This window comes from Suricata suricatta, chromosome 3 (assembly GCF_006229205.1).
Source record: "Suricata suricatta isolate VVHF042 chromosome 3, meerkat_22Aug2017_6uvM2_HiC, whole genome shotgun sequence".
Lineage (NCBI taxonomy): Eukaryota > Metazoa > Chordata > Mammalia > Carnivora > Herpestidae > Suricata > Suricata suricatta.
The window spans coordinates 158,835,520-158,902,149 of NC_043702.1; the positions used below are offsets into that span (position 1 = coordinate 158,835,520).

Consider the following 66,630-nt stretch of genomic DNA (forward strand, 5'->3'; position numbering starts at 1 on the left):
ATTGGGGTACATGTGCTCCTATGCATCAGCACTTCTTTATCCCTTGTGTAAATCCCTAGCAGTGCTATTGCTGGGTCATAAGGGAGTTCTAATGATAGTTTTTTGAGGAACCTCCACACTGTTTTCCAGAGCGGCTGCACCGGTTTATATTGCCACCAACAGTGTAGGAAGGTGCCTGTCTCTCCACACCCTTGCCAGCATCTATAGTCTTTTGATTTATTCATTTTAGCCACTCTGACCGGTGTGAGGTGGTATCTCAGTGTGGTTTTCATTTGAATTTCCCTGATGATGAGTGACGCTGAGCATCGTTTCATGTGCCTGTTGGCCATCTGGATGTCCTCTTTGGAGAAGTGTGCATACTTTTAAAATGAATACTGATAGCTTTAATCACATGATTTGCTCACATTTATTAATGCAAGTAAAATCTGCAAAAATTGTCATTTAGGATTAAAAACAAAAGTGATGCTTAACTTAATAAATAATTATTAATTGAGAATAACTCAATCTTTTTACAATCCCATTTACAAATTTATATTAAAGTTATGCATGTTAATTACAAAGAAAATCAAACGCTAAAATATATTTCTGAAATAGTATGATGCATATGCATTATAAGTATTACTACTATAGTGAGTTATGACAAAGTAAAAGATAATTAATTCTTCAGTAATGTTATAAAAAACTTAACAATGTAATGTGACAGTTTAAAATATACTAACATGTTTTTAGAATTTATGAAACATGTCAAGAACCAAATAAAAGGATGGGTGAGTCATCTTAAACACTTAAACAAAACAAAATTATCTTGAGAAAATCAAACTCATTTACAAAAACAATAAAATAAAACTTAAGTACAAGTACTACTGATATTAGAGATATGTTTTTACACTAGGACCTTTTTTACTTCAAGAAGCAGTGAAAAAAATCTTTAAAATATGCACTTTAGTTCCAGGCTCAATGACAATCAAATAGTTTATCTTTGAATTTCTAGCATTTCTCCATAATTAGACATTAAATGTTCCTCTAATTTTCAACTATTCAAGGATGGAAATCCTGACCCTAAAAATAAATAAATAAGATAGATATTTAGAGAGCTGACAGGAAAAGCTTTTATGAGGTTTTTTTTTTTTTTTATGCGTGTCAAATGGTATCAACGCAGGCAGCATAGTGTGGAGTGTGGGGTTAGGGCCTGGGTTCATGTGTTCCCACAGTTAGGAAACTAGAGCAGAGCTGGCTACCAGGGCTTTGATGAAGAGCCAGCACTTTCTCTCTCACTCTCTCTCCTCTTCTTTCTCTGCATTGCCTTATTTTCAAACAGTCACTCAACATGCCAGCCTACATTTGTCACACTGTGACCCCCTGAAATACTTCAGTAGGCATTTTGTCAATTCTCATACTTTTTCCAATCCATGTGTGGTTAGTAGTCGAAGCTTAAGTTTTGTTATCTTTAAACAAGATCTGTCTTTAGGATTTTTGTCCTTAAATAATTTTGGCCATTCTATTAAAAAAATAGGATAGTTTTCCTCCTCTTCTAAACCACATACTAATGGTTTACTCGTTTTTTCCAGTTTCATTATTATTTTTAAGTGTATAGCATGATGTTTTGACATATGTATATACTGTGAAATGATTGCCACAATAAGTTTAGTTAACATCCATAACTTCACATAGTTATATATATTTTTCTTATGAACAGAGCTGTTAAGACCTACTAACAACTTTGAAAAACACAGTACAGCATTGTTTACCGCAGTCACCATGCTGCACATACACCCCAAAACTTGTTTATCTTATAACTGGAAGTTTGTTCCTTCTGACCCCCTTCATGCATTTCATCAGATAGAAACAAATACTATATGATCTCACTTACAGGTAAAATCTAAAAAAAGCAAACTCATAGACCCAGAAAACACACTGGTGGCTTACTCTTTATAATGGAATTTTGCAGTAGCTGAGGAAATGCCCAAAATCCTATAGTCCCATTGCCTATTATTTCTAGCCCCCTTTCCTCTCCTTTATCAACTTGAATTTTAGAAAAATAATTCCACTTTTCAAGTCCTACAAGGTACATGAATCTCTCTCAAACATCTTGGTTCATGAATTTCAAGCATATTGTCTTTTCTAGAAGGGCAGAATCTGTTTCTTATTTCAAATATGCAAGGGCAATCATTTGTCGCTTTTGTACAGGTTCTTGCTGAACCCCCTGATATTTTATCTGATATCATTACAGCCTTTAGCGTTAATGATTAATCATCTAAGCAACAAGAAAGAACAAAATTTTCAATAGCCTCATATTGGCTATTGTTGGATTAGGATTTCTGACTTTCTAACTAGGAAAACAAAATCTCCTGCCCTCCTACCCCCAACACAATGTACTTCAGAAAATCTCATGAACCTAAGACCAATACTAATTTATTTATTTCATTAAATAATCTATTTCATGTGACATAAAATATAACAAAAATTGGCTTTAAAAATAAGCAAACACATAGAGTCACTCATAAAATTGGGAAGTAGAGTACTTTATAATCTTCAAGTAGAGCTGAATATAAAAGCACCAACCAAATCACCAGGACCTCATCTCTCTAGTTGTGCCCTTAGGTCTTTTTCCTTCTGTGTTATGTTTGTTCTCAAGTGATACTTTATATGTGGTGTCAAACTAGGTTCTAGTAACTCTATCCCTACAAATTATAACCCTAAGGAAAAACAACAAAAACACTTCCTTTCTGGTAATTGCATAAAAAAGACTGAGGTATTGCTGCAACTGACTCAGCCCATAATGGGCTTATCTATGAAAGAAAAAAAATATCTATGAAAGACTATATCCAGGATGAGCAACTAAAAACTCCTATAGTACTGTAATAGTTAGAAACTTGCTGGAAAATAGTATCACATTTTCCAAGTGTTAGTAACTATAAAAACTGCATACAGTGGAGAGTAGCAGATGGTGAAAAATCTATAACACCAAAGCATGTAAAGAAAGGTAAAAATGGATCTTATGTGAGATGTAAAACTTGCCTCTATGTGTCTATGTAATTATTATTAGCAATACGTGGAAGACTTTGTGTTGTATTTCTCTAGTTTACAGTACTTGCACAATATGTAGATGCTCAATAAAGTCCTTATAAATGAATGAAAGTGGTTCACATGCTCTCACAAAAAAAATACATAAAGAATTATTCTGAAGAGATTTTAAAACATCTTAAAATTTACTGGACATATGACATTTAATTTTTCATAAATGGAGTATATTATCTATACTTTTCTTTAGATTGGTAGAACACTTCAAAATTGGAGAGACGAACATATATGTGATTGTTAGTGTAGTCCATTTCAAAGTTCAATGACAAAAGTGAATTCTACATTTTATGATATTCTGTTGATTTAGTGTACTGTAGAAGTCTCCACCATCCATTACACTTTATTTGCTAACTGTTTTAATATAGCAATTAGAAGTCGATTAGAAATGTCCAGGAACAATACTACTTAAAGATCAATTAGGAACCCATGCTGCTAGGAAGATTAAATATTTACTAAAATAACTACAGCCTTGAAACTAATGGTTCAAACTTCATTACTTGAATACATTTTTTGAACTGTTATTTTCTGCCTCACTTCACTGTAATTGCAAAATGCAATAGTAGCAGCAAACGTTTCAGGCTAAAGTACATAAAAGGCACAAAGCTTTTAGGTCATAATGATACTTTACATATTGTACACAGAATCACAACCACTTTTTGGTACAAGTTTATAGAAGTCTGATTGAAAAGAAGGCTTGGTAATTATATTATTTAAGGCTAATTATATTTAATGCAATTGATGGAAAATAAAGCTACTAGGTTTATTTGTAATGTGAAAAAACAAAATCGAAATGTGTTGAACTACACATAATGTCTTAGTAATTTAAATGGTAACAATAAAGTCACAGTTATGTGAAAATTAAGTCACAAGATTCCAAGGAAGTCATTTCCAATCTTTCACCACTGGAAATGCTGCTGCTATAAAAAGTTTTACCTATAAAGTTTGTGCATTTATTGTACAGAATATAAAAAGGCATTGGGTAGGGTTTTTTTTATAAAATTTTTAATGTGTATTTATTTTTGAGAGACAGAGCATGAGCAGGGGAAGGGCAGAGAGAGAGGGAGACACAGAACGTGAAGCAGGCTCCAGGCTCTGATATGTCAGCACAAAGCCCTATGAGGGGCTCAAACTCATGAACTGCAAGATCATGAACTTAGTTAGCCAAAGCCAGCCGTTTAATTGACTGAGCCACCCAGGCACCCAATTGGAAAGTTTGTAATAGTGACTTATAGACATTTCATATTTAAACCTCGGGGAGGGGGGGAGTTTTCTCCACATATAGCAAACTATGCCATCAATATGCTCTGAATAAGGGAGCCAAAGATCACCTTGTGTATAGTTACACTGGAGAACTATTTCAGTGAAATGACATCAGGAATACTGAGATAGACTCATAGATAAATACACAAACACATAAGTAAATAAAGGGAACATATGGAGAGATGCTACTCTTAGTAGATCATTAGGTAGGACCAGATCTTTGAAAGAGAATGTAGGCCTATTTGCAATAGTGATGCCTACTGGAAATACTTAGAAGGAATCCAAATACATTGGACACCAAGATGGTTTCCTGGCTGCCTTTTTTCAGAGAGGAGAAAAGAATAAAGGTTATTTGAAATTGTCCAACAGAAACCATACATTTGAATACATTATATTAATACATATATTAATAATATAACAGGATGATATATAAAATGAAATGTTACACAGATTGTAGGATATATTTATCCCACATGTTTAGTTGGAATGCTCTAGAATTTACATATATATGAATATATATATGTGGTTATATATTTGCTATATGAATATATATATGTGCTTATATATTTCTCAATTTAAAAGTATGTTTTAAATATAACACTTTTTTAGCAAAATTGATCAAAAGCAATATTCATTCAGAAAATGGCATGTGGTTAGGAATTATATGTAGAATGTTAAGAAAATAACATTTTAGGACATTTTTTTTCTATTAACCAAACAATAAACAAAAAGAGAAATAAGGTATGTATCACTAATTCATTTTCCAAATTTTCCCAAAAGTTATGAACATACAAATAATATAGATACCTATGAAATATGTACATTTCTATTAGCAAAAGTCACTTAAAGAAATAAATGAAAATAAGAAGAAATAATCTATGAAAAGTATTTTTAAAGCCAACCAAGATTCAAGATATTTTTTGTTTTCTTTTCAAATGACCTTTCACTGTGTCCTTTGAAATGTGAAATGCCAAATGCGTGATAAATTCCATTTTATAAAGATTCTCTAAATTTAATGTGTCTATAAAGTTTTTTCCCATCTATCCAGTTTTTCAAGGTCAAAAATCTAGTGTCATCCTTTACTCTTTCCTGTCTTTACCACCCACAGCCAAATGATCATTAACTGTACTGAAATTCTCTACCTCTTCAGTGTCAACATTGAATTAGACTATTTTCTGTTATTTACCTCTCGACCACTCCAACAACCTCGAATGTGAGTCTATGCATTCGCTCTTGGAACTCCAATGTAATTCTCCAGTAGCAACTGCCAGAATGATCTTGTTAAAATGTAAATTAGAGACAGAGTGGAATTAAATGTGGGCAGAAAATATAGAACTATGCTAAATACAGTACAGCAAAAGTTTTAACTGAAAAGATATCTATGTTTAAACTGTGAATGAAACTTCATAAAAGAAATAGTTGGAAATGCAAAGATGAAAATGTGTTGCTGCATCTTCACGTCTCAGATACACTGGAGGATTTTTTTTTAATGTTTCTTTTTTCTCTTTGCAAGCATCTGGATATTAAACCACTCTTGGCAAGAGATGTGAAGAAGTAGACAAGGAAACAGCTTGAAATTCCTTGGTCCCTCTGTTTTCTTCCAAGCAGTTAAATAATTTGAATTTCTACGGAAAAACTGTGTTCTACTCTTGTTACTCTAGTAGGTGTTAGACTGAATGAGGAAAATGAGAAATAATGATTAAATTTATGAGACTTCCTGTGACTTTATACTAATTTTTTAGTCTTTACAAAGCCTTAACATACTGCCAATCTTCCTCCTCCTCCTCCTCCTCCCCATCATCTTGCTTTCAGCTTTCCCAGCTCAGCAAACAGCAACACCACATATCCATTTGCTCAGACCAAAACCCTTGGATTAGTTTCTGATTTATCCCTTTCTCATACCACATACTAAGCCAACCTTTCAAATTATAAACATTATTTAGCATCTGCAGCTAACACCCTAGCCCATACCACTATCATGTGCCCTTTCTTTTGACCTACTGAGACTCACCCAGAGGCTTATTTGTATTTTTACCTTATCCCAGAATCATTTTCCTTATAGAATTTATCATTATTTAGGTTATATCATATGTGATAAAGTCTTAAATACTATGCTATATTAGGATATATAACAACACCTTATACTAGTAATTTACCTGTTTCTTACTACTCCTGTCCCAACCAAAATTGGCAGTGACATTCCAGTGATGTTCTATATCACTAAATTATAGAATAGTGCATGCACTAAAATAATCTTTTAAAAATATAACAAATAATGTTATTGGATTATTGTATGTTAAAACAACAATAAGAGACCATACTACAACTGTTAGAATGGCTAATTTAAAGCCCTAACAAGTCAGTGTTAATGGTGTGAAGCAGCAGGAACTCTCATTCACATCCAGTAGGGATGACAATTTGGCTGTTTCTTACAAAACTAAATATGTTCTTTTTTTTTTTAATGTCTTCATTTTGGGAGACAAAGAGCGGGTTGGGGAGGGGCAGAGAGAGAGGGAGGCACAGAATCAGAAGCAAGCTCCAGGCTCTGAGCTGTTAGCACAGCTCAACCCACCCATGGACTGTGAGATCATGACCTGAGCCAAAGTCCGATACTTAACCGGCTGAGCCACCCAGGCACCCCAAAACTAAGTACATTCTTGCCAGATGATCAAGCAATTGTGCTCCTTAGCATTTACTCAAAGGAGCTGAAAACTTATGTCCACACCAAACCCTGCACATGGATGTTTAGAGGAGCTTTACTCAAAACTGCCCAAACTGAAAAGCAATCCTAAGCCCTTCACTAGGTGAACAGATAAACTGTGGTACGTCTCTAAACAATGGGGTACTCACTAATAAAAAAACAAATGAGTGATTAATCTATGAAAAGATGCAGGAAACTTAATTGTATATTGCTAAATGAAAGCAGCCAATTGGATAAGACTCACATTATATGATTCTAACTCTATATTCTGGAATAGGCAAAATTATAAAAACAGTAATAAGATCACCAGTTGTGGGACCAGAAAAGGGACAGATAAAAGAAAAAAAAGGAGGGGAATGAATAAATGGAGCAAAAGATTTTTTTAGGACAGTGAAACTATTATGTATGATATTGAAATATTGGATACATGCTATTATATATTTGTCAAAACCCTTAGAACCTACAACAAAAACAGTGTACCCTGTTGTAACCTATAGACTTGGTTTAAAATAATGTCAATATTGGTTTATCAACTGTAATAAGTATATAACACTAATGCAAAAGACCATTAGTAGGGGAAACTATGTGTGGGGGGGAGGGGTACATTAGAACTTTGTACTTACCAATCAATTTTTCTTTAAAACTGAAAATCATCTAAGAAAGAAAGTCTTAGGTTAAAAACTTAAACTTCATTAAGGAAAGACAAAATAATATGAAGAACATATTAATTAAAGACCCACAACCACAATGAAAAAATCACCACTAAAAAAGAGAATATTAAACGAGCATTTCACTATTTGAGGTAAAAAGTAAAACTTAAAAAATGACATTATTAAAAATGTTTTGTTGCTCATGTCACAATTCATGTTTCTTCATAATCAAAATATAGTAATTCTACATGAGTCATTTCATATTTATAGTCTGAACCTATATCCATGAGTATTAGTACTATGAATAATGCTAAGTGGAATTTACAATCAACTACACATAACATAAAAAGGGGAAGAAACTAATTGAAGAGATAAAATTTATTCTGTTTACTCAAAAATCTGAGTTCATCTGTGAAATCAGTAAAATTAATTCTATTTTCAAAATGTATGTAATTTTATTTTATAAAATACTTTGGCATGGATATCAGAAGGTGTTTTTGTATAAACTAATTATTAATGCCATGATTGATTTAAATGTTGAGAACCAAGACTATATATTTATATCTATCATCTAGATCCATGTAACTATGTCTATATCTATACCCACATCTATAGCATCATCTAAACATCAGGACATGATACTATTTGTTCAAGACCCACTTAAAGGTATCTTATTTCAAAGCAAATTCTACATTCACAAAAATGACCCACAAAGCCCTGTATAACCCCTACCCACTTAGGGCTTGTTTTGTTTTTTCATGCCTTCCCCTCCAGGCACTAATGCCTCTTATCAGTGTTTGAAGGCATCAATAAGACTTCAGTCACAGGGTCTCTGAACTTGTTACTTCTTCCTAGAATGTACTTCCCCAGATAATCTGATAACATTGTTTCACTTCTTCAAATTTACCAAGGCCTTTTCAGACTACCATTTTCACCCAGACCACTACAATCGTCTTGAGCAATTCCTATCCCAAAGGTCTTTATTGACCACTCCACATAAAATGCCAACTTCTTAGGCCACACTCTTTTCCCATTATTTTCCTTTATTTCTGCTCATCACTTATACAGTTAAGTCACTTAACTGAATGTAAAAATGAAAATCCCAAATATTAGTTTCTATAAATGTCTATATTTCCCACAAGAATATTAAGTTCCACAAAGGGCAGAGATGTGCTGATTTTAATTCACTGATAACACTTTATCTCTCATTATCTCTTCACACACACACACACACACACACACAGGTATGCACAACAGACATGTATGTGTTACAATATTGCTATAAATTCAAAAAATTATATAATGTTATGCAATAAATTCAATTTAAGAGGTTTTTGTAAATCTATATGAATAATATATTATCAGAATTGTCTCACATTATATAGTCATCTTTGCCTTAGAGGTTGTACTGTATACATCATATATAATGATTGAAAAGTAATCAATGTATTAACTGATATTATATTGTGATGAAATAAAAATGGTTGATGAGAGATAAAGAAATTATGTTTAAATTATGTTCTTGACTTTACTGAATATATAGCAAATTATTTTAGCTTTCTGATTCTCAGATTCTTATTTAAAGTTAACTATATAAAATGGGGTTATGCTTAAATTAGACAATATTTATTGCTTAGTCTACAAGTATAGAATACATATTAGCTGTTATCATTGGGATAAATATCATCATATCATTATTAGTTATTTAGATATTATATAATTTTACCTCTATGAATAACATTACAATATCATTCTCATATGTACATTTGGACATTTAAATTATGCCTTTGAAATGTATTTTAAGAAATACAACTAGAGTATCAGTATAGTTGAAGACTTGTTTGTTTGACAGACAGAGAGCACACGGGGGAGGAGCAGAGGAAGAGGGAGAGAATCTTATGGAGGCTCCGCCCCCAGCACAAGCCCAATGCAGGGCTCAGTCTCACAACTGTGACATCGTGTCCTGAGCAGAAATAAAGAGTTGGAAGCTTAACTGATTAAGCCACCTGGGCACCTCTGAAGACTTTTGAAAAATATTAACAATTATCCAAAGAACATCTAACAATTTAGAAATAGGATAATGTAAAGGTAGCCATATCTTCACACTATTATTTGTTATAATTTTAAATATTTATATAATAAATATGTCAATTTGAAATTTTAATTTTCAGGTAATTCATCTCTGTAACTTTTATCTGATTTCTCTCTGGGTATATTCTTTTCTTTTTTTCTTTTAAAAAAATTTTAATGTTTATTATTTATTTTTGAGACAGAGAAAGACAGAGCACTAGCAGGGGAGGGGCAGAGAGAGAGGGAGACACAGAATTCAAAGCAGGTCCAGGCTCTGAGCTGTCAGCACAGAGCCCGATGCGGGGCTCAACTCACCAACCCTGAGATCATGAGCTGAGCCAAAGTCAGTCAACTGACTGAGCCATCCAAGCACTCCAGTATATTCTTTCCTAAGTTTAATATAAACCTCATATAGTTATCCCAACTGTTCAACGTGGTTAGTAAGATTCTACATTATATATTAATGACATTAACACATTGTTCTGTTCATTATTTTATAAATGCTGATTGAAAGTTTACTGTATATTATTTAATTTTGCTTATGATGTTTTGTGGAAAGTAGACTAGAGACTTTTTATCAAACTTCTTTATTATGATATGCTCAGAGTTTATAGAGCATGGAAATAATCTAGATCTGGGAACCAGTATTGATTCTTGCCCATAAAATGTTTTACTTACTTTTTTTGGACAAAAGTATTGATCCTCTTTAAGCTCTCACAATGATTCTCCAACTATTTCTTAAAGCAATAGTAGTAATTAATATTATTCCAAAGAAATGAGTTTTAGTTTAAATGATTAATCTATAAAAAGCCTAAGTTTAAAAAAAGCCTGTATTAGATTATAATGCTGTGTGGAACTATAGTTTATCTGAACTGACTTTACTTTGAACAGTATTCAATTCTCTGTCTCTACATTTATACATGTTAAACATCAATACATCTATAAGATGTATTACTTTATGTAGCTAATATAGATATCATTAATATGTATATTATATAATGCATAAGGTGACTACAGGTATGTCATGATGCTATATATTATATATTTATTATATACCTATACATATATCTACTAGATATTATTATAATATAATGTATAATATGAATATAAATATGTATGTCATATTATACATAAGAAGAGACTGTATAAATCACTGAACCATATTGATGCTATAAAAATACAATATTAGATATTTTCAATAAAGTATATAACTGAATAAAAATGTAATTATCTAATAAATTCAGTTCACATGAATCAGATCTGAATATTCTGATGTGGCTTTACATTAAATATTTGAATTCTTAGTATCTGTGAAACTGAATATTCATATATCCCCAGATGATTTTCCAGGTTGAGAATTATTTTAAATCAAAGCTTATGTACGTGTGCTTTAAAGGTCAGTTAACCCAACATAAGCTTTTGTTTGATTTTACGTGAAGTTTTTTCATTCATATCAGAGTATGGTAGAATATCTCAAAACCCTCAGGGCAAGCTATTGGATTATTCACAAACTCATATTTGTGATAGAATATGATTTTGACATAGAAGCACAGACTTAAATTAAGTTGTCTACTAAGTAAAAGAAGTGTTTATTTGTGTGAGTCTATTTACAAGCTAATTTACATGTGTTTTGACTGAGGTATTTCTTGATTGTATGAATTATTCTATATTGTCCTCATGATTTTTATTCAGTGTTAGAGCTGTCTTCTGTTGTAAAACGCGTTATTATATTTTATGGACTTAATTAGCCATTTAGAGTTGGTAAGAGTTTGAAAAGCTTGTAAGAATGGAAAGTTACTCAATACGATTTCCATCCTAGTGGAAAATATTACAGAGAATGATAATATGTAGTCAGTTCTTGGTGACTGTAGATCAATAAATTTTAGAGCAAATGAAAATGAAGAGAATGATGATATTTGCCTAAGGCATTACAATATTAGTCCTGTTAATATAGTCATTCTAAGTTAAAGAGGAGAACCTAATATTCTATAATTTATAGATAAATCTATGTTTCTAAAGTTAAACTTATAGTAGACCAACAGGAAGTTGATATAGGAAAATAAAATTGGTATTTTTGTGACATTAAATAAAATATCTCATTTTAAATATGTATTTAAGTATTAAGCTTTCAAGGGCACAAGGTCTGAAAGTTTTTCCCAGCCAACAGTTCTCTCCTCACTCCACCTCCATGCCAAAGAGATTCCGAAGTATTCTTAATATAGTAATATATTTTCCAATGTCAGAGATAAAAGACAACTAACAGTAAAGTCATAATAAAAATAATGACATGAAAATAAGTAATAGTTATTAGCATTTTTAATTTTTTGTTATTTGTCAGTGTAAGGAATTGTACATGAATTATCTAATTTAATTCTCACAACAGCCTTATGACATTTTTTGATAAGCTATTTAATATATCAGAAAACTTAAATAGCTTGGAAAACTTAAGCAGCTTACCACAAGTAACATTTTTAATATAGTGTATGAGTGACTTGGATTTAAACACAGTTTAGGAAGGTTGGAAATGTTGAGTCATATGTTTGAGAGAAATAGGTGATGAACAATGGTCCACTGCCTGGCCACCTCCTGTTTTTCTAAAGTTTTATGGGCTTAAAAATTGGTGTAAAGGGGGCACCTGGGTGGCTCAGTCGTGTGAGCATCTGACTTTAGCTCAGGTCATGATCTCACAGTCTGTGGGTTTGAACCCTGCATTGGGCTCTGTGCTGAAGGTTCAGAGCTTGGAGTCTGCTTCAGATTCTGTGTCTTTCTCTCTCTTCCTGCTACTCTCCAACTCATGCTCTGTCCCTATCTCTTAAAAATAAATAAACATTATAAAAATCTAAAAAAAAATGGTGTAAAGGAAACTTCATTCTCACAGAGGGGCCATAGGATGGGGAGTTGACTGAACAGAATATACAACCAGCTGTGTGGTGAACACGCAGCGCCGAAGATTCCTCCTCTGGCTACGTTCCCTCTTAGAGACGCTTGTCACTGGGCCATGCCAGGGGCTGCCGGTGCTCTGGGTTTCCAACCTCCTACTTCGCCTGACCTCAGAAGAGGAAATATCCCAATCCCTGGGGCTGCCCTTGCCTCGGCCTTGTCTGTCCTGGTCCTTTTGTCAATGTTACACAGTTTTCAGCCCCCCATTCTCTCTTTCGGTAGTGGTCTGGGGTGTAAACGATAAATTTTAACTGTCTCTTGGTGAAAAGGATTTTTTAATAAACACTTTTTTACCTCCTTAAAAAGAAAGAATTAAAAAAAAAACCTAAAAAACTAAACTCAACCAGACATTCAACTGAGTTTCCCAGACATTCAACTGAGTTTCCCAAAAGGGCTTCATTAGCAGTAGCACTCCCCTGACCTAGAATCAGTCGGGTCTCTATAATGTCTCACTCACTAAACTTAAATATAAGCCTCAAGGGGATCAAATAAGATTCAACACTCTTTAATGAAAGATAATAAAACTTTAACCTTCAAGAGCAATTCTATGTACAATGACAAACTTAAAATGTTTATATATATATATATATATATATGACATACATATATATGACATAGGGAGACACATATATATAGTGTGTGTATATATATTTGTATGTGTGTGTGCATGTGTGTGTGTGTGTGTATATATGACATAGGAAGTAGCTTAATTATGTGACCCATCAGCAGGAAAATAATAGTCAATAGAAATAGATCGAGATATGACATGGATTTTAGCACTGGCAGATGCAAACTTTAAAAGCATTATTACAAATAAGCTCAAAGATGTAATGTAAAAGTTAGGGGTAGCAAATTATGGCCCACACAAACTTGCCACTTAGTTTTACAAATAAAGTTGCAAGAGATTAACAGTTAAACTTCATTAGTTATATATTATTTAGTGATGCAACTGTCAACAGCAGAGCTGAATAGTTGTGATGTAGACTGTACAGCTGCAAGCATAAAGTACTTAGTTTTAGGATCTTTAACAAAATGTTATTTGGCTCTTGGAGAAAAGATTAATACAGTGAGTGAAAAGAAAAGAAAGAAAATTTCAGTGTAGAAATAAACACAAGGGAATGAAAAGCATAAGAAGTAGCAAATATGCTGTAAATGTAAATTGTTTTTCTCATTTTTGAATTTCTTAAAAATATAGTTGATTGGTTAAATAAAAATAGTATATTTATTCTCTGAAGTATGTTTTCCCATTATAAAGTTGGCCAAATTAAACTCTTTTAGAAATAGACTCCTTTTTTCTTTGGATATATATCTATTATTCCCCATTGGGGATTTATTTAACTTCTACATACAGAATAGTGAGGCATTAACTAATACCTCATTGTGTATTTGCCACAGAAACAACCCATTATGGGATGAATAACATATTAGGAAGTAAAATAAAGGTCAACAGTAGTAAAGATAACAGCCTAGGATTCATTAAAATATATTCTCGTAGGACTTTTATTTGTAAAAATGGCAAAAAGCTCATGGAATTCTTTTTATTTATTTATTTATTTATTTATTTATTTATTTATTTAGAGAGATGGAGAGAAAGTGAGAGAGAGAGAGAGAGAGAGAGAGCGAGAGCGAGCACGTGCCCAAGTTGGGGAGGGGCAGAGAGAGAGGGAGAGAGCAAATCCCTGAGCAGGCTCCACAACATCAACACAGAGCCTGAAAGTGGAGTTTGAACCCACAAACCATGAGATAATGACCTGTACTGAAACTGAGAGTCAAAAGTTCAACCAACTGACCCACCCAGGTGCCCCACTCATGGAATTCTATAGTAAAGCAAGAATGCCTATGTGAAGCCTTATAAAAAGACCCTAAAGAATATTTTTAAAAATATAATTAAAAAAATTAATAGCAAAAAAAGGCAGTAATAAAAACTGAAAAAAAATAGGGCCAATATAAAAGAAAAAAATATAAAAGACTTAAAACTATTCATATTTGGGGGAGTTTTTTTTTAGTCGCTTAAGTGGGGCATTTTCTATGTGTATCTTGCATAATATGCGACTTGGTTTTTACACCCATTTTGGAAGTTTCTTCATCAATATCTCTGCAATGACTGATTCTTTCTTTTGTAGCTCTTCTCTTGAGCAACAGTTTTTACATTTTTGTTAGTCTTTTCACTTTGTTCTATATACCTCATATAATACCTTCTGTATTTTTATACCATTGCCTCTCTATTACTCAGTCTGAGTATTTCTAAATGTATTTTTCAGTCCATTAACTCTTGATCTATCATACTCATAATTTATTTGATTTTTTAAAAATTCCTATTTGCTTCATTTTTATAATGTCTGAAAATATTTTCCTTGTTCTTCTTTCCTTAGATTTATTTATCATAGTTACTTTGAAGTGCATGTTTGTAAATCCCTTTAAGAAAATACCTGGTCACTTTTTATTTTCCTTTTTAAAAAAAGTTCTGTGTTCTTCTAGATTTTCTTTTACACTGAACTATAGACAGACGCATATATGACATCTTTGTTGTCATCTTCTCAGAGAATATTTACGTTTCCTTGGGGCAGGCAGCTATTCTCTGCTCAGAAGCGATCCCCACTTTTCCCAGATGAAGATTATGCTGATGTGAAATCAGGCTTTAGTCTTTTGTGACTGAGTAATCTATTTATGCTTCACCTTTCATTCCAACGTGGACCTTTCAGATTTCAATCAAGAGCTTGGGAAATTTACAAAGTCTTCATTTTAAGTGTGCTCTCAAACTCCTACGAGACTGCAAAATCTTCGCTCAACTCCACAGCCTATAGTAACAGGTTTCCCTTTTGGAATCAGCAGTATTTGCAAAAGAAAAAGTGGCCCCAAACACACATATCATCATTCTGTACTTTCCTCCAATCTAAGATCACAGCTCCCCAAATTTTCACTGTCTTTCTAGCTTCCTATTGCCTTCATACACAAGATTTTCATACTTTTCAGTATTTTTAAGAAGAAAAGTTGATCATAACTTCAGTTGATTTTTAGAATGACCTTCTCTTTCATTTTGCCTTCTTAGCTTGTTGATGTTTCTCAATGACCAGAGGGGATTAGTTTTCATATACTGTGATTTTTTATTTTTAAACTGTTAAGCTTTACTTTAAAAAGAAAAAAAAAATAGGTTGTCAGAGCTAAAGGGCAGAATAGGTATTCGGAGTGTATTTACAAAGGTTCTAATAGATTGGAATACCTAATAATGCAAATATACATTCAAAAACTATAATATAATAAAAAGAATAAACTAAAATTAAAGGACACTTTCTCTAGAATTTGAAAGAAAAATCATGAAAAAATCAATAATTTTAACATTAGCATTCATTCAATAGGAAGTGATTCATAACTAATTCATTTCACCATCTCATCTATATTTCACTGATATGAACAAATAGAAATGTATGGTTTGTAATAAATAAGTTATGGATATGCTTTATGTTTAATAGATGTAACCTTGATTTAATACAGTTTCTCAGAGATCCAATAATGCTGACTTATATGATTTATAACTTTTTTCTAACATTTTGTGTTCAAAAGGTAATTCTAATAACTCTCAAATGAGTTTTTCTCAATATAACCTAGAGACTACTCATTTATTATTAAATTTTGTGAAATTTCTTCATCAGGGTACTTGATACAGATTGTTTTCAGATAGAACATATTCTTCATTACTCCCTTCAGAGCAAAACATCTCTTTCTTACCTATATTTCTGTCCAAATACCTAAATAAAGAAAGTAATACCCATTTAAAAACAATAACAGAATGGTAGGAACTTCCTGTACAATAAAACCACAAGAGTAGATTTTTAAGTACATAGTTTCTTATTGTCCTATTAAAATTTTTCTAGTAAATAAAGAATGAAGAGAGCAGGAGAGAGGAGCAAATGCAGAATAAGAGAGCAAAAAAAAAAAAAAAAAAAAAAAACCCAAGAAAAGTAAAAGCAAATATTCTGATGAAAAAGTGAAGATTTAAAAATTGGTTTAAAGAGCTGGTTCAAAATTTGTTGATCTAAGTTGATTAAAGGTTACATGTCAACTTGGTTATGTTTTTAAATGCTACCTTTTGTGTTTTTTATTTTTATATGTAATTATTTATTTTTGTTCAAAATTTTTAAGTGAGCTTGAACTCCAATGTGGGGGTTAAAGGTCACAACCCTGAGATCAAGAGTCTCATGCTCTACTGACTAAGCCAGCCAGGCACACTTACTCTGTTTTCTTTAAAGAAAATAAAAGTACCATAGGTGTATGCTTTGGCATCCTGGTGGGGAGAAGGAAGTACTGATGTTTTGTGTTGCTTTTAGGTGAACTGATGGGATGAATGCATGATAGAATACTATCTCAGTCCATGTGGACTGTTATAACAAAAATATCACACACTGGGTGACTTAAATGACAAACATTAATATCTTAAAATTCTGAAAGCTATAAGTCAAAATCAAGTTGCAGACAGATTCATATCTGTGAAGGGTCTGCTTTCTGGTTCATAAGGACCTTCTTCTCTTGATGTTTTCACATGGCAGAAGGTACAAGGGAGTTCTCTGGGGTCTTTTATAATAGCACTAATTGCATTTATGAGGACTCTGCCCTCATGATCTGATCACCTCCCAAGGACACTATCTCCAAATATCGTCACACTGGGGATTAGGTTTCAACATATAAATTTTGGGGGGCTACAGTGTCTATAATTCTGCCCTGGCTCCCTTGTCACATGCAAAATAAATTCATTCCATCTCAATAGCCCTAAAAGTCTTTCCTTGTTCCAGTATCAACTCAAAGTTGAAGTATAAAATTTTATCAAAATCAGATGCAGGTAAGACTGTGTGTATAATTCATCCTGAGGCAAACTGCTAACCAGATGTGAAGCTAAATACATTACATGCTTTCAAAATACAATATTGGGACATACATAAAATAAAGATTTCCATTCCAAGAGGGAGGAAAAAAAAAGAAGAAACAGGTAATAGGTTCTATGTTAAGTCTCAAACCTAAAGCTGAAAAATAACAATAAACCTTAAAACTTAAGGATGATCCCCTTTGGTTTACTGATCTGTCTTCACAGCCTCCTGGGATGGCAGTGTCACTCCCCAGGCTCCTGGGGACAGCCCTATAGTGGCTCTCAGTCTGGGTCCACCACTCTGACTCCTAGCTCCATCTTTTGAAATCCAGGTAAAGGCAGACATGCCTTCTTGGGCTTTTACACACTGCTTGCTAGTGAGGATTGAGGCTGGAGGAAGGTACCAAATTTGCTTCCTGTGCACTCCTGAGAGAGGGCCATCATTGCACTAGGGCCTACCAAACTATGCCTCGGACAGCAAAGGAGCCTAATGCCAGAGTGTGAAGAGAGCCTACAATGTGAGGCGGCACCTGATCTGCCACTGTGTAAACAGTGGGTTTAAAGGCACAGGTCCTCCTTTGAAACCACACTTCCTCCCAGGTCCTTGCATTCTGGGTCTGGGATTGGTACAACAGATCAGATGATCTCTGAATTGCCTTTGGAGTCGTCCTTCCATGGTCTTGAACAATAGCTCCTGGCTTCTGGTGTGATGGCTGACCCACACAAATCTTCTTCTAAGATAGCCGATTGGCCACACCCTTAGTGTTCTCATATTTTGCAATCTGGATAGGCTGAGGATTTTCCAAAGTTTTAAGTTCTTAACAATTCCATCTTTAAGTCATTTCTCCCTTCACATATAAGCAGTCAGAAGGAGACAAGCCAACCTTTGACATTTTCCTTAAAAATAGCTTCAAATAAGTATCCACCTCATTACTCACATGTTTTAACAGGAAAGTCAAGTTCAGATGTACAACTAAGAAATCTTTTCTATATATAACAAAATCACATTTAAATTATAAATGATGTCCACTAAATATTATTACTCTAAAATTCACACAAATTAAAATTTGTATGGCAGAAAGTGCTTTCTGAATCATGTTCACATTCCTAAGATAAACAATGAAGTGTAGCCAACAAAATTCTAATAAGCATACGTGCAAAGATTTGCATGCAAACTTTTATGAGTAAGATATAAAAAATGATTAGTTTCGATAGTTTTATGTAACGTTTATATACATTTTAAAACACATACAACTGAAAACATCTCTATATAAAAACCACAATAAAGTTGAATGAAATACTAAATAATAGTCTTACAAACTGATCTATCCAGAGAATAACAACTGAAATATGGTTGTATCTAGAAAATGCAGTTATCTTGATCAATCATTTTGTTTTAATTGAAAATATATCTCTCAGCATATGTTTTGGAATTTCTGAGCCCCTGACTTTCAAAGCATAACCAAGTATTATCCACTTTGGCCAGACTTTGTCTCAAGGTATACAACTTCTTAAAAACTGCATAAGGTCCACTATTGCCAACAAACGAAAACCCATCATAAACCTGATGTAAAAACTGGTTCACTTAAAAAGAGGGTGTCGATGTCCCCATCTCCCCATCTGTTAATACACATCTACATTAACTCTCCAGTTAAATGAGCCACTCCTTGAAAGTAATCAACAGGAGTGATTTTTAGTTTCCAAGTTCCAAACTGCTTATCCTGTGCATTAGAGGAGGGATTCTTATTTTCTTTTCCATATTCTTCTTTTGTAAATATCATTTATTTAATTTCATCCGTACTGATAAGTGATCACCTTCTGATGAGGTGTTTAAAAGAGATAACATCCACACGTTCCTTCAGTCCTGTAGTAACGGCTCTTTGGAGTTGATGCATGTCCTCTCCTGAGAGCTCCTGAGTTCCTTGCACTGCCTTTTGTCTAATACTATCCAACTTAATTTCCGAGTCAGTCAACATCTCTTCCATATCAGGAACACTTGTAATCCTGTGGAGAGGAAAAACTGTCCTTTTACTTTTAACAGTTATACCTTCATGAAGTTTCACAAGTCTCTCCTATTTGTCATGTTTTGCACCAAGCTCCTCCTGAAATGATTGGAAGGGCAATATAACAGGTGCAGATGAATTAACATCCTTCCCTTTCCTTCTCTGGTTATGTGAAGAACGGTCATGCTTGCCGGTCGTAACCCCATAGCTGGGGTCGCTCGTCCCCTGCGATCGGCGGTACCTGTTTCGTCCGCCCCTACCGGCAGGGCTGAGAATGGTCGCGGGTCCTTCTCCTGAGGGAGGGAGAGAAAAAGGGGGCAGGAGAGGGAGACGCAAAGAGTAAAGACAGAACTCACAGTTCTCCGATCAGGCGAAAGAGCGCGTTTATTCAAAGAACTGTTCTTTATATAGTCTTCGGGGGAAGACAAGGCAAGCTGACCTAGGCAGGCTACAGAGTCGAATGCATATCAAAGAAGCGCCCCATCTTGGGGAATGGAGAACTAACACTGAATATGGTTTTGATCTTTTGTGTGCCTTGGCCACTCACGTCTAGCGCAGCAAGACAGTCGCCAAAAGTTATTTTGACCAGGAAATGGCAATCTCCAGCCTCCAGATGCAAATCTTGTTTACTGGCTCACTCAATGGAGTGATAATCCTTGCCTGAGGCAGACAGAAAACTTGGCGGCCCTGACACTTGCCCTTCCTGAACCTCCTGATCCTTCTTTGCTGCTCACGTTGGCATGGTCTACAGTGACCTGAGCGGAGACTGAGGGCCTTGGAGCCAGTGGAGTATGTAGGTGCTGGCTGGAGAGACTGCCGAGTAGTCCTCTGCAGCCAGTCAAAGTCCAACACGGTTTATTAATTTAATGGTGTAAATAATAAACACACACACATACTTGGCATAACTCCTAATGATACACTGTATTCTTTTTTTCTTAATGTTTATTTATTTTGGAGAGAGAGAGAGACAGAGTGCAAGTGGGGGAGGGGCAGAAAGAGAGGGAGACACAGAATCTGAAGCAGGCTCCAGGCTCTGAGCTGTCAGAGCCCAATACAGGGCTTGAACTTACGAGCCATGAGATCATGACCTGAGCTGAAGTCAGACGCTTAACCTACGGAGCCACCCAGGTGCCCCATTATACTGTATTCTTATGATAAATTTTGAAAACCAATAGTATTAACTTTAGGAACTGTGGTAAATCTTGGTGTTTGGTTTTATGTTTAAAGGCTAAAGGCTCTTGGTATTTGGTTTTATGTTTATTTGCTTAGGACTCATGTTGTGTTTAATATCTGCTCTAGCTGCATATGTCAGAAACTAAAATTCCTTCTGCAGCTCTTGCCTCCTCTGTTGTCTTGGATTTTCCTTGAAACTCCTTTTTGAATAGGGTCTGAGTCTTACAATTCTTTTCAGCCTCAATTCCCAGGTAGCATATATAAGTCCGTTGATGTGGCAGTTAAGATGTGGGGCAAGAGAAATATTCTCTAGTGGTAAAATCAAGTTAGGTCATTTTCTGATAAGGCTATGCCCCTGAGCTGTGATTTTTACAAGTGCTACTCAGCCTTTTTCTTTTTCTTTTTCTTTCTCTCTTTCTTTTTTTTTTTTTCCTCCACCTTAGCTAAGACAGAAAGGGTGGGGGCCCGGATGGCTGGGGATGGATATTTCCCTTCCTTCACACTGGTAAAATATTTCCATTATGGGCATGCCTTTATTAAATGAAAAATTATCTGAACATATTCCAAAATGATACTTTTCCCTTATCCCTGTTGTGGGGTGAGGGGGGTGGATTTTTCTCAGACTTTCCCAGTGAGAACCTGATAAGGCTCCTGGAGCGAAAACTACAAAAGTGCAGGAGATCCTTAGGGCTGATTTCCCTGAAGTTTTTATATGTCAAGCTAGTCAACACTAGTGTCTAGCAATTATTCAACTGTTCTTTATTACTACCAGTGCTTACTCTAGTGGCTGTTTCTGCTTCTGATAAATTATAAGCTTTGCATCTGATGCCTTTCTTTCCAATTTCTCAGGGCAATGGTTTGCCCTGTGGCCTTAATTATCTGATTTATCTGAGAGAGTTGTTAATGTTTGTTTTTTCAGCTTTTTTCTTATTCTGAGAATGGGAGTGACTACTTCCAAATCCTACATTTGGACTGAAAACTGGAAGTCTAATATTAATTGTATGGTCAATGAACTGTTAGTGGAAGTGATATGGGTTACTTTTGGGCTGATGGTTTATTTATGTGTTTATTTTTTATTTACTTTTTTTTTGAGAAAGAGAGAGCAGGAGCACAGGAGAGGGGTGGAGGGAAAGAAAGACAGAGAATTTCTTTCTAACAAAATTTTTTAATGTTTTATTTTTGAGAACAGAGCATGAATTGGGTAGGGTCAGACAGAGAGAAAGACACAGAATCTGAAGCAGGCTCCAGGCTCTGAGCTGTCAGCACAGAGCCCAATGTGGGGCTCAAACTCATGAGCCACGAGATCATGCCCTGAGCCAAAGTCTAATGCTTAACCAAGTGAGCCACGCAGGACCTCCTAGAGAAAGAATCTTAAGCATGGAGTCTGAGACAGGCTTGATCCCACAACTGTGAGTTCATGACCTGAGCAGAAATCAAGAGCCAGACAATCAACCATCTGAGACACCCAGGTGTCCCTGGGCTGATGTCTTAAGAGTCAGTGTAAAATTTGCGAGCTTTAAATATAATCTCACTCACATTTATATTATAATTATTGCCAGAAAAATTAAATAATTTAAATCTGAAATTAAATAAAGCAAGATAACTTATCCAAAAATGTTTATTAAAATTTTCCTGCAGATTTTATTCCAAAACAAACTTACATGAGGGCATTTTATTTAGACTTTTGAAATAGGAAAAATGCTAAAAATCACTGTGTTAATTTTATTTATATTGAAAAGGAAGTGCAATAACAATCAAACAATGCTTTGATAACATTTTGAGGTAGTTATAAAATGTATCAAACATTTTCTGATATAAATTTGAACTTTGGGGGAAAATAAACTTTTTAAAGAAAAATACATCATATTAAGTAAAAAGTATTATAAACTTTCTAGATACTGAAAATGTATGATACATGATATGATATGATACATGATATACCATATGTGACAATATGGTACTGGGGCACCTGTGTGGCTCAACAGCATGTGTCTGACTCTTGATTATGGCTCAAGTCATGATCCCAGGGTTGTGGGATTGAGCCCCGCAAGGAGCTGTGTGCTGATCATGAAACCTGCCTGAGATTCTCTTTCTCTCTCCTTTGCTCTTTTCCCCCACTAACTCACTCTCTCTTGTTCTCTCTCTAAAATTAAAAATAAAAAAAAAAAAAGGGACAGTCTGGTACTGGCACTGTTCTAGTGATATAGGTTCACTAGAACAGGACAGAAAGCCCAGAAATGAACCCACAATTATATGGTTAATTAGAGTTTGACAAAGCAGTATGGACTATTGCAAGGAAAAAAGTTTCTTCAACAAATGATGTTGGGAAAACTGGACAGCAACCTACTAAAGCATGAAACTGAGCCATTTTTTTACACCAAACACAAAAATAAATTCAATATGTATTAAGACCTAAATTTTAGAACTGAAACCATAAAAAAATCCTAGAGGAGAATACAGGCAATAACCTCTTTGACACAGGCCATACCAACTTCTTACTCGACACATCTCCTGAGGCAAGGGAAACAAAAGTACAAATAAACTCTTGGGGCTTTATAAAAATAAAAACTTTCTGCCCAGTGAAGAAAATAATCCACAAACCTAAAATTGCAACCTACAGAATGGGAGAAGACATTTGCAGTTGACATATCAGATAAAGGGTTCATATCCAAAATACATAAATAACATATCCAACTCAATACCCAAAAAACAAATAATCCAATGGGAGAATTGGCAGAAGACTAGGTATTTTTCCATAGAAGACAACAGATGGGTAAGAGACGCATGTAAAGATACTCACGATCACTCATCATCAGGGAAATACAAATCAAAACTACAGTAAGACATCACCTCACACCCGTCGGAATGGCTAAAATCAACAAAACTAGAAATAACAGGCATTGGCAAGGATGTAGAGAAAGGGGAACACTCTTGCACTATTTGGAATTCAAACTGGCACAGCCACTCTGGAAAACAGTATGGAGATTCATCAAAAAGTTAAATAGAACTACCCTATGAACCAGAAATTGCACCACTAAATATTTACCCAAAGGATACAAAAATAGTAATTCAAAGGGATACATACAACCCAATGTTTATAGCAGCATTACCTACAATAGCCAAATGATAGAAAGAGTCCAAATGTCCACTGGATAATGATTGTAAAAGAAGTAGTTTATTTTAACAGACATAAAATAGAATGAAATCTTGCCATTTGCAAAGACATGGTTGGATCTAGAGAGTATTATGAAAAGCAAAATAAATCAATCATAGAGACACAAATAACATATGATCTCACTCATATGTGGAATTTAAGAAACAACACAAAAGAACGAAGAGGGGGGGAAGGAGATGGGGTGGGGGCCAAATCAAGAAACAGAATCTTAATTATAGAGAAAAACTGATGGTTACCAGAGGGGAGGTGGGGGGTGGGTGGGCTGAACAGATGACGGGGATTTAAGGAGGATACTTGCCGGGCTGAGAAGCTGGTGTTGTATGAAAGTATTAATTGCTATATCACACACCTGAGATGAATGTTACACTGCATGTCAACTACCTGGAATTTAATTAAAAACTCAAAAATTAATTAATTAATTAATTAAAAAGCAGTCTGACATCTATCTTTATAGTAAATATGTTATAAACATAAAGCTTTTGAAGATACTTATAAAGTACATATTACCATTTTTAAAATTGTTGTTTTAAACCCTGACTCCGCTTCCTGATTACTTCTACAAATTCTGATAGTCTAAAGTGAGCATCTTGTACAATCACCAACCCCATTACATTATCTCACAGGAACTTATGTATATGTATACAGTGATACACTCCCAAGAGCAAATGTATTACCTGTACTGTTTATTACACATCTAGAAAAAAGTGTCATCTGAGTCAGAACTTTCTATTTAGCATTTTTTAGTAGACAATGAGATTTAAAAAATATAATAAAAATGGTACTGAGAATCAAGATTAGTCTCTGTGGAATCCTTTTGCTTAACATCTAGCTGTGTTCATTTGGCCCAAGCGATTTTCTAGTTAGTCCTGTTTTCTCTATGAAATAGCAATTATACTATATGTTCATTCACTTTATTTAACTGTAAAAATAAAGAGATTAAGTTGTATAAATAGGGAAAAGGACTGAATTTGCCAGTATAGTCTTTTATAGTGCTCTCAAATTCACCAACTGCGCATAAATTAATATTGTTGACATGATTAAGATAACATGTGAAAGCACATAAAAATTACAAAGTTCTGTAAAATAACTGATGACATTTTCTTAATCATGGGTTGTGTTACTCAACATATTCTGTGCATCTACATTCTTTTGATTTTGAGTCAACTTTTAATAAACTACAAAAGAATTCCCTAGATCAAGCCATAAATTCTGATCGAATAAAATCTTAACCCCAGGGGCATGGAAATAAATCAATCTCCTTCCATTTTAATTATCAGAGGACCAACATTTTCTTCCAATAGAAGTTACATTTTCTATGCTAAAAATCATGTGTGAAGTTTATACAATAATTCTTATTTCTAGCACACTGGACCAAAGTAGATTATTTTAGAACTAAAATTTCTCCACACTATATGAATCAAATTTGAATTTAAATTCATTCTAAGCCCATCTATAACTTTTAGATCACTGCTTTTGGGAAGTGTTGATGCAGAAAATCACATTATTTAAAGGGAAATGTTTTAAGATGACTTTAATTTTGAAACTCAAAATCATATATCTTAACAATAGATGCTGGATGGGAAGCTTATCTCTATACTCTGGGAGTTATACATTTCCCGTATCTTCTTTTAAGTCAGGCCATTCATTTAACTAGTCGATGTGAGATGTAGTAAAATTTCTGGCTACAATTTATTCACAACCATTCGAAGAAGAATGGTTGATGGATTGATATATTCTGAAATTGTGTACTGAGCTAGAAGAAAACAAATCTGTAAAATATATAAATCTTTTGTCAGGCTTTACAAGTTCAAAACCATTTGAAGCTTTTCTATATCTTTCCTGATGTTTAAATACCTGTGTGATGACATATTGAGGTTAGAGTTCTCAATGAAGCAGTGCTGTGTATTTGAAAGCACTTGCATTGATTTTATCACTAGATAGCAGCAGTCTGACAATTGATGGATTGTAGGGACCACAGTCCATTAACTCTATATGCCTTTCTGTTATCAGTAGACTTTTAAAGTCTCCTTATATTTTATCTGCACTTGTGATATTTCCTTAAAAAGGCACACTTTCATTTAGCAATATATTTTATGTTCAAGAAATCAATGACATTAATTACCTAGAGTAGACTTAAGTAATATGTATTCAAATCGATAGGCATGTCTTAGTACTTTATTTTAACCAACAACATAAAATAAATGTTGATTACATAAAGAGATAGCATTGATCTTTATTTTCTGTTGAATTCTTAGTTCTTAATAAATCATTCTGTTTATTGATAGTATTGCTGGGCATGTGGGAATTGTTGGTTGATATGTCATTAACAAATCTCAGAAGGCTAAATCCACCTCCTAATCAACAGTCTATAATGTCAGTTGAATCTTAACACAGAGAAATTCTTTTATAATTATATAATTTATTACAAATAAATCTAAGGAGGCTGAAGGAACATTTTAAAATCATAATGTTAAGATATTTTGAAAATCTTAAGGTTTGGTAAGCATGGATAGCAATTTCTTCTATATCGGATAGTCAGCAGTTTGATGGCCCTTTTTAGACTAACTGCACTTGATATAATGGAATGCACAGGGTCTAGTGAGCAGGTAGTCAAATTTATATGCCATAAAGATATGAATATAGATTCAAGTACTAGTATTTATTTCTCAATTTTTCTAAGTCTCAGTTTTGTCATCTGTAAAATAAGAATAATTAGAGGCGCCTGGGTGGCTCAGTCGGTTAAGCATCCGGCTTCGGCTCAAGTCATGATCTCACGGTTCGTGGGTTCGAGCCCCGCATCAGGTTCTGTGCTGACAGCTAGCTCAGAGCCTGGAGCCTGTCTTCGGATTCTGTGTCTTCCACTCTCTCTGACCCTCCCCTGCTCATGCTGTCTTTCTCTCTCTCAAAAATAAATAAAACATTTAAAAAGTTTTTAAAAGAATACTTATAGTTACTGTTTTGTGGAGAGTTAGATGCAGCCTGAGAGAATATAAAGTAGATTATTAGCAAATGGGTCAAACATTTTACAGACCATAGTTTCAAGCAAAACTAATTTGGACATTTGATGTAACTGACAGATGTCAAAATAGGATGAGATAGGGAAGAAAGCAGACATTTTTGTCACAGAGACATAGTTAAAACTTCATGAAGCCCCCCAAAAATTTGATGTATGTGGCAGCACAAACCTTTCTCAGCTGAATGATCAGATAAATCCCAAGAAAATTCTGGGTTACATTACATACAAAACAAAACAAAAAATAAGGGTGCTATACTTTTTCTAAATTTCAGACAATAGATTTTAATAACTTATTAATTGAAGAGGTGACAATGAGATGTAAGCAAGCAAGCAGTATATAAGGGAATCTGATGTATTTTAATCTTTTTATATGAAAATAAAATAAAAAACAATATTAGCAATAAAATATACCTTTAATATTAGTCTGAACACGACATATGTGGTAACGTAAATTACTTAAAAATAAAATTTCATATAAATATGTCCTATGTAAAAGGAGATATAAATCTCATAAGTCTTCTGAATTGTGAGTTAATATTAAAAATCAAGTCATCAGGCAAGGTTTTTGTTAATGTAATTTTCAGTTAGAGAAATATTTTTAAACCATAAAAATTATGGATGCTTTGATGAAAAGAAAACTGAACAATGTGACCACAAACAACTGAAATGTATAGGTCAAGACAAGTCAACCAAAAGTACTTTTGTTCAAATCGAAAGCCGGGCACCTGGATGGTTCAGTCAGTTAAGCCTTCAACTTCCCCTTACATAACGATCGTTTGGTTCCTGAGTTAGAGTCCCACCAGGCTCTGCAAGGAGAGTGTGGAACCAGCTTGGAATTCTCTCTCTCTCCAGCCCTCACAATGCCCCTCCTCTACTTGTGCAAATGTGTGTATGCTTTCTCTCTCCCTTGTTCTCAGAACTTAAAAAAAAAAGTTTAAAAGTTTATTGAAGCACAAATAGGAAACTCCGTAAAATATTCTTGACACGTGCTATACCATCATTTATTATGTAGAACATATGTCATTTTCTAAATTAAGAACTCATAGAATTCATAAGTGATGATAATAATAAGATCTCTCCTCACAATAATATTGTAGACTAAAGAAAATAATGCATTTTTAAATAAATATCTCATTAAACATTAGGAATTATAATTCTTAAAAATATTTCAGGTATTCTCAAAGAAATGCATTATGAAAAGCTATCAAGTTATTATCTTATTGTTGAATCCACAAATATCATTTTTTTTGGTAACATGGTTTAATTGAAAAAAGATAATGCCGATGGAACAGATACTTTGACACACTGCTGGGAGTGGTTTAAAATGTCACCATTCCTCTGGAGGACAGTCATGGGCTTTCCACATACTCATGTTAACTAGGTAAGTCCCACTGAGAATTACTCTTAAGGAAATAATTCCATATGTTTGAAATATATGTTTTTGTTGAATAATTATTTAACAAAACATATTACCACATTTACTACTTCTAGATAACCTCAATTCCTTGAGGAAATAAAGGCAAATATTTGAATTAAAATTCTGAGGAAACAGACAAATATCCTAAACATTAGTTTTTTTTTAAATTCTTCTTTTGTTTTGTGGCATCTGCAAAATTATCCCATTACCTAATTTTTGTGCCTTTTTTCAAAATGATATTAATTACAAAGTGAATAATATAATTTTTAAAAATAATTCATACTCTTTAATAGAGTGACAATGTAACTCTCTTGTGTGCTCAGTTTGTGTCCTACTAATGATTTTTTTCAAATATTTATCATAGTCAAGAATACGTTATCCTATTTATGAAATGTAATTATTTACTGAACATTAAGTTTTGTGAAGTTCATACTTAGAACTTTATGTTATTTAGAGAGAAACATAGCTGAAGAAAGAATACAATGGCTGATATTTGCTGATAAAATCTAGTTAATGAAAGAAAATCTAATAAAATGTAGGCAAACACTGAATTTCTATTCTAAAATGGTGTTACAGTTTAACTAGTTAATTTCTAGAAATCTGCTTATGAACTAGTAAAATACAATGGATATTAAGTCACCTTTATAATAGGTGGAAAAATAGAATCTTCCTGGAGAAGCACACTAAAAAACTTGTAATTCCTTTATATAGCAAGAAATTACACAGATATAGAAAGTTTATTTCTTTCATACTGTTATTTCTTACCAGAGAGAAATTTAATCACTTCCCCAGGGTCACTTTTAATAGAAGTTCCTGTCTACCACATAACATACTCGTGTTGGAGGTTTGGGAAGCTTTCTCCAATTATCCTGTTAGCATTTACCTTATTAAGTTATCTTTCCATCCACAACTACTAGGCTCCCAACTGAGTTGAAGCACATGTACCCCAAGTGAATGACACTTCGCTCCACTTTCACTATTTCCCAAATTCAAGTTACCACTATCTCTCACCAACAATGGTTTAACAGCTACTTATCCTGCCTCCTTGCTTTCACATATGCCTTTTCATGCTCTATCTTCCACAATGACACCAGAGTAATTATCTGGGAATATAAATAAGATTATATCTATCATTCAAATACTTAAAACACTCCAATGGCTTTAAACTGCATGTAGAAAATATGCAAACATTTTAAGTTGGTCTGTAGTCCCTGCATGATACTACAACTCTGACTTCTCTAAATTCATCAACTACAAATACTTTTATTCCCTGTGTGCTAGTCCAGAGTTGCCAGATGTAACAAAAACAAAAAACAACAAAACAAAACAAACAAAAAAGGAAGAAAAAGAGAAAACAGGCAGTTAAATTTAAATTTTAGATTAAAAAAAAACCTCTTTTCTAAGTTTATGTGCTATGTATTAGTTGGGATATAGTTCTAGCAAAAATCGAGGAAAGAGAGAGAGACAGAGTGTTTATTTTTTTACTTAAAAATCAGTTTCGAATGAGTGTCCTGTATTTTATCTGGCAACACTAATTCTAGCCCTCCCAAATTCTTTTATCTTCCTCAAAACTGTCAAACTTATACATGCCATAGAGTTTTGGAATATGTTGTTCTCTGTATCTGAAATGTTCTTTCACCAAGTTTTCACCTGTAACAAATGTAAAGTTTAAATTAGGCCCTTAAATAAAACATATGTGAAAACTCAAAATGTAGTGCTATGTAGTCATATGCAGTTTTTTCAAAGATTAAAAAGGCTAGTTTCTCAAGTCTAGGACCCCTCCATGGTATCAAACTATAAAAAGGAAAATACAAACAAAAAAGGGAGAATTTTGTGAAGAAAAATTCCTTGAGAAGAGAAGAGAAATTCCAAGCAAGCAATAAAAGGGAAAAAAAATCATCTGTGGTAGCCTGAATAATGGCCCTCCAAATATGTCTGTGCCTTAATTCTTGGAACCTGATTTTGCAGAATGTACTGAACTAAAGGGGAGATCATTCTGGATTATCTGGATAGGTCCAATGTAATCGTGAGGGCCCTTATAAGAGGAACCCAGGAAGAGTCAGAATCAGCAAAGAAAACCATGTAATGACAGGTACAGAGACTGGAGAGCTACAGATTGAAGGTGGAGTAAAGGACCCAACCCGAGGAGTACAGAAAGCCTTAGGGCCACTGTAGGGCGCCCTTCAGAACCTTCAGAAGGAATCAGCTCTGCAGACACTTTCGTTTTAGCCCCAGAGGAGTCAGTCCTCAAGACAATAAAAGAATAAATTTGTGTAGTTTTAAGTCATTAAACGTGTGCCAATATGTTGGTGACTACAGGACACTAATAACACCAGTTCCTGTTCTTTTCTCATTACATCTTCCTAACTAAAGCAGTCCTGATCTTGGGGGAAAATGAGCTGCTATTTCCAAATCAGAGTCACAGTTTATAGTTTTACCTTTGGAGATTCTAATTAGTAAATTTTCAACTTACCGTGAATTAAAATTTTACCCAGAACGGATCAGGAAAGTCATTGGATTTGCAAGTATTCTCATAGTTTCCTAGAGGTGAACTTATTGATCAGGGGCTCTTCCTTTTAAAGGTACGTTATTCAATGTTTGTCTTAAATTAGGCCTTCAGCCAGCACTCTAGTTAAATTAAGTCTCTCTTAATCATTCTTTTTATTACAAATTTATTTTGAAATTTTTGTGGAGAGAGTGGTTTCAACCTTCAATCCATTTTTAAAACAAGTATGATTAAATATTTTGGAATCTCTTAAAAAATAAGCTAGGCAAAAATGTATTAAACCTTTTTATGTAGCCTTTGAAACAGTCATGTTGACTAGAGAAAGTGCTTTTAGGCACTCCTTGAATGATATATAGTATGTGTATTTTTCCTCAGAAATCAAGCCACATAAAATAAATGCATCTGGTAGCCTCTCTAGTCTGTTGCTAAGAGACAACAAATTACGTGATTCTAGAATTGGGAAACAAAGAAAATTACTATGTTTAAACCATGTTATAAAAGGAAGAGAAAAAAAATACAACAGAATTTTTTTTTCAAATCCAAGCATTACAAACACAATAGTATTCACCAATATAAGGCATTTCAATGTGAGCACCCTTATGATGAGTGGATAGTAATGATAAGCAGGATGACAGACCGAACTGAGAACATTAAGAAATTATTTTATCTTCAAAATCCAGAGGCACAGTATAAGCGTTGCTTTAATGTTAGAAAGACTACTTGGCTAATTTCTCAGTAAAATAAAACAACTTCTTAAAATAATATGATAAATCATCTTCAAAATACCAATTCTATAGAAATATGTAAACAATTTGGCAAATTGAGAAAAGATTCATATCTTGGCTACTATCTTTGTATCTGAAATCAGTCAAGTCATTTTAGGATTATACAAATACAAAACAAAGAATGAACTAAGGATAGGACAAAGAATCTCATCATTGCAATTTCCTCTGTAGGCAACTCTTCTACTGTCTGTCTATCCTGTAAGTACTGGCTTGCTGAAGACTCTGCCTCCTTCCTTCTTTGTGTTTTATACACTCTCCAAAGAGAGTCCAGGCACAAACTTAAAGTCAGGAATCCACATCTCATTTTACCTCACTTAATGACAAATTGTATTTCTATATACTTAACTAAACACTCAACATCATTTCTAACTCAATCCAAAATGAAACAACTTCAAGAATCTCCTTCTACTTCTCTTGTATTTCTAACATTGATTAATGACACTCTCTTTTATTCATCTGTCCAAAGCAGAAACCATCCTAGATGCCATCCATTTTCAACAGTTAATCAACTATTAATACTCTGTTCTCTCATCTTCATTCCAATTCTGCTACTTGCAAGTTCATCATCTGCTTTTGAGGATATCTCAAATCACTCTTTATTGACTTATTAACTCCCCTTTTGCATCCCATTATTATATAACATTACAGGCATTTAGGAAAACCCAAATTCTTTACCAAATCCTCAATAGAAATTGTCAACATATAATTTCTCTCTTCTCTGAAACCTATATGTCCACTTTACCCCGCATGACTTTAAATTATATTCATTTTCTCAACTTTTCTTTGATCTGCCCTGCTCCTGTGAAGCCTTCCTTGAACCTAAAGACAATATAAAATTCTTTTCTTATTTATTTTTTAAAAATTTATATACAAATTAGTTAGCATATGGTGCAACAATAATTTCAGAAGTAGATCCCTTAAGCCCCTTACCCATTTAGCCCATGCCCCCTCCCACAACCCCTCCAGTTACCCTCTGTTTGTAACATAAAATTCTTAAACATACTTCCACCATGCCTTCTTTAAACATATATCATTCGGAGCTTTTGGTTGCAATTGACAGAAAATATCATAGCCATCACCATTTTAACACTGTATGGTATTCATCTTGTTATTTCATATTGTACTTTACTAATTGATTTCATATTTGCCACCCCATGAGAACTTGAATCATTAAGAATACCGAGACAGTATTGAACAGAGTTCATGGCATGCAGTAGATTGTTCCTTGTATTAAAGTTAATTACAGTAATAATTTAGATGAAATGAATTTATGTGGTTTATAATATGACTATGCAGAAAACAATTCACTGTTGGTGGCAGTAAGGTGAACTGGGTACTCTGAAAAGTCATACTACTAAAATGAAAGTATATGCTACATAAATTGTAACAGAGCTTAATATATCAAGAGCTTCTATAACTGACCTCCAAGATAGAATTATATTTGGTTAAAAAAATACAATGAAAAGCAGTATTCCAAAATAAAAATAAAAACACTAAGGCAGTAAAGCAAAAACAAATGGCAGAATAGCCCTAAAAGCAAATAGCCATTTCATTACTGTTTCGGGAAAATTAAGGTGAAAAAAGGCAAGCCTTAGGTACAGTCCCAAAGTATTTAAGATACTAAAATTTTTAGGTAAGAATTAGAATATTATTAGGTAGGAAATACATATGAAATAAAAGAAGAATTCACAAAAAATGAGCGAGGAACAAAATATTATATAATGGAATGTAAACAGATAGTATTTTACACAGATATGCCCACAAATAAAAAAAAAATTGTCTCTAAAACCAAAAACTCCTAGCAGATTAGACACATACTAAGTAGCTGTAAGTTAAGTTTGATATGACTGACTAAAATGAAGCATGGCGAGATTTAAATATCAAAAGGGATATTATAGGACATGGAAGACAGACTGAAAAGAGGTAAAATTAGCTAATCATTGTCCTTAGAAAAGGAAATAAAGATGTTTGGAGGAAAAGCAATATTTCAAAGATAACACAAAAATTTTCCAGAGTTACTGGAAAAACTGAATCCTCACAGAAGCTGTCAGTTGGGTGATACACAGCACTTTTGGCCTACTTCCTACTTTTTTCTAGTGGTTGAACAATTTTAAGTTTTGCAGGCCAGGCATTACTTTTGGTGTTTTTACAATACAATTCTTGGAAAGACATATCCTAAAAACAAAAATAAAAATAAAAGTCTATTTGTTTGTTTTTAGTCACCCAATGTACAAGCAACTATAGATGGTGCCTACAACTACAAATCTTGTTGTTAAGCCTGAGGGTTTTACCTTAAGTTTAGCGGTCTGCGTTTTGTGCTCATCCCTCGGCTCATTTGTGCTTTATGAAACAAGCAGCATGGAAAGGACCTTGTACCCTTTTATATGCCGGCTTACTCTATGCAGGCTTCCATCACAGGCAGAAACTCATGAAAGAAGATGTGTCCTAGAAGAAGTTTGGGTCAAATATTTATCTTTTCAGAAGACTAACACTTCAGGGTCACACTTCCTGAACTTTGTGCCTCCACATTCTCCATCAAAGTGGACTATAAGCCTCAAGAAGCTGTAGCAGAGCATTTGTTCCATTCCTTACGACTTGCAACCCGCATCTGTCTAGCCTGTTTAATTTTCTTTTGCAATGTTTTGTTTAAAGGGGGGAAATAAAGGAAAACATACAAGCTTTCTTAATTTAACCTAACATTAACACTAACATTACAGTGTGGAAGGTATGTATTTCTGACTTCCATGATACGATCAACGAAAGTTAACCAAATGTTTTGCCAGGCACAATTCAATATTGTAAATATATCATTTCCTTTCAAATAAATCCATAGGTCAATTACAAATACCTTTGCAATACTTTTCCAGAAAATAAGTATAAAATTTAAAGGAAAAAGTCAATATCTAAAAGTAGTTTGAAAAAGAATATGTTGGCATGTCTAACCTTACCAGACATCATTATTTAATACAAAACTATTGTATGTAACACTGTGGTGCTGTCTTATAGATTCACCAGTTAAAATATGGAGTACTGAGGCATGTGGTAGTTCAGTTGTTGAGCATCTGACTCTTGATTTTGGCTCAGGGCATGATTTCTGTGTGAAGCTGGGTGGAACCTGCGTAAGATTTTCTTTCTCCCTGTGCCTCTCTCTCTCATTCTCTCTCTCTAATAAAAAATAAAATAAAATATGGAGCATTGTAGAAACTCTATAAAGAGATGGGCAGAGAGAACACTGCTACATTACAATGATGATATTGTAAATCTTTCAAATAATTTTCCTGGAACAATTGCCTAAGTTTCCATTAAGACAGGAACCACACTATTATATGAAAGTGAAATAAGGTTCTTACTGTATTCACAAAATTCAATTCTAGATTAACTTAAATTCAAACCTAAAGTGAAGCGAGGGCCTAGGTGTCTCAGTCGGTTAAGCATCTGACCTCAGTTCAGAACGTGATCTTCCCGTTTGAAAGCTTGAGCCGCGTCAGGCTCTGTGCTGACAGCTGAAGGCCTGGAGCCTGATTCGGAACCTGTGAGTCCCTCTTTCTGCCCCTGCCCTGCTCATGCTCTGTCTCTCTCTGTCTCTCAAAAAATAAACAAATGTTAAAGAATTAAAAATAAAGTAAGATAAAACTGAAGAAATTCCAGAACAACTTTATGATCTCAATTTTATAAAGAAAACTTCTGCAAAAGTACACAAGATGAATAAATAAAGAAGGTAAAAATTAACCATTTTGATTGTCCTGAAACTGGTAATTTCTGTTGATAGTGTAAAGATAGAGCAGTATTTCAGTGAAAATATTTGAAATGCATAGCTCTGAAAAAATAATAGCCCAGATGGGCAAGTAATGTATGTCACTAAAAGAAAAACAAACACCCCAGGAAAATGTGGCCTGAAGATATAAAACTACAGAGAGGGAAACAAGAATTGTAGTATGTTAAATCTTATTAGTATTAGGAAAAAATGTAAATTTTGAAAACATTGATATAGCTTTTTTTCCTCTCTATATTTGTAAACATTGAGAAATTTGTCATTACCAAATGTTGGCATAGATAAGTAAATAAATATTTGTCTAGTGGGAGTGTCTAACTGATAAAAACAATTTGGAAAATATCTTTGTATTATCTTATAAAAATGAAAACACATAAACCCTAAGCACCAGGCCTTCCATACTCATGAATAAATTTTCCAGAAATCGTTGTATAAGTACAGGGGCATGTACAAGAATGTATAATGCAGTGTTGCTTACAACAGGAATATGTGGAAACAAATCTTTATTACCCAGAGAATGGATAGCTAAGTTAATAGAACAGATAGTCATACTATAGATTATTAAATATCAGGGAAGATAAATATACAAGTTACCTAAAACATTAGTAATATTTAAAAATGCAATACTTTGTAAGAAAGGCCAGTAATGGATGAGTACATAAAACAAGATGCTGTTTGTAAAAGGCTGAAAAATAAGCATAATAAAAAATGTTTATGAATAAATGTTTTTAGAATTAAACTCTAATAGAAAAGTAATAGTTGATAAGCAACTGCATTTAACAAAGGTTGGGGGAATGGGAAAGGGAGGAGAACACAGATGCATGTACACTCATAACTATATTCCAATTCTTAAGTGGAGTTGTACCTCATGAGTATAAATTATCTTAGTATGCTTCAGAACTTCCATGTATATTATGCATATTATTTTCTATCATGAAATACTGGATCATATAATATGTCTAAATATTAATACCGTTATGTCCCTGTGATTAATTCTCGTCCCAGGTGTACACACTGATGAATAGATTTGAAAAGTTTCATGAACTCCCTCTCCTTGGTCTCTGCTATTAGCATTGCAGTATTTCACCTTTGCCTCTTCTCCACTTCTTTTTCTTATGAAGAGTGAAAAAAGAAAAAGGTCACATGGGTCAATTTTTTTAGGAACATCACTTAAATATTGGGGCCATGGGAGGGTAAATGCATGAAGAGAGCCCACAGAAGAGTTCTGTATAAAGGATAGAGGGATTATAGTATCACAATGGCAAGAAAAGAGTTAAACTGACTTGAGAAATCATTTCAGAAAAGAAGAAGACTCCCGAGAACTTCAAGGCTCTCAGGACGAGAACAAAGTGTATTTTCTCCAGAGTTGACTTCAAACTATTTACTCCAACTCCACTAAATGTTTAAGCAAAGCATATTTCAGAGTGCGCTCTTTATACATCTACTGCTCTGAGATTCCAACACTGAGCTCTGGATTTTCATACTTAATAACAACAAACAAATTGAGAACGAGAACATGTACATATTTTGTTAGAGAAGGTGCATGACCTTCACAAGAGTTTCAAAGGGCTTAGTAGTAGGCATTTGCCAGGCTTGTAAGGCTCCCCAATATTTTTCCTGCTTACCAATTATTCCACCATGGAATTCCTGTCTTGTATTAAAACAGTGCTTCTTGTGCAGCAGTGACAGCACTGCACCAATTGTCAACCTCTAGCTAACCCTCAAAGTGAAAGTAGAGTGACAGATAGCATTTGATGCTCTGTGATGACAGCAACAATGTCCTCACCAGATCAGTTCTGAAGTTTCAGTGTTTTTATTTACTTTATCCCTGTCTGTGTACTCTTAACATAGGAGGAGTTGGCTAAGAAGGCATATAACTAAGGCTGATCTAAGATCCATATCTATAGGTATTGCAAACTGACTTCCCCAATCCTATTTCAACTTCCTTCTCTTTGTGTTACTCTACTATAGGGGCTGGAAAGCAAAAACCCAACACCCAGTCCCTTTGAACCTAAAAGTTTTTTGTGTTCACAGTTTTTGGCTAGTGAGATGGCAAACATTGGGTTGATGGTTTTCCCTTCCCACAGAAATAAAGGAATAAAGAAGGATGGAAGAAGGAGGCAAGGGAGAGAAGGAGGAACAGAGGTAAGGAAAAGGTGGAGGAAGGGAAGGGAAGGGACAGGAGGAGGGGAGGGAAGGGAAGGGAAGTTAAGGGAAGGAAAAGGAGGAGGAGAGAGGAAGGGAAGGGACGGCCAGGGCAAGGAAGGGAGGAAAACATGAAAAGAGAAGAGAAAGGGGGCACCTAGGTGGCTCAATTGATTAAGCATTCAACTTCAGCTCAGGTCATGACCTCATGGTTCATGAGTATGAGACCCTTGAGCTGCACTGACCGCTCAGAGCCAGGAGCCGGCGTCGGATTCTGTGTTTCCCTCTCTCTGCCTCTCCCACCCTCAAAAATAAATAACCATTAAAAAATTTACAAAAGTAGAGAAAAGAGGAGAGAAAAGAGAAGAAGAAATCTTCCTTTGTTGTTGTACTTCTCTCACTCTTTCAACACCAAAAAGTGTAGTGGCCAGATTGCAACTTTGAAGTTTTAAAGTCTTAAAGAACAGTGGTACCGGAAGATACAAGAAGTCAGTTCAGGGAGCTTACACTGGATATGCAAGGCCTCCCAACAGATATCTTGTTACGTAAAACAAAATATGCCTATTAACTTTCAGTTGCTGTGTGTTAATTTTTTCATTGCCCAGAGCCTAATTGACATAGTATATAGGATAAAAAAGAGAAATATACTGCAACTGATAATGGTTGGCTGTCTTTCATTATTTAAATGATGAGTGATTATGTTATTCCATGAGCAAATGGGCACACTACAAACAGAATGAATTATGAAAATTAAAAATATTATACCAAGTTTAAATCAACAGATGAAACTTTCACACTTAAAGAATTAATAATCCTCATTGTGCATTATGAATATTAGTCTTGATTGATGAACATGAATTATTCATTGTAATTAGGATTATATTCATATTCTCTAAAGTTTAATTTTTATCTGCATTTCATAGTTGTTTTCCAGTTGTTTTTAATCCATCCTAATGCCAATAGCTTTTCCTGTTAACATATCTCCTCAACAAGCTCTGGCTTTAAATTGATACCATAAATATAGTGTCTTAGCCTCTCTCTGCTTGTGCAGGCCCTGAAAATACCTGCCTGCCCATCCCGGGCATTTCTGGGAATCAGCAGGTATTCCTGGGAATCCTCTGGTATTCAGGAGGAAGCCAGATCGTGTTTTTCTGCTTCACTATCCTCCTGATGGCTTTCCATGTGGCTTCTGCCCGAGAAGAATGCTGTTCAGCACCGCACAGCACAGCTGTGGCCTGCAGTAGTTTCCGAGACCCTCCAAGGGAGAACAATAGTTGTCTCTCAGCTCTGACTTAGCCTGAGGCATGTAGACGCTGAAGATAAACACTGCTTAAACTCAAAATCTCAGAAAATATTTGTCAGCTATGTCGTATCTCATGACATTAATCCCTAAAGACTTCAAAGAGTGGTGTGATCTTGTGGTTGCTTGAAATAGACCTTGGTAACAATATTACACCATGTAAATAAGCTCATGATACAAACCAAGTTCAATTTATGATTTTTTTTGGAGGAGAATGTGGTTGTTAAACATTTACCTGACACCACTGACTCAAAAACAAACAAAATAAAAAATGAACAATTCCACCACCATCAACAACAACAATAAAACTATCACTGAGTTCAGCAATAGGAAGGAGTAAATACGGAACTTTTACAATCATTTGTTTCTCCATTTTTTTTTTTAATCAGAACCTGGTGCAAACAAAAGAATTACTCAAACAAACAAACCAAAACACTCCATTCTTCTGTCTTTGGTAAGAACAAAGGACCTGTCTGTATTAACTCATGAAAATAAAAGCCTGAATATATTAACTGCCCACCATATCTACAAATTATATTCTGAATTATTATTTGAATCTTATATAAAATCAAGAAGTTTACTGAAAAAGAATCTGACTCCATTTTTGATATTTGATCATAGATTTCAAGCCCCAATACTTGTTTATTTCCACCTCTGTCCTCAGTCAGGCCACCTGAGAAAATCTGGGTGACCCCTACTCTGATAAGGGGAGTAAGTTCACATCTGCACTCCCAGCAGGTGTGCAGGGATCAGCATCCTAGTCTGATATCCTGATTACCACATAGCCCCAAAGCCACTCTCCTTTCCCTTCTCTCTCAAGCAATTTTCTGACCTGCTAGGAACCTTGTTCCCTCCAAAAAATTCAATTATGTGAGTGTTAAAAACCTTTATATTTTGTTGTGTGGTGTATAGCACCATTAGTCATGATACCTGAACCAAATTTAGAAGGAGTCCATTCTATCTGGATGAATAATCAAAATACTTACAAAGGCCATTTGGTGTGTCCAATAATGGGAAAGAATAGCTAGAAGAAAGTCCACAAGGAAATGTTGTCTAGACTGAGATTCATTTATATGGAATTTAACAGTATATAGGATAAGGTTAGCATTACAATTTGTCCATATTCTTTAGTGTAGTGTAAGGTATGCCCTGATTTTAATGATGCCATTTATTAAATTGTTTTTTAATGTTTCATTTTTGAGAGAGAGAGAGACAGCATGAGCAGGGGTGGGTCAGAGAGAGAGGAAGACACAGAATCTGAAGACAGGCTCCAGGCTCTGAGCTAGCTGTCAGCACAGAGCCTGATGCGGGGCTTGAACCCTGAGCTACCCAGGTGCCCCAATGATGCCATTTTTTTTGAATCCTATGCCTAGAGTCCAGTAAGTGGGAAAACATGCAATACAAATAATGATAGAATCATTAACTGCAATGTAAGGCAAAAGGCCTTGGTTCAGTATTTTTTCTAATATCTGAAACAGCGTCTTATTTGAGCAGAATATACAGAGTACAATATTAGAAATGCCATACATATTTTAGGCTTATTTAGAATATCAAGGACTGTCTTTTGGCTAGAACAGAAGTGAAGAAAAAAAAAGCGACAAATACTGCATTGTGGAAGAAGAAGCCTTTGAACTAAGACTTGAGAAATGTTCAGTAATGCCATGAGTAAGGTTGGCAGAAAATGAAGTTCAAGTTGGGAAATAGCTTTCTTAACACTGTGTATTTTGAACAATAATAAAAACAGAATTCAAAACTGACAGAATAAAGAAAAAAGTATAAGCAACAACATGAATGAATCCCATAAACATAAGGTTTAGGGAAAATAGATATAGAAAAGTATATTCAATATGATTTCAGTACAAAATTCAAAACAGACTTTTAGCTGTTTGGATCCTGGTTCATGAAAGAAAGCATCACAAGGGAGGCTTCTGGGGTGCTCCTAGGGTTCTTGTTCTGGATCCTAATTAAATAAATGCATTCAGATTATGAAAATTTTTGAGCTACATATTATGATTTATAAAGTTTTCTAAATGGACATTATACTTTAATAAAGCTAACATTCAATCTTAAAATACAAATCAACAAATTCTGAGTAAAAATAAATGAATAGTTAGGTTTGGTTAAAGACTGACTCAACAACAGTGGGATGGATACGCATTTGAAAACTGGAATGATACTGTGATAAGCTATAAGAACAGTGCTAAGTGGGGCACTTGGGTGGCTCTGTTGGTTAAGCGTCCAACTTCAGCGCACATCATGATCTCACAGTTTGTGGGTTCAAGCCCTGCGACAGGCTCTGTGTGGACAGCTTGGAGCATGGAGCCTGCTTCGGAGTCTGTGTCTCCTTTTCTCTCTCTGCCCCTTCCCCACTTGTGCTCTGTTTCTCTCTGTCTCAATAATAAATAAACATTAAAAAATTAAAAAAAAAAACAGTGCTAAGAAGTTTCAGTGTGCCAGAATTACACACAAAAGTATAAATACAGTTCAGCTTTACCAAAACTAATTTAAAATTAATGCAGATAATGAAGGGTAGGCAGTGAGTGGTAACAGCACACTTAGGGATTGGAACAGTTGGTAAAATAAACCAGAAAATAGTTTATGCAGCAATGCATTAGTGTGAGAACAATTGGAATATTCTTGCAAATCAGGCACTCTCTGTACTTACATACCTGGCAATTTAATGAGGTTGAGCTAAAAAGAAAGTATAACGTAAAACTCCTAAACCTTCTAGCTTACAACACTGACGATGCTCATGTGAGAGATTTGAGGCTTGAAGAGCTGAAATGAAGGACTGCCAGGACATGCTTGAGTTCTGCTCTTCCTTATATTTTAGGAGAGTGAGAGAAAATGGCAACTGCTCTTTGTTTGGAAAAAGTTCCATTAAATCAATGTCTCAGTGCGTTTTGGGAAAGTCAGCTATTCACTGTATGGTGCTTGAACTCCATTTCAAAGTGGCCCAAAGGTGTTATAAAAAGTGGTAATTAGGTTTATCAAACTGATTTGTATAGACTTTTGCCTGAAGCTATGGCTTATTCCTTTCAATAAACTCAGTGATAACAGGCTTAAGCCTTACTTATTTTCTAAGGGAAAGTCTCCTGACCATAATACAGTCTGGCATGAGAGGAGGCAAATTCTTTAGCTCTGATCCATTCAACGTATAAAAATGTGCGATTTGAGCTGGCAATACATTGACGGGACATTAATTGTGCTTCAGTGTGGACATAAGCACTCAGTCCCAGAAAAGCATGTCTTCTCCTTGGCACTGGCGGGAGAAGCCTGGAGGCTGCAGCCGTCGGAACGGCTGCTTCGGGGCTCCTCTTGCACACTAAGGGCGGGTACTGCTACCCGAATAACTTAAACTTCCCCAAAATATTTGAATGCTTTAGGGCCAATATTATATAATATTTCATTCTGCATGTTTTGCCACCTCTAGCAGAGCAGTTTGCACATGGCGATCAGATTCTGGGGCTTCCTCTCATAAACCTTCCACCAATTCTACCAGCTATTGGCTTTGGGGCCCATCTTTCCTTTTCCTCCTGATAGAGGGAAATGTGCCCCCTCTTCCTACCTACCAGTTTTCTGCACATAATCCAGTTCCTATACATACCTGTTGTTATTGGGCAGCATCTTTGGCTATGCGCCCTATTCTACTTGTCCGACTTATGGATAAAAATATATATCATTATGTTTATCTAATTTACAAATGAGAAGAGAAAATGTATCAAAATTGAAATTCATATGCCAAATTCAAAAGCAATATTGTCCAAAAATAAAATAGATAAGAAGCAATGTTTAAAAACCTTAAAATATATGTATATAAATAAAGCCTTATTATTAATTTATGACACTATGTTAGTGACTCAAAGAAAAACACTTCTATGGCACTGACCTATTCAATAGAAGACAAATTCTACTGACAGGAATGAATTAAGCATTGGGCATTATAGGCATTAGGCAGTATATTTCTGCTTCACTAATTATTTATCAGGTTATATCCCAGGAAAAAACCTCCAAAATAGGCCAGAATTTTACTGGAAAAAGTATAGTAAGCAGTTATAGAAGAGTTTCTATTATTTCTATAATCTCTTTCTATATATGTGCTACAAATTCTTTCCAGAGCAATGCATTCTGGATCATGACAGTGAGTGTACCCAGAGTTCTAATTACCAAGTAAATGCAATCATTAAATAGTAGAAATGCACTGCCTCCAAGAGGTATTGTCAGAGGGAAGATAATAGAGGAGTGTCAGTGTGAAAAAAGTCCCTGGGAATACCCATCACCCTCTGCACTACCCTCACATCCATCACATGTGTAGGATATCTAATATCAAGACAAAGAGTGTCTACTTAGCTATGTTTCATTGTGTTCCTGAATACATCATTCATAGGAAGAGACCAGTGTGCTACTGAGAGACACTCTTTCAACAGATAAAGTCACATCTTCATGGGCTCCAATTATCTCAGAAAATTGTCACATGCCTTAAATTTCATTAATAAAAACACCAAAGTCTTGTAACATCACAAGGCATTTATATGAGTCACTGACAAGCATCATGGAAGGAACATTTGAAATGGTAAGAGAAAGATCACCAAACAATGATTTTAGTTTAGTTCTTTTGCACTGAGGTGCCTTCCTGAAGAGTCATAAAAATCTCTTAACCAGTTCAACTTCACCACTAAAGCTCCACATTCAGAATTTTAAAAACATTAGGCCATGTTATTTTTACATAAATATTCTTTGAATATTCTTTGAAATAAATATATATACATATGCATATACACAAATACATATACATACATATATATTATTTATATATGGTAACAATTAAAGTTGCTGTTTAGGTCATATATACATACTTTAACAAAATTTCTTTCAATATCTACAGAGTACATGAATATAAAATAAATATTTATTTATTCACCAAAACATGGGGCAGTACCACACTAAATGCAGAGATTACAAATATAAACAGGATATTCCTGTTATATTAGTCATGTTGATTAACTCTGATTCTTATGAGATATAATCAAAATATCTCATTGTGTCAAAAAATTTCAAATTTCTTTCTTATAACACAGGCTGATTACTATAATGTTCAATGGAAAACATTCCATGTGATGTTTCAGGATCTTAGTTTCTTCTAAATTCTCACACCACGAAATGTTAGGGCTATCCTCTCCGCTACTACAGCTATAAACCCTACGTAGGCCTTGAAGTTTAAATTAAGTTAAGCTAAGAATTAAGTTCCTCCAGTGTAGCGGCTACATTTCAGCTCACCCACAGACACAGCGGCGCGAGACCACCACACTGGGGGGCGTAGAACCATTTCTTCCTCAGCCTTTCACTCATACATACAGCAGGCAAATAAGCTAGGAAAAAAATCATTCAGGAGGTTTTAGAACTCAGTCCTGAAAGGAATTATTTTCGTTTCTCCCACATTAAATTGTTTAGAGTTAGATTCTGGGCCCAACATAAATGCAAGAGAAATTATATTTTTTATACCAATAAGGTAAATTAAAACAGTTCAGTAATCACTTACTCCATTGTCCTTAAATAGATAAAATTTACTCACATACATGATGCCTCAGAGAGACAATCCAAAGACCCCTACAGTCTCTGGTTCATGCCCACATAAAGTTCCAGTCTAAACCTCACACGTGTCACAGACACAAGTCTCATTGTAAGAGTAAGCATCTAGGTGCACCTGGGTGGCCCTGAGGGTTAAGTGTCCAACTCCGGTCCAACTTCATCTCAGGTCATGATCTCATGGTTTGTGAGATCAACACTGACAATGCATAGTCAGCTTGGAATTTTCTCTCTCCCTCTCTCTCTCAAAATAAATAAATAAACTTAAAAAAAAGAAGCATCATCATCTCTCATAATGGCTAAATTAGCTGTGTCATTTAAAGATGCATTTATGGGGTGCCTGGGTCATTGTCAGTTAAAGTTAAGCATCTGACTCCAGCTCACATCATGATCTCAGGGTTCATGGATCGAGCCCCATGTTGGACTCTGTGCTGATAGGTCATAGCCTGGAGCCTGCTTCAGATTCTGTGTCTCCCTCTGTCTCTGCCTCTCCCCTGTTCCTGTTCTGTCTCTCTCTCTCTCTTAAAACTAAACACTAAAAATAAATAAGTAAATAAAGTAAAAAAATAAAGATGTATTTAAGCCCTATAACTTTGATTCAATAGGGATATTATAAATTGTATTAGACAGGGGGTTTCAGACCAATTAAAAATGAAATCACTGTTCTTCTTGATTAAAAATATGAATATAGACTTCCACGTAACTATAAACACAGGCTGACTTTATTTAAAGTGAGACGGATAGCCCGCATTTATTAATGTGCTCCTCTTCATCCCCTTACAATTATGTCATGCTTATAAAAATACCGTATTACACAAACATAAAGAGAACGTGAGGAGCCTTTTAGCTTAAACCAAATGAATTGTATAGTGCCAATTTCCTCAATCTTCTGTCAACACTGATGTTTACATTGTTTCTGCTTCTAAAACCAGAAAAGTCAGATTGTATATTTATCAGTGTGTTATGTTTTGCCTCATCAGAGTAAATACATCCTATTACTATGAATTAATTATAAGCAAACAGCATGCCCATTGTGAAAACTTTTAACATAGTAACTTTAAAATTAATATACAGAGTGGAATGAAAATATCGTATTTTAAATGGGAATCATTACATGAGCGGATATCAAAAAAAAATTAAGCACTCACCAAACAATAGTGAAAAATATAAAGATAACTCCTCTTGGTTACAGCCCACAGCTGCTCTTGTACATCCTGCAAAATAAACAGTCTCAATTATAAACGTGGCATGAAGAATAACAATTGTGTGTTATAACTAACATAACTTATATGAACTGATTTTCTTGGCTTTATGATCAGTAACCTATAGGTAAACAGAATATTCTACATTTAGGATGCAATTCATAATTTAGAACCGATTAGCATTGAATACACAAACATTACTTAGTATGTTTACTTGAAATCTGGAAATATGCTTCAAGAAGTAAGAATAAATAAAAATATAAACTATGCATTTTAAGAGTATATTTTAAATAATTACTAATTTGGTTTCATTAATCATGTTACTCTCATAGCTGATTTGAATATTAGCTTTTTGCAGCTAATTTGTACCATTTGTAATCATTTCAGAGCAAGTAATTTTTATACAAATGTAGTCCTTTATTTTCTTGAGTTGATTATTTTTAAAATTATGCTAAACTTTAATGATAAAATAACTTCATTTAAGCTTTCTTTTTTTAATTTTTTAAAAATTTTTTATTAATGTTTTTTATTTATTTTTGAGAGACAGAGAAAGGCAGCGCGAGCAGGGGAGGGTCAGAGAGAGAGGGACATACAGAATCTGAAGAAGGCTCCAGGCTCTGAGCTGTCAGCACAGAGCCCGACGCGGGGCTTGAACCCATGAACCGTGAGATCATGACCTGAGCCGAAGCCGGACACTCAACCGACTGAGCCACCCAGGCGCCCCAAAGCTATCTTTCTTAACTGAGACAAATTCAAACATAAAATATATTTGTAAATGGAATCACTATTTTAAAAAAACCTACTAGTGAACTACAAAGACAAAGACACAAACAAATTAACCTGAAACTAGTATTACACTGTATGTTAACTAAATGGAATTTAAATAAAAAACTTAACAGTAAATAAATAATCTTTAAATAGAAAAAAAGTAAAGTAAATTAAATGCTGTACATTTATTCCCATAGTAAGTTTACCTGTGAATATTCATCTTGGACAAAAACGACAATAACATTATGAGTGGTTGATATTACTTATTTAATGCTCTGCTAGCTAGGGTCAATGAGATGCTTCTGATCAAGATGTTCTATCTTGGTGAGTGAAAGAAAAGCTCAGGGCCATTAATTTTTATTTTATTTTTTTAGCTGATAATTTTAGTTGTCTTCGTTATCAATTCTCTCCATTTTTATTTTGGTAATGAAAACTATCAAATCGAGTTTTAATGGTGAACCAGAAAAAATTGAAGCTCAAGGTAACCACATCACTGTTCTGTCAAATAAAATATGAATAGAAATTCCATGTGCAACTTCTGTGTAATATTTTCAGAACAAAGTTGTACACCTTTCACTGACAGTTTGCCTCAGTCCTACATCTGATGCCAAATGTGGGAGTGGTGAGCCCTTTCCAGATGATAGACAAAATCCATGCTCTGCAAGAACTGTGGGCAAACAGATGGAGATTCCCGACCCACTCTGAACAACATCATGAAGCAGAGCTGTGCGGTGTCATCACAAGTGATCCTGCAAATCCCCCACAAATGTACTCCTCCCAGTCCTAGCCTCTCTCTCTCTCACCCATTCCTGTTCTCCAGATCATACATCACCAGCACTCAAGAAAACTGCCTAGTAAAACATACCTCACTGAAAAGAACACATGTGGAACAGACTGATAGGGCAAAATCAGAATTCTCGTAAACAGGCAGGAGAGAGAAGTTTGCAAGTCACAAGAAAATAAAACACTTCTATGATAACTAGTAGGGGCAAAATAATTATGGAGTTAACAAAATAGCTGCCAATTTAAAAAGAAAGTGAATAGAGGTAGGTTTTGTGTTGACATATTACATGAGAGATTGGAATTAGTAAAACATAATGGTGAAAGTCATTAAAAGGGAAAGATTCTTAAATTTAGATTTATTCGGTGAATATTGTGTATATTTGAAGTTGTGATAGAAAGGTTAGTTATGGATGGAACTTTAACTAGTATTCTATGTCTATAAGAAACTGACAGTCTTGGGGCACCTGGGTGGCTAAGTTGGTTAAGCATTCAGCTTTGGCTCAGGTCATGATCTCACAGTTCGTGGGTTTGAGCCCCGGGTCGGGCTCTGTGCTGACAGACAGCTAGCTCAGCCAGGAGCCTGCTTCAGATTCTGTGTCTCCCTCTCTCTCTGATCCTCCCCTCATTGTGTTGTCTCTCTCTGTCTCTCAAAAATAAATAAAAAGCATTAAAAATTTTTTTAAAAAGAAACTGACAGTCTTAACTAATTCATATTGGTGCTTATATAAAAATCCTAGAATAGCTACAATTTTTATTATTATGCTTATACAGTAATTGATAATTTTCAAGACTTGAAATATATTTTGAAGTACTAAAGGATAAATTACCTTATGCCTTGCCTTTGGCTATTCTTAAGTTGCTAAATCCAGCCTCTTTTTATCCCATAGAGTAAGTTTAACCCTCAATTCTTAATTGAAGCACATACTTGAAGTGTTGAGTCTTTTTATTCAAAGCTTATTCATATCATAGAAGTAATTGTGATTGACTCAAGTCTGGCTTCTCCGAAATTCTGCTTCCGTGTGTTATAGTAACAAAAGTGTGACTTCAATTTTCTCTTTTGAATTGAGAAATAATTGAGGACAGTTTTGAAAAGGAGTCAAGTGCTTGTTTTCTCTGAATAATCCCACAATTTTGTTTTTTGAGTGTAGAATCGTGAATGGTGTGTTTAATGCTGATGAGCAAATTGCATTTAAGCCAGAAATGTAGGAAGGGTTTGTAGATAAAAGAAATACAGTGGGTAAAAGCAGATAGAGCTAATTAATGTGGATCCATTCCAATGGAAAATTGTGGTTCTGGCAGTTATGAAAGGAAATATATGGATTAGAACTCAAAAACTCAAATGACAGAGATGAACCAAGATATTAAAATAAATAGCAACCATAAAGATAGAGGTATGTTGAGCTGCACAACTAGTTAAAATTATCACATGCATTTATTAAAATGTTTATTAGACTGAATTTTTTAGCAAGTTATAGGTTTAAATATTACTTATTTGGTAAATGAAAAGACTACCATTTAAAAATATTATAATGGAAGAATCCAACTATCATTTCCTTATTATGTATGGTCTATTATTATTATTATTATCATTATTATTTATTTGAGAGAGAAGCACAAGTGGGGGAGAAGGGCAGACGGAGAAAGAGAGAGAATCTTAAGCAAGCTCCACTTTCAGCACAGAGTCCAATGCAGGGCTCAGTCCAATGACCCTGGTCATTACCTAAGCCGAAATCAAGAGTCGGACACTCAACTGACTGCACCACTCAGGCACCCCTATATATAGTATATTATTTTTTTTAATTTTTAAATAACTTTTTAATGTTTATTTTTGCAAGACAGACAGAGACAAAGACAGAGTGTGAGTGGAGGAGGGGCAGAAAGAGAGGGAGACACAGAATCTGAAGCAGAGTCCAGGCTCTGAGCTGTTTGCACAGAGATTAATGAGGGGCTTGAACTCACAAACCATGAGATCATGACCTGAGCCAAAGTTCGACCCTTAACCGATTGAGTCACCCAAGCGCCCCAGTATATTATTTCTAAAACCAACTTAAACAGTAAGTAGATATAAACCTTTAAAGATACTTCCTCGTGACTTTACGATAGAAATAAAACTGTTCGTATTTGAAAAGTAAAAAGTAAATAGATAACAGTGAGCGAAATAGCATGTGGTACATATCTATACTTTGTTGCCTCCATTTTTTTTGTAAACATAAGTGTGATATTATCAACAAGATTGGGGTGAAAATACTCTTTTTGAGATATAAAACTAAATCAGAAAGTTGATTTAAAAAATTTTTGAATTCTTTAGTTTTCAGATGATTGGCAATCCACCAAAAAAAAAAAAGTAATTCAAATGAAATAGAAGGTATATACCAATGACTGTAAAAGCAGATTTGAGACTATCTTTATCATTACAATATTATTAATATTTACCAGATTTTATTATGCATCCTTTATCAAAATAACATGGTCAAATTCTTGTATTCACTCTCCCTAATCTTATATTACACCATTTTTCAAACTTCAGAGAAGAATCATAGAGCAAATAAGCAAAGAGGACAAAATGGCTGAACTTTACAGTTAACTGGTTGAGCATTTATTTGAATTAAACATTTAAATGTGGCTAATTAACTCATTAACCTTTACATTAAAAATTCTATTTCACACTGTGTACTACATGGAAGTTCAGATGTGGTTCAGCTGTTACTTAATTAAATCTAAGGGCAAGATATTTTTCCAAAGATCCTCTATTAATTCATTTATTGCAAGGCCATAAACATTAAGAACAATGCTTAGGCATATTTTACTATTATTTTATTAGTAAATAAGTTTCATTTTCAATAATATACTTGTTTAATAACTTTATCAAAAGCACAAATTCTTGTCTACTACTGAAGAGGCATCATTATGAAAGCCTCATAGCGTTCAAATGAAAGCATGACGGGGATAACAGATTATTTATACCAGGTACACATTTAAATTCCAATTTTATACTCTTATTTGTGTGAAACAATGTTAACTTTTAAATTAAATTCAAAAAAATTTAAGTGGAGGAATGACATTTCATATAAACACAAGTATAAGCAGAATATTTCTTCAATATAATAAAATTGTATGTGTTATTATGGTTACTATGTCATTATACAGTAATTAAAAACTATTCTCCTTCATAATTAAAAAAATAAAAATATTTCAGCTTGACTTCTACCAAACATCAAGATACATATGTATCTCAATAATGTATCTATCCATCCATTCATCCATCTATCTGTATCATATGTCTTTTTTTTTTTTTTTTCTGGCTTGGTGGTTTCTTTATTGATGTGCTTCCTATCTTCCCCCCACAATTTCAGTCCCTTCCATCTACCCCCAAAAAAGAAGGTAGTTGAAAGGAAGGAAATATCAGTGTTCTGAACCCCTTGGGTGGTTAGAAAGGGAACAGAAACCAAAGCAATCACTGGATGTGACAGAGATTGACAATCAAGATGTCTAAAGCAGAGTGGGGAAGGTGGTGAGAGAAAGGGGACAAAGGAGAGGTCCTAGAAGCCACCTCCCCATGAACCCTCCTGCTAAGAGGGGCTGGAGAGGAGCCTCGAACATTAGGAAGTGCAGGTCCTGAAGAAGGGGGGTGGTGGTCGGGCCTGGAGGAGGGCTGGGTCAAGGAAGGGGGGCCACCTCTCTCTTTGTAGAACGGGACCCCCCACCTCGGGAGCAGCAGGTTCACAGACCGTAGACACTTTCATCACTGTAGGCGATGTATAGAAAAAAAGTCTTCTTCATGATGTTCCTGGTAAAGCTGACCCATTGTGGCACTGGTGGGCGGAATGACATTGTTGACAAAGAAAAACAAGGCATCCTCAGCTCGGAGATGAATTCGCTTCTGAATCAAGAAGTAGAACTGGCCAACTGTGAGATCAGAAGGCACCAGAAATTTCTTTTTGTCCAGGTCTCCTATCCGAGCTTTGGGAGCCTTTTCTACAATCACCAGAACCCGGTTGGGGTATTTCTTTCGGATCTTCTCGCCCTCAGAGCGGCGCTTCTCGAACGGATGCTCCTCTTTATACAGGACTTTATCCTCCCGGGAACTGGGCTGGACCGGGCTGGGCTAAGGGAACCCGGGGTGGGGGTTGGGGGTGGGAGGTGGGGCGGTGGCGGCGATGCCACAGGCGGATTCAGCGGAGCGATCCCGGGACTTGCCCCATTTTCCTATTCACCAACCCCCATATCATAAGTCTTAAGTATCTAGCTGCTTCTCAGAGTACCTTTTCCCAAGATTCCTCTTGCCCTGTGACTTTCAATAGTGAAATCATTTAGGATAATTGATTTTGTGATATGACTTATATTTTGTTATTTTTTAATGAAACATATAAGTAACTTACTTTAAGGTAAAGATTAGGACCTATTTTCTAAATTTACCAGGTGAATGAATTCTGAAAAACATAGTTCTCTGATGAGCAAACTTGACATAGAAAATCTGAGAACAATAATACTTATTAGCAGAAATATACAAGTTCCCTCTCATAGAAGATTTTTAACAATACCTACATAATCTACCTAAATTGCCTATTATATTTTAAATGTTTATTTATTTATTAAGTTTTTATTTTTGAGAGAGCAAGTGGGGGAGAGAAGGAAGGTGCAGAACAAGACCTTTTTATCTTGAGGTCCCATAGTTCATGTTTCCTTTTGTTTCTATTACCATTGTCAACATGTCTAGTAAGAAGTTGCTCCAGCCGAGGTCAAAGAGGTTGCTGCCTGTGTTTTCCTCTAGCACATTTTCAATATTTTGATTGTGAGTTTATGATTCACTAAAAATTAGCCACAGACAAGATGACAAACATGGGTTTTTAAGTCTAGACATTTTTTAGATCTTCATACGTGTGTTCCCCATGTCCTACTTTGTCTTTTAAGATCCTCCTTTTCTCCATATGATCTCACTTTGATTTTCAGAGTGAATGTTACAATTGTTCTGGATCAGAAACTGCTAGCTCTTTCTTCCCTTCTAATAGAGAATTCTATGGCCCTTGGTTACATGAGAGCCATAAAATGGAAGGAATCTGCTTCTTTGAATGTCTATATGGAAGAATGCCATCCACCAACCAGGACCCTTGAACTATTATTTGCATCAGAAGAAGATTCTATTTTGTTATGGAAATTAAAACAGATTTTGATGTAGCAGTTGGTTGCAAATGGGCTCCTCTAATATCAACTACTTGATATTTGGAATTGTTTTGGATTTTTATTTTGTGGTCAATATCTAACAAGGTCATATTCCTTTCATTCTTTTGAACAAATACTGTGAAAAATATAAATTCATCATGCATAAACAAGTATGTATTTGACTCCTATTATATTCAAATATCTAACTTTTAAAAAAAATATACTGAATGTCTTTTCAAATATATTTTACACATTTTCATTGCAAATAACCTTTTACAATTTGTTTGCTTGTGAAGTTAAAACCCGTATTCTCCTGTGGATTAAGAAGCAATTCTTAGAAGTAAAAATGAGGGAAACTTGGGCTGTTCTACTCTAAAAGGAAACTTGTAAAAATCGCTGTGTTGTGAACTATGGTGTCATAGTTGGTTGCAGGTTTGTGGACATCCTCACCTGTTTTTATGCAGCCAAATTTCAACGAAAAATAAAGCCAATTGTTTTTAATGCTCTTGTAAGTACAATAAAACCATGGATTGCCAGTAACTTGTTCTGTGAATGTTCCTCAAGATGAACAGATATTTCTAACAAATTTTAACTTGATAAAACGAGTGATGTCTGCAGTACAAGTAATACATGATGCCAAACATCACATGACCACAACTGAGACAATGGCTCTCTCTCTCTCTCTCGTGTTGTGCGCTTGTGGGTAATCGTTTCCCATGCTCAGATACTTAGTCTCAGGCCACAGTATTTGGCAGAAATCAGTGATTTTTCAGAACATTGGAAGGTGCCTACAACTGGCACTAGTGTATTTTTTTTTTAATTTTTGTCACTTTAGAGCACCTAAGAGTAAACTTTGGAATGCTTTGCTTCATTCTAGGTCAAGCTGCCTTTAGATATAGACTCCTTCCTCTGCTACTTTATTATCAGTTAAATAAGTATATGACAAGAGTTTATGAATACTGTACTGCAGTCAACATCCGTGAGGGCATAACAATGGTCCCCATGCAGAAAAAGATTCCAGTGAGCCAACAGATAGCAGTGATTCCATTAGTGATAGTAAAAGTTGTACTACAACAATAACCCGTCTCCCCCTTGTCTCTCTCACACCAACCACAAATGTTTTTAAAGGTAAGTGCAGGTTAATATGTTTATTTTTCTTTATATTTTGTAGTTTCTTTGTTATTTTGTATTATATTGCAGCATTGTAATCATTTTTACATGAATATTTTTGGGTAGTGGAATAAATCATCTGAGTTTCCGTTATTTCTTATGGGGTAATTCACTTTGATATACAAGTGCTTTGGATTACAAGCATGTTTCCAGAATGCATTTTGCTCGCAAACCAAGGTTTAACTATATTTCATATTTTTGCCCCTAAGTGTAGCAGGTATGTCTACAGATGTGGAACTACAATACTCAGAGTGAAATTCTTTGATTCAACAATCCCACATTGTCCTTTTCTACTATTCTTCCTGAGGGAATTCTATCATTATCCTCTAGTTCTTAAGTTTGATAAAAATGTTATTACTATTATCATTCAGGCACAAACATTTTTTTTTTTTTTGTCAAGGTGAAGTGACTCTAACCTAATTAAATTATCTGCAAAGAATTCTTTCTTTCTTGAAGGATAAATCATTATCTATCTAATCAAAACACAGCACTGCCATTTTTTTTTATCATATACTTATTTCTCCAATTTCCTTTCCAAACAAAGTTGATTTATTTGTGGTCAATGATGCATAAAGGAAAACCTATATGGGGTATTTGGAAAAGATTAAGTTTATTACATAAGAAGGCAATTTCAAAGGGAAAAATAAGGATTGTGGCTTTTTTTTTCTTCCAGTTTAGCACATAGGAGTGATGGCATGATATATGAATGTAAAGCAGCACTCTTATGACATTGAGAAGATGAGCAGGAATAAAAAGCCAATAGCCTGAAGATTAAAAAGTGGTGTTCAAAGACTCCTATTTTGTTAAGGCCCACCTGTTAGAGTTTAGCAGTAACAAACCTGTTGTCAAGAAATGTCTGTTAATTTAAAACAATAATACCTTAAGGAAATCTGGAGCATGTTATTTAAAAGATTTTTTTCTATAATGTTCACTTGTTCTAGGGGACTTAGGGGGTAATATAACGTAAATAAAAGTTGTTCTTTATTAGGTGATTTAGGAAGAAAGGATAATCAGATTATTGCATGACTTTGCTCTTAGATAACAAGAATGGAAACTAATGGGAAGAAGGAAGAATATGCACCCTAGTTATCCAGAACATGCACATGCTTAATTATTTTTTGACTGAAGAATGTCCTTCTATCTTTGCTAATATTTCCTGAAGATATTTATTTTTTTGTTTCCTAGATGTTCGGAGTCAGAGGCAATGGCCAGCTATCAGAGGTCAGCTGTCAGATTCAAATTTGTTTTATTATTATTATTTTTTTAATTGATTCACTTTGTTGACATTTTAGAGCTGCTGACTAGCCTAGTATCATCTACTTCAGCTTTTTGTTGTTGTGTTGGTAATCAAAGAATAAATACGCTTAGAACTCAAGCCACCACTTCAGTATTTGCTGACATAAAGCCTAAAACATCCCTAACACATTTAAAAAGAAAACAAACAAACAAACAAAACAGAAAGGAAAATCTGAACTGCACTGCGTCATGAAAATTAGTAATCAAATGTACAGTGATCAAAAAATCTATTGAATACTTTGGCTATTATACAATATGGTATATCTCTTTGAACATAAAAACTTATAACACACCCTTTCTTTTTTCTAACTGAAGTAAAGTTAATATACAATGTCATATTACTTTCAGGTGTGCAGAATAGTGATTCAACAATTCTATACATTACTCTGTGCACATGATAAGTGTACCCTTTAATCCCCAGTGTTTCATCTATCACCACCACTCTCCTACCTTCCCATGAGTAATCATTAGTTTGTTCTCTATAGTTAAGAGTTTGTTAACTCTACTGGAATTAACTTTTTTAATGAAAATTAATTTTGCTTTAGCTTTGTATACTAAAATATTAAACATGCATGCTTAAATATTTTGGGAATTTTTAGAGATACAATTAGGAAAACAAAAATAATTTGTTCTTTTTGGTTATGTCATTTTTCACATTAATGAACACTAAATATAAATTACATAGCATATTTAAAAATAAAATTAAGAGAATATGCAAAAGGTTCACTTTTCTTCATCATTAAAATGCCTTAATTCATGTAAGCCTGTGTGTGACTGTACACATGTATTCACAAAAAGAAGAAAGGGAAGAAAAATTGAATTACTTGACTAATCAAAATTAGTGGACAAACTTGAATTTTCCAATAAAAATGCTAAAATTTATCATAGAAATGCATTTTGGGTATCTACTTTGGGGAGCTATGATTTTTTTTTCTCTTGCTATGGAAAGTGATCACATGTTAAATTATCTGATATTATCCTTATATTTCTTCCTAACATAATTTTAGAAGATATAAATGCATTACTCCATCCCCACTTATTTCATTCATTTATTCAATATATTTTGAGTTTCTGTTTATAGTCCAGGCACTACTTTTAATCAGTGAAGGTAAGAGCAAGTAACAAAATAGACAAAATCCCTTGCTCACTAAGAGTTCATATTCCAGTGCAATGCCTTAATTAACCATTAACAAGTGATATTTATAGCTTGAAATTTCTGTTGATATTGGAAAAAAATTGTGAATACAATACATATAAGGATAAAAAATACAAAGAATAAAATACCTTATTATTATATTATAATAATTTATTGTAAGGATCAGATCACAAAACAAAAACATTTTAGGATAATGTTTCTGGATTTATTTTGTTCAAAATTCGTTTAAATACAAATGATTGGACATGCCCTTCCTACACATAATTTTTCATACTGTGCTCATATGCATGATAACAAGGCAAATATCTAAGATAACTCAAATCAATATGAGTGACTATTTAAAAAGCAATTTTTGTAAAATGGACTCTCTACAGAATGGGACTTTACGGAGTACACTGTATCTATTTAAGGAGAAGAAAATAAGAATACAATACAACCTTAAAAGTTTCTGGACATCCTATGATTATGAGAATAAAACTTCATTCTTGGCCTGTTTGTTCAGAGTATGTATTGATTCTCTACTACTTCAATAAGATACCTAAGAGACCTATATGTCTACTATGAAACAATGAGCTTTCAAGGGCTGAATAAATATGCACATCAAAAACCAGAAAATTCAGTGCTTCAGAAGCATTAATAATTTATGTGAGGAATTACTGGATTATGTAGTTGAAAAGCCCAATTTGGGAAGTGATTGATTATACAAGGTCTCAAAGAAATAGCTGAAGAAACAAGTATTCAGCAGAAGCAAAAATTTCATAGTCTTACAATTAGGAGGAAAGAAGAAAAGAGCAATTGTAAGATTTAAAGAAAGCATGTGGTAGGCTATTTCAGTGGTGGCTGCCAATAGATCTCAGTTTCTGATGTTCATTATCTTCTAGAATGCCTCCCCCTTCGGGTCTGGGATATTCCTGGTTTGGGCCAATGGAAGATGAGCAAGCATTATGCATGCAGTGTTTTTCTTTTTTTTTTTAATTGTTTTAACATTTATTTATTTTTGAGAAACAAAGAGAGACAGAGCATGAGCAGGGGAGGGGCAGAGAGAGAGGTAGACAAATATTCCAAAGCAGACTCCAGGCTCTGAGCTGTCAGCACAGAACCCAATTCAGGGCTCGAACCCACGTACTGTGAGATCATGACCTGAGTCAAGGTCAGATGCTTAACCAACTGAGCCACCCACATGTCCCACATGCAGTGTTGTTGTTGTTTTTTTTTTTTTTTTTTTTTTTGAAAAGTGGTTCCATATTGAAACTTATCCTCTTGGAATATTAGACCTTGGCTTTTAGGAAAACTGTCCCCATAGTCCTGTCTTGGGAGAAGTGTACTTAAGATGCTTTAATTGCATCTGGTCCTAATTTAGATGGCAAGATCCTGGATTTCTGGACTATATAAATATCATAATTAGATGCAAATTTGATGGTTTTAGGATTGGGAGTGGGTTGGTGTCTTTTGCATGCAGAAAGAAATTGAGAGACCCTGCTTTGGATTCTCTGTCTCCCTCTCCCTCTTACTGCCCCTCACCCACTCATTCTCTCTCTCTCTCTCTCTCTCATAAACACTGAACAAATAACAAATTAAATAAATAAACAAAACAAAACAAAACAAAGAAACATTAAGATCCTGGGGAAAGATTGTGGTTGGCAGTTAAAATATTCTTCCCTCTTTTGAATCAGTCTTTCCACAATTGATACCCTTTGGTAATCCTCTTCCACAATGACTTGTCTTTTGACATTTGCAAACTGAATGCACATAAAGCCTTGAAAACTCTTGCCTTCTTCCAGACATTTGTAAGAAAATGAAAGATGTTTCTACAGGTTTTATTTTTTTATTAAAAAAATTATTTTAACGTTTATTTCTGGAGGAGAGAAAGACAGAGCACAAGCAGGGGAGGGGCAGAGATGGAGGGAGACAGAGCATGAGTGGGGGAGGGGTAGAGAGAGAAGGAGACAGAATCCAAAGGAGGCTCCAGGCTCTGAGCTGCCAGCACAGACCCCGACACAGGGCTCGAATCCACAAACTGTGAGTTCATGACCTATGCTGAAGTCAGACGCTCGGACAACAGAGCCACCAAAGTGCCCCTCTACAGTGTTTTAAAGCTATTTTTATTGCAGGTATATTTTTAAAAGGCATACCGAAAATATATGTAAAATAAAATAGGTTAGTTGAAAGAAAAATGTAAAAAACATCATAAAAAAACTATAATCAAAATAAAATTGAGTAACTACTAATAGTAAATAACACAAGTAAACATTATTTGGGAAATGTGTATCATTATATAATGGTAAGTTGTTTGGTTCACCACTGACCTTCTACATAAGTGTATAAACATAAGAAATTTTAAATATGTAAAGCAATACTTTAGCAAATTATGAGAATAAATAGTAATGTAAAGAAGTAAAAAAACACATTTAATTTACAGAACATTAAACTACCCAAATCAAGGCATACTCAATACAGTAATTGCCACGGTGAATAACTACAATAGTCTCCATTATATATGAATTTTTTTTTAAATTATACTACCTACTAGATGCTAAAGCATAACAACAAATTTTAAAGAATTTTATGGAAGTGACATCATGTTATAACTCAATAATAAAATAATAATCAGAAAAAATGGTGTGGAAGAAATTAAAGAATATAAAAATTCAAGAAAATGAAGAGGAAAAAAATATAAATCATAAATTAAATAAGCCCAGGACATGGTGAGAACATGATAACAAAGGTGATTATTTTATGTTCACAGATGCTTAAGGAAACTCAGTTAGGAAAAAGGAGTCCTAAGTTGTCTTTTTGCTTGTTTGTTTATGTAGCCCTATCCTGTTCAGTTCTGTAGAAGAAAAAAAAGAGACAATTAAATGAGCAGGTAAAATAGTGAGCAAAAATGAAAGGGATTAGAAAGTTGGTGGAGTAAAATAGGAAATAGAATTTTGTAATTGTTTTACTATAAGTGATGTTCAAACAGTTTAAGAATGAGAATTTGGACGGATAAGGACCCATGCACACCAGTGGTAATGATTCTTGTAAGTCTTTGTCTTTCTTTGCATTCACTATGCTGTGTTTGTGTACTATGCTGTGTTTGGGCATGTATCTCTATGCATTTATGCTACACTGAGTTATTGAACTTCTTGGATATTTAGCTAAATTTTTTCAGCAAAACTAGGGCAGTGTCTAGCCATTATTTTTTAAATATTTCCCCTACTTCTTCCTTTTAGTATTTCATCTTTGGCACTCCTGTTGTGTGTATTTTGATACACTTTATGACATCCCAAATTTGTCTGAGGCTATGTTCATTTTTGTTCATTTTATTTTGTTTTCATATTGCATTATCTCTATCAATATGTTTTCTGCTAGTTCAAATATACCACTAGTTCTTTAGTGAATTTATTATTTTAGTTACTGAACATTTCAAGTCCCAAATTTCCATTTTATGCCTTATAATATCTTTTACCATATATTCTCTATTGCATGATCATTGTGTCTTCCTTTGTGTCTTTAAGCATGGTTTTCTTTAGTTCTTTGAACAAGTGTATAATGACTAATTTGAAGTCTTTGTTAGATTCACTATCAGGTCATTGTCACATAAGGAAGGTTGTGTTGGCTGCTGTTTTTCCTATGGGTGGGTCAAACTTTTCTGTTTCTCTGCATGTCTCATAATTAGTTTGTTATTGAGAAGTGGGCATTTAATGTGTTATAGTAAGTCTGGATGCTAATTCCCCTCCCTCTTCTCTGAATATTTATTTTGTTGATTATTTTGTGACTTGGCTAGGCTATTTTAGGAGAAATTATTCCATTGCAGTGTGAAGTATTTTCTGTAGTTCTACAGTAGAGGACAATTTTTAACGTGAACAGTCCTTGGGATGACGGTGGTTTTAGCAGTTCTCTTTGACCATCTTTTCCCATGAATTCTTTGTTAAACTGTCTGCCTCATTTGGTATTACACTTTTCTGTTATTTTGTAATAGGCTTCACTAATTCTTGGTTGATTGCTCTACTCTGTAATGATTCCCTGGGGCATCAATTCCTTAGCAGTCTGGTCCAATCACATTTGAGGTGGGGTAGTTTCCGAGCTCATTTCTTTGGAGTTTTGTTCTAAATGCCAAAGAACTCTTCTTAGCTGTATCTATTCCTGTCTGCCTAGATTCTCTCCAGTAAACTGAATGGCTAATAGGTTACCTTGTTGCTCTTAATTAAGTAGAGCATTTATTTTTAAAAACACCCATAATTTTTAACCTCCCCTCATCCTGTTTCAAATAAATTCACTCTCATTCAGGAGAGTGTCAGATTTGTCTTTTCTTATGTAGTGCTTATTCTAGCAAAATCTCTGGGTTAGTTCCTCTATGTGCTAGGTGATTTGATACTTTTGGTATTATGAGTTTTTCCCTAAGTGAACTAAGTCAAGGCAATTGGGGACCTTGTAATTACAGCCCGTGTACTGGGGGAGAAACTTCATCCAATGGGTAGAGGGTGGATGCAGGAAAGAAGTCCCAGATTCTTGGCCATACTAACCAAAAATCTAGTTTCTCCTTCTTAAGAGTTGGAGCCAGTCAGAGTGGCTAAAACGAACAAATCAAGAGACTATAGATGCTGGCGAGGGTGTGGAGAGACGGGCACCCTCCTACACTGTTGGTGGCAATGTAAACTGGTGCAGCCGCTCTGGAAAACAGTGCGGAGGTTCCTCAAAAAACTATCCATATAACTCCCTTATGACCCAGCAATAGCCCTGCTAGGGATTTACCCAAGGGATACAGAAGTGCTGATGCATAGGAGCACATGTACCCCAATGTTCATAGCAGCACTGTCCACAGTAGCCAAAACATGGAAAGAGCCTAAAGGTCCATCACCTGATGAGTGGATCAAGCAGATGTGGTATATATACACAATGGAGTACTACATGGCAATGAGAAAGAATGAAATATGGCCATTTGTAGCAAAGTGGATGGACCTTGAGGGTGTCATGCTAAGCGAAATAAGTCAGGCAGAGAAGGATAGATCCCATATGTTTGCACTCATATGTCTAACAGGAGAACAGGAGAAACCTAATGGAGGACCAGGGGGAGGGGAAGAGAGGGAAAGAGAGTTGGAGAGAGAGGGATGCAAAACTTGAGAGACTATTGAATACTGAAAATGAACTGAGGGTTGAAGGGGAAGGGGGGGGAAAGAGGTGGTGGTGATGGAGGAGGGCACTTGTGGGTAAGGGCACTGGGTGTTGTATGGAAACCAATGTGACAATAAACTATTAAAAAAAATAAAAAGAGTTGGAGAGGATGAGAAACACTGATTTCTGCCCCTTCCAGTGAGATACACTAAATTTTGAGTGAGAACTGATGGGAGAAGAATCCCGTCTCTTTGGCTACACCTGCATGGAGTAGAGCTTCTGTGTTTTGCTAAGCTGGGGTGGGTGAGGATGAAGGAAGCAGGCCATAGTTCAGATGCGAGAGAATTTGTAGATTTTCCTGAATAAATGTTTCCTCATTTGATTTATGCCCATAGGACAATTTCCAGGGACTTATTTAAATGGTTATTTTTAGCAGTCTTCACCAGCTTTGCTTGTTTTGCTAGGGAGTACATCTGTGGAGTTTGTCAGGCTGCCATCTGGGAAACAGAACTCTGCCATTCTGGAAAGCAAACTAAATAAATTTTCATTAAAATTAAAGAGATGGAAGATACTTTGTTTTAACAAAGAGGAAGATCCCCAAGTTAATATCTTAAATTTAACAAAAGACTAAAGCAACAAATAGTTTCTTTTAAGCATTTACTCAAGTATAAACTTGTCTTCCATTTCTTTATGGTAAAAATAATATACATATATGTAGTGAATCAATAGCACCAACTCTTTAAGTCTACTGGATAAATAAATGTGCATGACCATAACTGAATTAGTTCATTGATCAATGTACTACCATGATTGCATGTCTACTTTATAAAAATATGCTTGTGTTTCAACTAAATCCTTGTGGTACTAGAATACTTTAGTAATCTTAAAAAGTATATGTGACACATAATTACGTAACTTTTCATTATTCATATTTGCCAATTTTGTATTATCAGCAATTGAACTGGGTTAATGTCCATTGTTACTAGTGATAAAAATCTATTATACTATATCTCAAAAACCCTTGTTATGAATGATTTAATATTGTTTATATTGGTAGATATATATTATACTATTATACAACTGCATAGCATGGAAACTCTCAGTTGTTTTTACATAGTGTTTATTCAAGAACCAGCTTTTATATATGCATTTTTGCTCATGCTCTGAAACAACTCCAAAATAATTCCAATTATATTGAGTCTTTTGTTCTTAAATCATCCTCATGATCACCTTTGTGCATCCATCTGTTGTGATATATTGACTCGGTCTGTCTACTGAAATGTGACTGAGTTTATTCAGTTGGATATCAGAATGTCTGTAACAGAGTATTTACAGATCATTTATTTCTGTGCTATCTCTATTTTGTGATTGACAGGCCCATGGCCACATATAAAAAAGTAAATCAGAATTCTACCAAGTATTCTGCCAATAGTATATTAGAGTCAGAAAATGCTTGGTGTTTGACTATTTTCTTGTAGGTTTTGGTGATATTGTCAAATTTAAATTTAAATTTACACATATACACACAGGAAGAGTCATTCTATTCTTACTGTATACACACTCTTCTTGGATAATGGAAATAAACAAAACAAAAAACAAATGAGCTGCAAGCTATGATAAAACTCCAAATCTCTGTATAAGAAAAAGAGAATAATTTGAACTTTCAGCCTTTAATAGAAACCACCATAAAGTACAACACTTGATATCCAAACAAATGTATTACATTAAGAAAAATATTAAAGTAACTATATGTGGATTTATTATTGATATTATCAATATTACTTTTGGTGATAGTTGGATTAGAATAAAAGACAAGAAAGTTTAATATTATATTTTCGTGCTTTTAATTGTGATTAAAATGCTGCTAAATAGCTAAAAGCCTTTGCACAAGTTTGATCTCATTTTCCTTATTAATAAATTGTGGATAATAATGCCTATCTTGTGGGATTTTTTTTGTAAAGGTAAATAATGTCTAATCATTTTCTTAATGAGAATTTTTTCAAGTGTATTTATATTGAGAGAGACAGAGAGAGAAAGAGAGAGAGAGGGAAGAGAGCACAAGGAGGAGGAAGAGAGAATCCCAAGCAGTGCCAGGCTGTCACACAAAGCCTGATGTGGGGCTCAAACTCACAGACCATGAGATCATGCCCTGAGCTGAAACTAAGAGTTGGACACTTTACCGACTGAGCCACACCAGTGCCCCACCATTTTCTAATCTTATAGAAATTTAGATATGTTATCATCTTTTTATTTTTGCTGCAAAAATGACTGTCACACATTGTGCAGTGTATTGTCTAGAACTACTCAGTCTCAAGTACATGCTCGGTACATGGTAGATATTCAGAGAATGTTAACTGAGTTCATGTCTGACACAATTACTATGTTTTAAAAGTGGCAGGGAGGCACCTGTGTGGCTCAGTCGGTTAAGTGTTCTACTCTTAATTTCAGCTCAGATCTTGCAATTCAACCATCTTACAATTCCTGAGCTCAAGCCCAGCATCAGGCTCCATGCTGACAACACAGAGCCTGCTTGGCATTCTCTCTCTCTCTCTCTCCCTACCTCTTTTCCCTCAATTGTGCTCCATCTCTCAAAAAAAGTATACTTAAAATAATAAAACTGGCAAGTTTACTTACTGAAAATTTATAAAGGATATTTTACAATTAGAAGTGAATCTAATAAATCCATTTATCTTAATATTAGGCCAAAGTGACCAAGTGACCAAAAAGAAGTAAAGAGGATTTGATTTGCTTATGGTCATATATCAGGCACAGGAAAAATGAAATTAGAATTAAGTTCTCTAAATTTTCTAGTCAAGTTCTCTTTCATATTGTAGAGCTGTAATCAACTGTTGATTATTTTACAGTGAAGTTAACTGAATTAATGGTAGGTATTTTTCCTTGCTTTATGCTTATAAATTCTTCTTCAAGGGACTTTAGTCCTAATTATGATTTTCTCAATCAAGATAGAATATTTCCTTTTCAAATTTTTTTTCATGTTTTTATTTTATTTTTGATACAGGGAGAGACAGAGCATGAGAGGGGGAGGGGCAGAGAGAGAAGGAGACACAGAATCTGAAGCAGGCTCCAGGCTCTGAGCTAGCTGTCAGCACAGAGCCTGACGCGGGGCTTGAACCCACAAACGTGAGATCTGACCTGAGCTGAAGTCGGAGGCTTAGCCGACTGAGCCACCCAGGCACCCCTCCTTTTCAATACAAGTAGCCATGGCAGGGGGAAGTTGGGTTACTAAAATTGTTCAGGTGTTTACTACAGTTTATACAGGTTAAGATCACAGATACTTGAAACTGAACAAGCAGTACGACTTGAATTTAAACATGAAAACTGTCTGTGTAGCTTTAGCCAGGGAATAGTTCTTGGACTGTTGGAAATGAGACAAAAGGTAAGCTTAAGATTGAAGATGGAAATGTCAGTTCACTAAAACATAACAACTGTAATTTAGTCACAAGTATTATTTTTTATTATTTTTATTTTTTAAATGTTTATTTATTTTTGAGAGAGAGAGACAGCACAAGGGGGGAAGAGGCAGACAGAGGACCCAAACCTGGCTCTGCACTGACAACAGAGCCCAATGCGGTGCCTGAGCTCAAGAACTGCGAGATCATGACCTGAGCTGAAGTAAGATGCTCAACCAACAAAGCCACCCAGGCATCCCCGCCACAACCATTAACAAGACCCTTCCATTTTGTACTTTGCAGAAGACAAGAAAAGGAAGCTGTGGGAAGGAAGGTATAAAGGTTGATGCAGATTTATTTGCACTGAAGTAAAAGAAAAGGAAAAAAAAATTCAAGTTAAATCAGTGCAGTGATGATGTTTGTTATTTTGCCTATGTCATCTTAATAATCTACATAGGCACTCTGATATAACCACTTGTTATTAAATGTCTGTTATGTGTCAGTCACTGTTTCTAGGTGGTGAAGGTAAAAAGAAAGAAAGTGTCTGCCTTTCAGGATTCATAGCCTACTGGATATAAGAATACACACACACAAATGATTAAAGCAACTAACTAGAATTTAAATAAGTTCATAAAATTATGAGCATTGATCTCTTTTGAGAAAGATGAAAAGATGCTACTTGACAAAGGATTTTTGAATCAAATATTTGATGTAAGCAGAAGCATTCTTTTGAATCCAGGAAAAGGGGCATTTTTACACAGGAATAACAGTATGTACATAGAGTAAGCAACAAATAAAGCTGTTTGGCTATGAAATAATTCATTTTATAAGTTCTTTTTCTTCAGACGGCAACTGTGATGAATTAAGCTAATATTCTGTTCAATTTTGTATTCCATAGTGACTTTTGTCAATCAAAAATATATTTTCTGGTTTAAAAAATATCAAAGTTCCTAAAACAGGAAATGAAAAACAAATGCTTCTGTAGTAACAAATTCAATGCAGACCCTTCAAAGTCATCAGGCTATACATACAACAGCATAACTAATAGCAACTGATACAAATGACCCTGACTCCTCATAAAATTACTCTTCAAAAATCATGTAAGTTCGTAAACTCCAAATGTATGTTCATTTTGTGTAAAAAAAATAGGTAAATTTCTGAGCTGTAAATGTGTTTGTCCCACACTTTTGTTAAAAACGGGTAATTGTTTAATCTTCATTTGAATGAACTAAACAGTGTTTTTTCAATATTCATCTCGGTCTAGTTTATAACCAGCCTTCCAGTTTTCTATTGCTAATTAGTCTAGAGATAAAAATCAAGGTTCCAAAAAAAATGTAAATACTAAGCACTATCTTCCTTGCACGTCTCCCACCAGTAAAGTGAATGTTTAGAAAATACATTAATTCACTAGTGAAATGTGATGTCACTGCACTGAAGACTTAATATCTGAACATTAAACTATTTAAATAGAATAAAATACAAGTTTCCCTAATCTGCTGAATTCTGTGGAATGTGAATGCACTGCAAGAATACTTTGAAGTCTTTTTGTTATTTTTACAAACTAGATACAATAAAGAAGTTCCATAAAGACTTGAGTAATGTGAATACAACACCCATCTATTAATATAAGTTCTGCATAATTTTTACTACATACTTTATTCTCTGTATATATACTTATGTTTAAATATGCTTTATGGAATCTGATTTTCCACTAATCATTATCATTTTTGGAATAATATTAAATTTTAAAAATATAAATGGAAATTTTACTTGTTAGACTTTTCCTTCATCTTTAAATCTGCTAGTATCCTTATTCAAAAGTTCAAGTAAATTCTATGTGTATAGTTTGCCAGTGGTGCTACTTGTTGCAAATAAGGTAAAAACTGTCGGAATGCATAAAGAATACTCAACACTATTATTATCCTAAACCTGTTTAATGGAACTTTTTCTGAAAAAAAGTGGAGAGGACCTACTTCCTGTTTCTTATTCCTTCCCCCAAAGTGTTTATATTACTAGCCCACTGGGACTATTAAACTATTGGGAGTTTCAAAATATTTCCTGAGGTATATATTTCACTAGGTTCAACTATAACTAAAGACATCAGTCTAACGGTTTCTAGAATTGAGAGAGAGAGAGAGAGAGAGAGAGAG

General features: G+C 34.5%; 2 pseudogenes; both read right to left on the reverse strand.

Annotated features, from left to right (window-relative positions):
* Positions 1 to 18,946: 18,946 nt before the first annotated feature.
* LOC115287146 lies at positions 18,947 to 44,178 on the reverse strand (annotated as a pseudogene).
* Positions 44,179 to 50,911: 6,733 nt separating this feature from the next.
* On the reverse strand, positions 50,912 to 51,902 carry LOC115287147 (annotated as a pseudogene).
* Positions 51,903 to 66,630: the final 14,728 nt, after the last annotated feature.